Source organism: Ictidomys tridecemlineatus, chromosome 12 (genome assembly GCF_052094955.1).
Source record: "Ictidomys tridecemlineatus isolate mIctTri1 chromosome 12, mIctTri1.hap1, whole genome shotgun sequence".
NCBI classification, from domain to species: Eukaryota; Metazoa; Chordata; class Mammalia; order Rodentia; family Sciuridae; genus Ictidomys; species Ictidomys tridecemlineatus.
This window is the reverse complement of record NC_135488.1, coordinates 40,819,309-40,890,511: the sequence shown is the minus strand read 5'-3', so window position 1 is coordinate 40,890,511 and position 71,203 is coordinate 40,819,309. Positions and strand designations below refer to the sequence as shown.

Below are 71,203 nucleotides of genomic sequence, written 5' to 3'. Positions count from 1 at the left end.
TCCATACTCCTGCTGCCTCCCTGGCTTTCGTAAGTATCGCATACAATATTGGAATTGGGGACCCCAGTATACAACATTGCACTCTCTGACTATTACAATCCCACTGTTCACTTAGCCATGCCTGACATAGCCAGCAGTATTTTCAAGCAAATACTGTGAATAGTTCAATTCTATATGCTCTTTTCCAAAACAGCATTAGGCAGGAACACAGCATACATAAATATTAGAAATACATTATTAATACATCTAATCCAATGACAAGTTTACACTTTTCAAATACACTTTTGATTTTTTTTGGGGGGGGGTATTACTTATAGGGAATTATACCACATATGTAATAGGGAAATGAGAAATTTTTTGTCAGTTATATTGTTTTACTGCTTATTTTTACAAATAAAGATAAAATACTTACTTGTTCTGGTGCAGGTGTTTTCCTGCATACTAGGTATACTCTGCTATTGGGATAATGCTGCATATTGTGCTTGGCACTTATATTGTACTTAGTAAATGATAGGAAGTCAATACTGAAGTTAACCTCTTGTTTCTAGCAGCCTTGCTGAAGATCCTTGGTGTGCCACTTTCTGCAATACATAGCGCTCTCTTCAAGTTCCTTATTGACTTCCTTGTTCTCAGAATCATGGTCTCCTGCTCTTTGAAAGTGGCCAAGCATTGCTCCGTGAATGTGGAAGACGGTCATGTGGAAGGCTCCAGGGAGGAGGGATCATGTACTGTAATCCATGTGCCTGTTTAATGACCTGTTTTTCTTTTTTTCGTTTTAAGGGAGACACTGTCCTCAAACACTTCTGTGAAGCTGGGAATACAGACCTCTACTTCACCTTGAAGGAAGCATTCATGAATCCTTTCCAGAAGACATGAGAAGAGAGAGTGAGCCTCTGGTATCATGCAGGTTCCTTGCATTGCCCATGGGCTAGAGGAGAAAAGAGTTGCTTCATGAGATTTGATCCCCTTTTTCCTGAAAAGTTCCACACGGAGGTGAGTCCCCAGCATGTTTAGACATCATTTCAGACATCTTTGTTGATGGAAATGAATCACACCCCCTGATGATGTGGAAGAGCTGAAGATGGGTTTGCTATGAATTTTCTATTTCATTTCTCAGGGCCTGAGTCAAGCCAGCCATTGTGCTGTCAGCGCATGAGCTGCTGGTCAAATGTGAGGAAGTGGTCTTGCTTTATGAAAACACTACCCTGATTCAGTGAGCCAGAGGCAGCCTGCAGTCCCTGTTTTCCTGTAAAGGCAGATTGCTGTGGATGGCCTCTGGCCTCGTCATGCAGCCCTGCTCAGAGTAGGGGATTGAGGGTCCAGGCAGATCCCTAGTTCCTTTTGACCTTTATTGCCATTGGGCTGCCCCCGGGTCCTTGAACTCTACCTGGTCTTCTGGCCTGGGTCAGGGGATGTGAGGTTTGGAATCCCCCTCTGTGGCAGGATCCCAGGCCCCCCAGCCACTCGAGGGCAGCACATCCTTCCCTAATTGTGTTAGAGGGGGAGGATTCTCCCACCCATCCTCATCCATGCTCATCCCACATTTTGTAGCTTGACACCTGAGGACCTTTATTCATTGGCTTAGTGGTTAGTGATGATGGTTATTGAGACTAAGTGACTCTTTCAAGTCACATCACTTGCATGGTAGGGCTAGAGCATGGATCTTCCTAATTGATTTCATGGGACTCTCTCATGGAAACTGGGACTGCGTAAACACACACTCTACATTTGGAGTGTCTAAATTCTTGGCACTGCCTCCTTGGCAAGTGTATCTTGTCTTCTACGTGGGAATTTCACAAATTTTTTTTTTTTTGGTTTGTGGAGGTCATGCAGAAGGGATTTCATTTGAAATAGCCCAAACAAGAAATACCAGTTGTCTTTTTCGCACATGGATGTGTGTAGTGAACATCCCTTTCTGTGTGCTTGCATGCGTTGCTCCTTTGAATTTGTTGAAGAATGGTTGGCTGGGGAGCAAGGTAACGAGAGATGGATATCAATGCTTGTCCAGTATTCTGAAGTGAAGAATGTATTGAGGATGTGAAGGCTTTTTTAGCCAGTTCCTATGGCTCAGTCAGGGATCAGTCAGAGGATTCTGTCTGGTAGACTCTTTGGAGCAGATATCAAGTGACCTTGTCATACCCTGTCCAGCACTGAATGCTAAGCTTCAGTGGTTCATTTCAAGCATTTCCATGAGTCTGTACTGTGTTCTCTTGTATCCAAGCAGTTCCTGACAAAAAAGGAGAAGAAAAATTCAAGGTTTGGTGATTGATTATTTATATAAATATTATTTCAATCAACTTTCTATAATACAAAATTAACTTTACACTGGTCAAATTTCATATGTTGAGGAAATAATTAAAATATCAGGAGGGGGTGAGAATTTGCAAATCAAATATGTTTTATTTAACTTAAAAAATAAAGTGCCAGAAGTGCACACCTGTAATTCAGCCTTAATAATCTTTAGTTCCAGCCTCCAGGTGGCCAGTTCCATTAGGGTGTGTGGAAGCACACTGTCCTGGGCTCCCCTTCAGTTCAACAGACAGCAGTCCAGAGGCAGTGGGGAGGTAGTAGGACATGAGGAGGGGAGGAGCTCTCAGGATGGGAAGAAGGGGCCACTTAGGGACTCACTAGGCATGGCCTGAGGCTGCTGGCCATGGTGCATGCCTGAGCACACCGAGTGGGACAGATCCGTGCTCTGTGTCCCTCTACACTCCTATGTAGGCTGTGTTGGCAGCAGATCAGGGAACTGGAGTCATAAGTGCTCCCAGTAACACAGGTACCGTCTGCCACAATGTGTGCCTAGCCCTTTCCCCATCTTCTTACTTGGTGCTTGTCTTGCCTCAGGGCTGAGACCGTGCAGTCATCAGAGTGTATCTGTGGCCCAGATCCAACCTGCCTGGCCAACATGCTCAGACCTTCAGGCAGGTCCTGGGCTGCTGCAACCAAACTGAGCCATCTGGGTGGCCTACAACAGAAGAAAGGCCTTCCCTTGAGATCCAGAGGCTGAACACAAGGCCGGTGTGGGCTGTTTCAGTGCCACACTCGTCACAGGGTCTAGGGGAGTGACCCCCAACTCTGCCAGCCTTTGTCCACTCTCTTCTGCTGCCCACAATCTGTGGTTCCCGTAGGGGAATCTAGTTTCTGCCTCAAACTTCACACAGTCTGTCCCCAGGTCTCCCTAGTCTTGGGGTCCGAACTCCCCGCTTCTTTCAAGAACACCACATATTGGATTTAGGGCGGTTGATGCTGTGTTTCATCGTGTGAGCTCTTATTACCTTGAGCACTGTGCAAAGACTGTTTCCACACAAGGTCACACCCACTTTTGGGTGGACAAGAATTCAGGGGAAACTATTCTATCCAGTCCACTTGCCTTTCTTCATATCTCTCCCCAGTGAGGCCTCCTGGTATCTGTTGTCCTAATTCCTGTCATGGCAGGTTCCTTCCTTATGTCTGAGAGGACCTTGTGACTCCTGGATTCACACATTTTCTGAAATCACCAACATTCTCCAGAGTTCTCCATGGGACTCTGCAGTGTTTTGATTGGAACCCACCCTCTGACCTCTAAACACGGTCTAGTCAATTGGATTGACTCCCTCCCTCCTGAAAGATCAGTGTTTGTTTGACACCCTTTGAAGTAAGTTTTGGATTCCTTCCACAGTAGTCAAGTCCTTGGATCCTCTCCCAGAAAGTCTTCCAGCCTTAAGGTCAGATGTGTCCAGATGGTGACTTGAAGGACATCATCTCCTTTAAGCCCTTGTCTTGGCTTCATTGTTTTCTCCCCTCAATGTAAAGCAAGAAAGAACAGTTGGCCCTGTACCATCCTTCCCCATCCAAAGTCTCCACTCGCTGCAAATCAAAAATATCAGGAAATCAATTGTGTATCTATGGACAGATACTTCTCCTGTCATTGTTTCCTAGATTATGTAGTAAGACAGACAACTACAGTGCCCTTTCATTGTATTAGGTGTCAGAAGTCATGTAGAGATAATGTAAACACTACAGGAAGAAGATATGCATTGTTCTGCCATTTTTGTAAGAGACTTGAGCATGTGTGAACTGTGGTGTTTTCAGTGGTCTTTGAGCAAATCTCCCATGGATTTCCTGTGACATTTCTGATTTCTGGACTTGAGTGTGAGTCAGCCCCATGGGGATGTGGTAGGAGGGCAGTCGGAGCTGTTGTGCAGAACCTCAGTAATGACTTGTAAGGCCACGTGCAACACTGCAAGCAGCAGCAGAGAAGGGAGCCCTCTCCCCATGTGTTAAGCTTAACTCTTTTCTTATCCAAAATCATGACTTGTAAACTCGCAGAAATTGAGTCATCCCAAGAAGTTGGGATGTTCTGGGGAGCACGGGCTGGCATTCTATTTGGTCTCTTTGATATGATGTGCTAGCAGTTGGGGACTTGAAGTTGTGCTTAGGCCATGGAGTCTCCTCCCTGGGAAGGGGCTTTTCAAAGCAGCCCTTGTCCCTGTTTTACCTTCTGCCCCAGGAGGACACAACAAGAACGTCCTCAGAAGTCGGCCCCTGATCTTAGACATCCAGCCTCCAGAATTTGAGAAATAAAATCTGTGCTCTTGTATTCTGCTATCACAACACAAACAATCTGAAGACAAGTAAATCAGCAATCTCTCTAATGCTTACATTGTGATAATCTACACCAACATCCATTTTGTAATTGAACCATTTTTGAAGTACACAGTTTAGTAGCATTAAGCATGTTCATATTGTTGATAGTCATCACCACGATCCATCTCTAGAACTCACATTGACATACTCTTGCCATTAATACTGAATCCTACTCCCCTCCCCAGGCCCAGGAAAAGAACATTGTACTTTATGTTTTTATAAACCTGATTATCAGGAATATGAGACAAGTGAAAATCTAGAAAATTTGTCTTTCTCTGAACACCAACATTTTCAATGGATGCAGTTTACCCCAACTCCTGAGTATACCAGGTCCACTGCCAGGTCTGCTGGTATCTCATTTGGCCTCTCAGTGACAGCAGTACTGACTGTGTGCACATAAGCTGTGTGTCCATGTCAGTGGGCAGCTGTATCCCAGGATCTAGGGTCTTGGGTCCCACCCAGCCTGGAGGTTCCCTCCTCCCCCAGGTCTTTGACCCCCAGGTCTTTGCAGGCCAGTATGCACCAAGGCCCTGTGCCTGGTGGTTTCTGTTGTTGACTGGAGGATGTGTCCTGAGCCGGGAGTAGGGCCATCTGTGGCATAAAGGATTCTGGATTTGTGTGGCCAGGCATTGTGTCGTGGGTCATGATGGACTACAAGTAGAAGCAATGCCTGATTCTCCTGGGATCTGAGTGGGCCAAGCCTATGTATTGAGAATTGGTGTGACCTCCTAATAAACAGGATCCCGGAGGAAAGGGTAAGTCCAGAGCCAACAGAACCTCAGTGTCTTTAAGAGCACTTTTGGGGTGGGAGGCCCGGAAACATTGATGTGATGACTCTGATGCAAAGTCACAAGCTTCGAATCCAGGTAGAGGTGCTCAGGAGCAGCCTGGGATGGCGCGTGGATTCCCCACCTCCACACACCTGGGATATCCCAGGGCTCTAAACAGCACAGCTGCCTGTCCACACTGAGGGCATCCACTGTCCCTTTGCATAAGAGTACATTGGTCCCTTAGCAATTCCATCTAAAGCCAGCTCTGAACCCAGAATCCCAGGCACTTATTTGAGGCTCAGTCATTTTCCACTCATCTCTACCTGGCAGAGACCTCCTGTCCCCTTCTAACTCATTATGCTGAAGATGAAAACTTGGAGAGTGGGACTTTCAATCATCCAGATTTCCCAGCCACATTCCCCATTGTCATTTATTCCTGGCACACAAATGGTTGGGGTGGGCCACAAGCCCCCTGGCCTCCATGTGTGGGAACCATGGTAGTACAATCAAGAAACAGGAAGGAGAGGGGTTGGACTGATCAGTACAGATGGCAGGGCGTAGTACAGAGTGGAATGGAGAGTTCTCACTCGGGGTGATTGTTTTGATGTGCAGAAATGCTCTGCTGGTGCTGGGGTGCCCGCATGGTTTCTAGGGTCTTGAAAGGCTACAGATGCCCACAGAATGTTCTCAGATTCACATAGTAGGAGGCCCATTGCCCACTATGTACCTGTGGAAGAAGTAGGAGACCCCCTTAGTGTGGAGGTGCCATCTAGAAGGCAGCCTCACTTCTCTGAAAAACTTGATTGGAAAAAAAGGGTCTGTACCTGTGCCCAAAGGGCCATATATGCCCCTGGAAGTTGGTGGTGGAAATAGTTCTCCATCCATTAATCACTCCCTCACTCACTAATGTCCTTGTGTCCTTGAGAAAGGCTCTCCCTTTCCTGGTTTTCCTGAATAGAAATCCTCTTGCCTCTTGGGTGAATAGGGATATGGGTTGTGCAGAGGGTGTTGGTCCACTGAGCATCTCAGAGACTGTCCTTTATGGAGCCTAATGATCCCAACTGGGGAATGAGGCCAGGGTCCTAACTGTGGTTAGTGTGAGGACACCCTGGGTTCAGAGAGGGAAAGAAGGACAAGGGAAACTCAGATGTCCCTTCATGGCCCCTGGAGTTAGAGGACTTACCCCTTTGCACCTGGGATCAGGAGACCTCATTTCCTCGAGGACACGCACACTCGGACGTTAATCTTGAGTGTGGGTTCCTTTCTGGGGTCCAGGGCTGTTGTTAGCCACCAGGAATGACAGTGCTCTCCATGCTGAGTGGAGCCAGTTTTTGCCAGGAAAGAGCCCGTGGTCACGCCTTGTGCAAAGCATCCCACGCCAGGGGCTCCCATCCCTACATTCCTGTCCTGAAAGGAAACCACTCAGAGGCAAGGTGGGTCCAACCACCTCCCATATGTTCACTCAGCACTGTGTTCCAGCATCACCCCAGTTCACAGTCCTGATGGGATTGGATGTGTCTCAGAATGTCACCCTCATGAGCTCTACCCTGCCACAGCTGCAGTTCTGCAGTGGGTGAAACTCAAAACCTCAAAACACATGCACATGAAAGAAAAGAGCAAGAGCCAGAGCCCAAACAGGCCAGGTGTGGCAAGGACAGCTGGAGTGCCTAGGTTGGGACTCAGAATTATGTCAGTGGGGTGGCATTGCTGCTTACACCAGCATGATAACAGAGAGCCAGCCCTGCTCAATTTGGGGAGCAGTGTGTTGGGGAAGGCAGCAGAAATTGAGAGGCAGGATTGAGTTTGGCCCTAGGAGGAGGTTGGGTAAAAGGCCAGTATGGGTTGGAGGGCCTGGGCAGATAGAGAGAGGCCAGGGCATACCCCAAAGCCTGGAGACTGCATTTGATGTCCTGTGAAACACCACCTCCCCTCTTACTCACAACTGAGAGCAAGGGGCATTGATGAGTTCAGTTTATGTGCACCTGCATCCAAGGTGGCTCAGCTAGGCACCTCTGTTTCCTTGCCTCAGGAGGCTGGGACTCCAAGTTCCATTGAGGCTCAACTGGGAGGATCAGAGTCTGAGTTCATGCCTGTGTTCCTGGTGGGATCCATGTTGGCTGAGCCTCAGTGTTTTTGTAATGAGAGAATGGGTGACTGTCATGTCTTTATCACAAGGGTGTGTCCATAGACATCTCATGCTAAATCAATTTGTTTGCTTGGATTTAAGATGAAATAAAGAGTGTGGTGCTGGAGACAGGGATCCAGAGAGAAGTCATAACTTTGCACAACTCAATCTTGGAGATGATATCCCATCACCTGTACCCACTTCTATTCCCATGATTTCAGAGACAGAGTCTGAGCCATCTTGAGGTGAGGAGTGTACTGGCTTTGGGCAGCAGGATACTGTGGTACCATGGAATCTTTTTGATGCCCCCAACCGCTAGACTGAGTAGAAGCACTTGGGCAATTTGAAATCTTAGGAGAAGCCTTGGGAAGCTCTATGCCAGAAAGGGACAGCCTCTGAATCTCAGTCACCTCAACCTTGCTATGGTTCAGAGTGGGAATTACAACCAAAAGGGAACTGACATTGCCAAGTCCCTGTGTGAAACACAGGCCTGATTGAGTTGAGGTGCATTCTTTGTCTCTCCCCCTTTTCGTGATTCTCCCATCTCTAAGTTTTGAGCTTTAGCCACCTGTGAGTCCCATCTCTGGTTTCAGAGATAATGCAGGCTCTTATGGGCAAATGTGCCCAATAAATGTAGAAATTAGATGCTACACTGATTTCTAGAAAGAGCTAGGGACACTGGGGAGCCCATGAGTGACACAATGATGGAACCATGATCACACAGCTGGTGAGAAGGATGAACTGGTGAATCCAGTTGTTAATCCTCAAAGCAGGAACTCTAGTGGCAGCCAAGTTGGGTAGGGGCTGGTGCGGGTAATTGGGAAATTTTTGCTAAACTTGATATGGGTGGGTACAGGGGAGAAATCAGTAGCCCATAGGGCTTTTGAAAGTGGTCTTAAGAGAAAAGGAGGCTCAGGTATGGGCACCACAAGAAGTGATATTATTGCCTTAATAATGGATGAAACAGAGCATGGAACCCTGGTAACCAGGCACCCGCTTCACTGACCAAGCCATCCGAGCTCACTTGATTGGAGACACTGGAGTGAGAAGGATGTTCTCCTGTGGTTTCAAACCATGCCGAGCCTCAGCCCCCCCAGGAATCTCAGGGGGGCCACCTTGCCCTATTGGGGGAACAATGGGTGAGGCTTCATCTTAGGCTCTTCACCAGAGCCTCTGGCGATTGTCGCAGAGGAGCTCAAGAGTAATAGTGAGTAGCACAGGGCAGGTGAGCCCAGCAGGCCCTCTAGTCTGATCCCTGATGAATGGCTCAGGACTCCTATTCTGACTGTATGTGTGTGTGTGTGTGTGTATGTGTGTGTGTGTGTGTGTGTGTGTGTTTGTACTGATGGGAACTGTCCCATTGTGCTTTGCGTCTAGTGTATTAGGATAAATCATTTTTCTGTTTGTCACCATTTCCATTTTTGAACCCACCATTCTTGGTCCCAACCCAGAGTGAAAATGATCAGAACACGGAGGAGCCCTTCAGGGTACAGAGCCTTGAACCTTACAGGCAGGACCAGCTTAGGAATGAGCTCCTGCCTGTCATTTGTGGGAGGAACCTACATTTCAGCAGCAACATGGGGTTAATCTCCTGGGATTCCATCCTCACCCAGCAGGTGCTGGATCTCTTGTTCCCAAGGTAAGCACCAGACCACCAAGCCCAAGTGTGTAGCCCCCTCACGCCTAGGTCTTGGGGCTGCCATGTACCTCTCAGGGACCCAAAGGTTTGTGATACCTAATGAGATAGAGGACCACACTCATAGCGGAATGTCAGCCCCAAATGGGACGAGTCCTGGAGGTGCCTGCCACAGCCTTGCAAGGGGAGTGAACTCCCCTCTCAGGCAGAGAAACCATCCTGACACCAGCTGGTCACCAAAGTGTGTGGAGCAGTCCCCACACTGGGCACCACAGCTCAATGGTGTGTGCTGAGCTCATTCCCAGGTGGACTCAGAGAGGCCTAGGGGTTTGTCTGGTATAATATTTTTTTTTTGTATGAAAAAGCTCAGTGCCAGGGGCATCTCATAACTCGGGCGTTGAGCAAAGCATTTAGTGTTAATAAAGGATGTGCCAGGTTCCATAGTGGGTCAGAACTTCCTATCTGAGATATAGCTGGACAGGGCCTTTGGAGATGGCAGCGCCCAGGCCCAGAGAGATACGTGGGAAGCAGCAGGTTGGGCTCATTCACCACTGAGCATGGAGAAAACACTCACTGCGTGAAGATATGTTTCCAGGTATGTTGCATAATTCAGTGAAAAATGGGGTCAAAATTTCTGCCATTGTGTCCCTTTTCGTGGGGGTCAGCCTGAAGCTGCAGGTGCCATGAGTACATATCCTACATGTGACTGCATCCCTGACTCCATGAGGCATAACTGCACATTGTCCTCTTCGGTGAACATGGCAGACCCCTGGACCAACTTCAACATGGAATGGGCTTGGGGTCAAGAGGGTGGGCTCCTGGTTCCAGAGTAGGGACCTGCAAGGTGATTTGACTTGGGAAGGCTGAGAAAAGACTGCTCTCCCCAATTCTGTTTCCTACCTGCGGTGTAAGGTGTGGGGCTTCAACAGTAGGAGGAATAAGGCAAAGAACTGTAGGTAGAGTCATGTTCCTCTGGGAAACTGAGAGGAGATGTTGGCCTCAGAGGAAGCTCCTGTGACAATTGATCCCACCATAGCCAATCCCAGTCAGACTACACTCCTCTGTCCTCCTCCAGGGTCACAGAGATGTTGGCTTCACTTATTGAAAAAAGAGAGATCAGTTGCTTCTCCAAGGAACTTGGTGAGAACTCAAGAGAATAAAGTAATATGGCAGCCCAAGCCAGGAGAGGAGGCATCCCTGCATCCCTGATAATAGTGGGCATGAGGACAGATAACTTCTGGAGGTTGAATTCCAGGTTGGAGAGCATGTAGCAAAGAGAAAAGTGTCAGACATATGTCCAGAGGAGGGCAGAGCTGGTCATACCGTGGATCTAATGTTCCTTTCAATGTAGTTTCTTTGCCTAGAGACCTGTCCTGTCGCTGCCTGTACAGCCACTATGTCTTATCTGGGGTGGACTGGTCTGTGCAGAGACAGGGAAGGTTCAGAAGTCCAGGTCTACAGTTTGGTTACTGGAGGCTGTAGGGAAGGAGAGATCAGGCTTCTGCACACCTGCCTTTCCACAGTGCCACACCTTCCTTCCCAGGTACCTGGATGGACTTGTACACCGAGGCTTCCCATCAGCCTCCAGGATCTCTGATTCTCCAGCTGCTGCTGCCATACATGCGGCTCCTCCTGGGTGGCTTGAACCTGGAGCACCAAGCACACCACCTGCTTGCCCAGATTGAAGATGGGAAGTCAACTGAGGCAGAGCCTGAGAGCCAGGAGGCCTGGGAGGGGTTGGGAGAGGTACATAAGGGTAGATGAAGAAAGGTCCAGGTTTTTTCCCCACTGGGTGGGGTGTATATGGCTGGTGTTGGGCTGGGAAAAAGGATAAGCCTTAATCCACTCAGGCAATGGCCCCTGTCTGCAAAGAGGCCCTGTGGGCTCAGGGGCTGAGTTCTTCCTGGCAGACAGGGGTATTGTCTGTCTGTGGGAAGGTCAGGGCAAGGCAGTCATGTTGGCATCTTTTCTCCTCTAGCTACAAGCTCAGTTCCAATGAAGGCTCCTAAGCCAAACCCAGAGCTAGAGCCTTCTCCAGGAATGGCTCTGGTGCCCTGGGAAGGAGCAGCAACAGCATGTCATCCAGAGCTGGAGTCCAGGAGATCAGGTGTCTCCACTAGGTACTCCTCACGGCCCCTGTACAACAAGTGGGTGGGAGGCAGCTGCCACATTCACGTCTTCCTGGAAAACCAAAGGACAACAAAGTATAAGAGCATCCTGGTGAGTCTTTGAGCAGGGGAGTCTCCTAGGAGCCCACACTGGGGAAGACCGAGTCCACTGCAAACACCTTGGACCAGGCCTGTCTTTTTGAATTAGAGCTTCTGGAAGGTCAGGAAGGAGAACAGGGAATAAAGAAGAGAGAGAGAGGCCAGTGCTAAGAGCTTGACTTGAGGGGTGGGAGAATACCAGGATACCCAGTTCCATGAGTGAGTGGGCCTATATGTTTTGGGGTGTGCAGGCCAGAGTGCAGAAGAAAGTGCTGGGTTGAGAAGACTCAGAGAAATATGTAGGCTGCAGGCTGCACTCTATGGACCTTGGTATTGTTGACGAGTGTGCAGGGCCTTAGATGAACACTTGCTCCAGCAGGAGGATCCAGAAAACTTTGAGCTTCTGCAAATTGTCTCAAACTATTAGAGTAAAAGTGGAACAATCAGATGGTGTGGAGCAATGAGTCACAGTGGGCTCAGAATAACTTGCAGCCCAAACACAGTGTGTGTTAGCCTGAAAAACAGGCAGAGTGTGGTGGGAGTTGTGCACAAAACAAACTGCAATGATGGGCACATAAATCTACAGGTACTTAACTTTGCCCCCGTGGCTGCTGGACCTCTCTAACGTGTCCTCCCATCGACCTGATCATGCATTGCAGAGCTAATATCCATGAGGAGAAAAGAAGATAGGAATCTGTGTCTTCTATCAAAGGATAGGCAACCACAGGGCATCTATTTAGTCAGCCTTTCATGACTGTGATAAGTGCACGCTAAGAGCAGTTCAATGAAGAATCATGTCTTTTAGACACCTGGTTTCCAATCTTTCCGTTCATTGCGAACTGACTCCATTTAGGACCAGAGGCCATATCTAGGCAGAAGTGTGTGGTAGAATAGAACTCTTCACAGCTTGTAAACTGGAGTTGAAGAGAGAAATAAGAAGAAGGAGGAGAAGAAGAAGAGGAAAATGAGTAGAAGGAGGAGACAATGAATAAGAACATGAAGAAGACTAGAAAAAGAATATTCAGAGAAGATGAAGAACAAGAAAAAGAACAAGAAGGAGAAACATAAGAAGAACAAGAAGTATAATGATAAATAGATTTAAAATGTGATCAGAATTATAATGATGTAAAGAAATGGAGAAGTGAGGAACTCAAAAAACATATTATTTTTGAGGGACAGCCCTCCTGTGGACATCCTCCATTCCAACAGACCTCCAATTTATATCACCTCCCATTAGCGTATTCATCTATGAATGGATTAATCCACTGGCAAGTTCAAAGCACCCGCCATCAAGTCTTCCCCCAAAACTCACATGTGATCATTGCTGCACCAGGGAGAAAATCTTTACCACATAAGTCTTTGAATCTAGATGCAAACTCTAGCACTGTCCCTTTGGAAGTTTCAACCTGGAGTGAGAGGTTCTGAGGTGCAAAGGGCTTTTTCCTTGAAAGGTGTCCTTTAGTTTAGATCCTGTGCATAGTGGGTCCTCAGGGAGGAATCACTGAGGTAGTCTTGGGTGGAACAGTAGCTAGGTTAGAGGGCTCTCAGTTCTGTTTCTCAGGTCTGACCTGGCAGAAACTCTCAGTTATGGGGGGGATTTTCTGTTGAGTACTCTTTGAGTATCATTTACCACACCTGTGCCCCTCCCTCTCCAGAGCTGAGGATCCCTGTTGATGGAAATGTGTATTATGCTATGAATGGCAGGGTGAACTACCATTTTATCCTGAGGGAAAGACCCGCCAGCAAGTGGTTCAAGGTTAAGCAAAAGGAGGTAAACACTCACCTTCTTCCTAGTGCCACTCCACATCCTCCAAGGTGACAAGCACCTCAGCTTCTGGATGGGTGTTGTAGAACACCCACAGAGCCAACTGACAGGCTGGGGTGGGGTTCAGTTGCTGGGCTTTGCTGATGTTGTCATACCCTGCAGTTCTTGGAGTCTCCTAAAAATACATCCAGGATCCCACCAGCCTCCAGCAGCACCTCTTCTGCAGCAGCCAGACCATTGCCCCAGGCCACCCCCAAAAATGAGTACTCTAAGAGAAAAGTCACCAGTAGCAGCTCCTCACTGCTTCACTCCAGCGAGCAGGTGGAAGACAGCCACTTTGTTCAAGTCCTCCTAGAGGGACAGAGACTGAGGGAGACAAAGCGCATCCTGGTAAGCCTGACAGCAGGGCTGCCTCCTGGGTGTCCACACAGTGGAAGGCAGGAGAGACAGCCAACCCCGGGGCTGTGGTGGGAAATAAAGAAGAGAGAGAGGTCCATTTTAAGGGCTTGACCTGAGGAGGGAGAGCATCAGCATGCCCAGCTCCAGTGGTCAGTGGGCCTGTGTACTGTGGGTTTTGCAGGCCAGAAGCAGACGGAAGTGCTGTGGAAGCTTCGGAATGTATGTGAATAGGGAGCTAAAGGGGTTCTTGGCAGAATTTCTATGTATGTGCAGTAGACACGCTAATGCTGCAGGTGTCTAGCTGCAGAGGAGACATGTTCAGTGACTGCCAGTGCTGAGTCAAGTACATCATTAGAACCAGACCCGCACCGAGCTTCCAGAGGCCAGGGCCTCTTCAGGCTATCATGAAGCACTCAAGTGCACACTCTTGTATCTGAGTCTGTTTTGTGTAGTGGCAGTCAGGACCAAAATTTTCAGTGCGTCTGCCTCTTCCACCCACAAAGGCAGCCTGCATCCCAGAGCACACTTGGTGCACAGATCCCTGGCCCATTGCTGTCATCTCAGTGAGATGAGAGTGTGTCTGTGCATAGGCAGTTTGGTCCTTTGACCTGAGTGGAATGTGGCTCCCCAGGGGGAGGGGAGATGGCAGGTACAGGCAGATATTTGTACCAGGATTGTTCTAGTAGCACATTGCAAGAACCCAGGGGTTATATGGAGGCCACACTCAGGTAGCAGGATAACAAGATTGTGCCCTTGTATATGTAGCTGAGATTTCTCCTGAATGTCCTTGACCACTGTCCTTTGTGTAGCTCCTCCAGAATTAGTTCTCTGATGAAATTTCTCTCATCCTGATCCAGGTGACCTGCCAGGAGAAGATTACAGGCATCGTCCACAGGGCCTTGACCACTATTTTCTCAAGAACACAAATCCAGAAGACTTTGAGCTGCTCAAAATGGTCTCTCAGCACGAGAATAAGTGTGACAATCAGATAATTGGGAGACATGATCCACAGTAAGCTCAGGATAACTCACAGACAAGAGAAAGTGGGCCTTGGCCCCCAGCACAGCCAGAGTGTGGTGGGCCTGGTGCAGGAGACCAACTGCAGTGATGCTCGAGTCAAATCTGCAGGTTCTCAAAGAGGCCCCAGGGGGCTGCTAGACCTCCCTAAATGTGTCCTGCCCTGAGCCTGGGCAGGCATTGCAAAGCTAATATCCATGAGGGGCAAAGAAGAAGGGCTCAATCAATCAGCAGCTGGTTTATAGCTCACTGATAAGGATGCCTTCAAATGAGGATAAAGAAAAAACGGGCCACAAATGGAATCAGCACTGATGTGGACTGACGCAGCACAGGTCCCAATCCATGGCCAGGACATGAGAAGTCCTGCCTAGTCGCAGGAATGTCAGGATTGCAGCAACTGGGAACAGGACTCAGTGAAGAGTAAGTAAGGGCCAGGGGACAGCACGTTTGGGTTGTTTTTGGAACAATTCCAAGTCCTCTGTGCCTGGGTGCCCATCTCCTGAAGATATCAGAATGGCCAGGTTATTATTCCTTCCAGCATCAAAGAAGGGCATCCGAAGATCATAGGCCACAATGCTGATCTGTCCACAATGCCAGTGCTCTTTCCTTTCTTGTGAGCTAGACACTCCTAGCCTCCACCATCCCAGACTGTCCACAATAGAACCCACCATCTGTCGGGCATTATGGTCAGTTTTCCCATTTTCACACACCAAGTCAGTTCGCTTAGCTCTGTCTTACACATGAAGAAGACTGAGGTCAAAATAGTCCAAGGAGCTGGGCAAGGTAACAGTGGCTAGGAATCTCAGTGCTTGGGAGGCTGTGCAGGAGGATCAGAAGTTCAAAAGAGCCTCAGAAACTTTAGTGACTGCCAGTGCTGAGTCAAGTACCTCATTACAACCAGGCCCGCACTGAGATTCCAGAGGCAAGAGCCTGGTTCAGGGGAGCCTGAATCAAAGTAAAAAGGCCTAGAAATGTGTCTCAGTGCTTAAGTGACTCTGGGTTCAATCTCTGGTAAAATAATAATAATAATAAGGAATTACAAAACTGAGAGTCTACGAAGGTGATTTCAGAAGCAGACACTTTGAACCCAAGCATCAGTTGAGAGCAGGCTCCAGACCAGGGAAGGTTTGTGTGTAACAGACGTCAAAAGGGAGGACTATGGGGGGCCTGGAACCCACTAGGTATGATGGCATCTATGCCTTATGGCAGGAGGGTGGCAGTGATGCTGGCCCTCTCCTAGATTTTGGAAACCTTGTTTTCAATAGGGAAGCTTTATGGAGGTGGAATCTATTTTAGCACTCTTGGTCCAGATGAGGTGCTGACTACCACAGGTAGAAGCCTATCCAGAATGCAGTGTCTGTTATTCAGTCTTTCCTGACTGTGACAATGACAAAGAAAGGAAGTCACTTGTCTTTGGTCTTGGTTTCACTCCTGGCCATTGATTGAGAACTGATTTCATCTTGGACAACTGAACAGAGGCTGCATCTAGGCAGAAGAGTGTGATAGATTTGAACTCCTCAGGACGCCCCACCATTGCCAGAGATATAAGGAGAAGGAGGAGGAGAAAGAGACACTCCTGAGTGGGGAGAGGATCACACGATAAAGAGCAGGAGGCAGAAGAAGAAAAAGAAGGAGGTGAACAGAAGGAAGGGTGGAGGGAGATACACAAGAAGAAGAACAAGAAGGAATCATGTAAGAACAGGAAAAAGACCCAGAAAGAACTACAAGAAGATGCAGGACAGAAAGAAGAGCCAGAAGTAGAACAAGAACCAGAATAAAAGTACCAAGCAGACAGCTCCTGATGAGAAACAAGGGGAAGGAGAGCGAACCTAGAAAACAATAGAGTTCTCCAGGGCACCACCCTGCTCAAGTCCTCCCATGTCCATGCCCAACACACCTCTGATGGATATCACCTCCCCTCCACGTATTCATCCATGAGTGGATTCATCCGGGGCAAGGGGATGAATTCCCCCACCATCCAATGCTTCCCTGAATGCCCATGTGTGAGCATGGCTGCCCTGGGGAGAAAGGCCTAAGCACAGGAGCCTTTGCCAATCCTGATGCAGAGCCTAGCAGTGTCCCTTTGGCAGATCCAACCTGCACTGAGAAGTTCTGGGCCCAAGGTGCTGTTTCCATTGCCAGGTGCTCTTTTGGTTTAGAATCCTGTACATCATCTTCTCCAGGGAAGAATCACTGAGGGAGTCTTTGGTGGCACTGTAGCTGGATAGGAGGGCTCTCAATTCTGGTGCAGGCTCGCCCTGGCGGAGACTCTCAGGGGTTGTGGGTGTTTTGTGGTCTAATCCTTGAGTGCCACCTAACAATTCTCTCCACTTTGCTCTGCAGAAATCAAGGTCCCTGACCACTCACTGATGTATCTGTCCATGAATCCACAAATCAAATATTATTTCATCGTGAGGAAACGCCGCGAGGTCAAGGGAAAGGAGGTAAACACCTACCTTATTCAAGCTGTACTTGTGCTGCCATTCCACTCCCACCTGGGGAAATAAGAAGCCTGAGCACCTGGACATATGTGCTAGAAGCCCACAGAGCCAACTGACAGGCTGGGGTGGCTTTCTGTTTCTGGGTTTGCTGATGTTCCATCCCCCACAGTTCTCAGAATCAACCTGCAAGTCCTCCAGGCCGCTTTCCCACAAGCAGGTGGGAGACACCTGCTTAATTCGTGTCCACTTAGAAACACAAAGTCCAAAGATGGCCAAGAGTGTCCTGGTAAGCCTGGGAGCAGGGGTGTCCCCTGGTGCTTACACCTGGGTGGGGAGCAGACACTGGTCCAATACCATGGACTACTCATGCCCTCTTGAATTGGACCTTCTGGTTGGTCAGGAAGGATAGATAGGAATAAAGGAGGCAGAGGTCAGTGTGAAGGGCTTGACCTGAGATGAAGGAGAGCAGCAGCTTGTCCACCACCATGACTGAGGGAGTCTGTGTGTCAGGTGGTAGCATGCAGTCCAGAAGGGCAGGGGCAGGTATGGGTGACAGATGAGAATAGGACAGGACCTAGGTGGCAGATTCCCCTGTATGGGATGCTGGCGTCCATGGAGGAGGACAGCAGTATGAGGTTCTGCATGTTTTTTCAACAAGGAGCTGAGAGGGTCTCTCTGCAGAATCGATAAGGATGTGGAGCAAGCACATGAAATGTCTAGGTAACCCGCAGGACAGGAGCCCTTTCCAATGACCACCCTTGCCAGATGAGGTGCCCTCCTACACCCCAGCCAGCACTGAGCCTCTGGAGGCCAGGAGCTCTCGTGGCTATCTTTCGTCACTCCTGTGTGTGGTCATGTTCCTGGGTCTGATTTGGGCCCTGGCAATCCAGACCAAAGCCTCTAAGTTTTGTGCCTGGGTCACCCCAAATGCCACCTGCATCCTCAGGCAGACCTGGGATCTTGGAGGCCACTGTCTCATTCCTCCCATCTTGTGGGATGAGATTGCATCTGTATACAGGTTGTGGGGTCCTTTCACCTCGAGAGGAGTGCAGCTCCACAAAGAGCAATGGCAGGTCCAGGAAGTCCTATGTACAAGGATTGGGCTAGTAGCCTATGGGAAGAGCCCACGCGATGAGCAGGAGGTCAGCCTCAGGTAGTAGGGTCATGGATGTTGCCCTTGTATTTAGAGTGGAGGTGCCTCCAGAATGCCCCTGCCCACTGTCCTTGGGTAGTCACTTCAAGGCCCATTTCCTGAAGGCCTGTCTTCCATGCTGCTCCAGGTGACCTGCCACGATCGGGCTCCTGTCGTCATCCGCAGGGCCCTCGAGCTACACTTGCTTACTCCAGAGAAACCAGAGGACTATGAGCTGGGCCAAATCATCTCTCACCGTCAGAGTATGTGGGACAGTCAGATGGTCAGGAAGTGGACTCAGGTCAACTCATAGCACCAAAGAGTAGTCTCTGACCCTTGTACACTCAAAAGTATGTGTGGGCTCCCGTGCAAAAAGAATACTGAATTAAAGCTGGTGTAAAGTCTCTAGGTGTGACTCTTATGTGGCTCCCCACCTGGTGCCCTCTCCTGGTCATGAACAGGCATCCAATGCTGGCATCAGGAGTGGCAAGGAGGAAAGCCTCCTTCCAGAGGAAGTAGGGCCCCATGGCTCTTGGATAGGAGTGGTTTAGAGGAACATGGGAATGCATGGGCTAAAGATGGAACGGGCATTTTGTGGATTGAAGCAGCAATATTGAAAGCCTTGTGTGTGACCAGAAAACCACTGCCTGGGCAGAGCATGGCCAGGATTCTAGCAAGCAGTGCCAGGATGAAATTGGGAAGAAAACACAGGCTGGGAGACAGCTTGAATCATCTGTCTTTGCATAAATTCCATGGTCTTCTGTACCTGAGTTCACTTGCCAAGGAGTGATCACAATAGCCAGGTTATGATCCCTAACTTCCTGAGCACGTAGCCACAGAGCTCATCTGATAATAATGTCAGCGCTTTTTCGTTGGTTGGTTGGTTGGTTTTTGTGAGCCAAACACCTCAGCAGCCATGATCCCAGCCTATGTACGCTGAAGACCACCATCCCAATGAGTTCTAGGATCACTTGTCTCCTATCTTAACCTTCTGTTAGGTTAGTAGAGTCTATGGAAGAGGAAGTCTGTCTGGGGCCTTGGTAGCCTAAGAAATTCATAGCAGAGATCTTCACATCCAACCCAGAAGGGATGGAGAACAGGCTCTAGGTTAGAGGAGGGCGAGAGGAAAGAGGTGTTCAGAGGAAGGAGAAGCGGGCTGTTGTATTCCCCCACTCGGGGTCATGGCACCACTGGACCATACACCATGTTGGAGGGAAGCAGTCCCTTTGCTGGTCTTTGGAATCATTGTTCTCAGGAGGGCAGCATTTGGGATGTGGCCTCCATTCTCGGAGGCTGGTCCACATGGAGGTGGGCTCCACCAATGCAGAAGCATGGCTCTAATGTGGTATCCGTGCTGGTCAGCCTGTCCTCACTGTGGCCAAACTTAAGGAAAATAACTCAGAGGAGGAATCCTAGGCCTTTTCTCTGGCTTTCACAACTTTCTCTTTGGTTGTGCTCTGAGGCTGTCCATAAAGCTCTAGTGTGTGGCAGTGGAGAGCTCCTCAGCCCTTGCCACAAAGGCATAGACTGGGAGAGAGAGAACAAGGCTGGGAGAGAGGGAGAGAGAGAGAAAGACGGAGAGGAGAAGGGGGACCTCTACTTGGAGAATGAGGATTCAGTGGAGCCAACAGGGACAAGGTACCGTTGCCAAGGACGCAATTCTCTTCAGGTCTTCCTCCAACCATACCCAACCTTTCTTCCAGTCCCTCCCACCTCCCAGTAGTGTATTCATCTTGAATGAGAATTTCATGTTGACACCAGAGCACTCACCATCCAATGCTTCCCTCCAAACCCACCTGTGAAGATGGCTCATGTGGGGTCTGAATCTTCGGCACAGGAGCTTTTTGTGGGAGATTTCAGATGCAAACCCTAGTGGTGTGCTTTGGAAGATGCAAGAGGACCTGGGATGTTTTGGAGTCCAAAGCCTTTGGTAGGAACCGACATTAGGTCTGTTGAAGTGCTCTGCCTAGTTCTTCCTCAGGGAGGACTGTGGAGGCTGTCTTTGTTGGTATTGGTGCTGAATTGGAGAGCTCTCAGTTGTGTGGCTCAGGTCTTTTCTGGCCGAGCCTCTTATATTTTGGGGTGTCCCATGTTGTACCTCTTGCATGCCAACTGCTTCCCATATACTACTCTCCTCCCAGAGCTGAAGATTCCTCACCATTGCAACGTTTTTTATGCTATGAACCCTCACATTGAATACAACTTTGTGCTGAGGAAGAGGACCATCTCAAAGAAGAAGGATGAGTGGATCCAGCCCAAACCTACCCCTTGTGATGCAAAAGAGGCTCAAGCTCTCCATAGGATCCTTCTAAGAACATTCTTCTGCTGTTTGGTTGGGCAGTGCTGAAGCATCCTATGATCATTTACATTTATTAATATATGCTTCAAAATTTTGAAGTTGCCAATCTATAGTGTGGCATTAGATATTTGTTATATATTCCCTTTAGTAACATATTCATTACTATATCATATATTTGTTATTTAAACTAAGTACTTTTTAAAATATAAATTTTTTGTTATCTGATCTACTTTGATGATTTGAGTGTCTTAATTGTAGCAGTTGATTCCTAGAAGAAACATATAAGCCCAAAGGAAGGAATGTTTCATTTGATCACAAAGAAATTTTGTTTTTAGGAGTTTTTAAGATGGTATTATCTGAGTTAATTTTCCAATGGGAGCAATGGAATATCAGATATCATGACACAAACACAAACAAAGACACACAAACATACACTAGAGCACACACACACTCGTTGAAGGATGGAGAGTCTGAGTTGGTCTATGGTGAAATACTTTGGAGAAGTCTTTCAGATTTCTCCAATTTTGGAGTATTTTCAATTTCATAAGGTATCTTGTAGATGAAACCTAAGTCTAAAGAGACATGCCTGTGTGCTTCACATGCAACTTTATACATTATCTGAAGGTAATTTCATGCAATATTTTTAGTGAAGCTGATTTTGACTGTGAACCATCATCCCCAGAGGTCCGGTGTGAAATTTTCTACTTGTAGCATCACAATGGGGTTCCACTGTTTTGTTTTTGGAATATTTCCAATTTTAGTTGTTCAGATTTTAATGATATATAATATATAATATATATATATATATATATAATTTAAAGATAATGAATTTTATACATCTAGGAATCTGTAGGCCATAGAAAATGAATGGATGCCAACTGCTGCCTAGACTGGTCTGCAGGATCCTGTAGCGTTTGAGCATGTGTGAGGGCTGCATAGGGCTTGCAAAAAATCCTGCATCAAACTGAGTTCCTAGAAATCTCCACCACAGCATAAGGGCCAATGAGAAGTACACTTCCACTCAGAAGCTGGGAAGCTACCTTATGAAGGTGATCATAGGTGCTGGGCCCCCTTGCTAGGACACTTTTTCTGTTGGGCCAAAACTGTGCTCTGAATGTGTTTGCTGAGAAGGGTTTGACATTTCAGAACTGAAGTAGTTTGTGAAAGCTGCTTCCGCTTGCAGGAACAAAGCGTATTCTCAGTGAGTACTCTGGGACTGTCCCTGGTTGAATTAGAGTTGTCAGAAACACTTGTAATGATTGGCATTCACGGTTTCACATTGAAGCATCTGTGCCATCTGTAAACCACAGTTTGTTGCCTGTGGGGCCAGCATTTCAATGAGTTTTCTGAAAAAGTATGACTTATGGATTTCAATGGAACTTTAGAGAATTGATCTTCTGAGCATTCCCTTTGCCTCCCCATATTTGGTGATGTAAGGTACAAGGGCTCTTTTGGTAGCACACATTGGGATGGAATGTGCTTACTGAAAACAGCTAGGTAATGGAGAATTGAAACCACTTCTGCAAAGCAGTTTCAACTTGCAGGACTAACTTAGTTGTAAGTGAGCACAAGGTGTTTTTTTCTGGTTGAACTAGAATGAAGCAGAACCGGTTCTTAGAGGTGACAAGCACACTTTCACATTGAGGCATCTGTGCCAAAAACAAACAAAAAACAGTTAATTCATGTGGGTACCTGCACTTCAAATGTATGTTGTAAGCAAGTTTGACAAATGGATATCAATAACACTTTGGAGAATTGATCTTTTCGGCTGGTCCTCTTTCTTCCTGCAAGTTAGTGATGCTAGATTCAAGAGATCTCTTTCTGGCGCACTTTGTGTTTCATGCCTGAACTGTGCTCTGAATGTGCTTGATGAGAACAGCTTAGAAGTGCAGAAGTGAAGCTGTTTGTGGAAGCAGCTTCAAGTAGCACAAAGTAACTTGTTCTCAGTGAGCACATGGGAATTTTTCCCTGGCTGAAGCAGTGAAAATGAGAACTGGTTCTCAGCTGGTAGGCATGTTTGCATTTGGAAATGTCTTTGCCATCAGTCATCTAGAGTTCCTTGCATGCAGAAACCTGCATTTCATGTGAGTTTTCAGAAAGGTCCAATGAATGGGTTTCCAAGAAATTTTGTTGAATTGATCTTGCCTTCTCAAAATTGGTGATCCTAGGTGCAAGGAATCTCTTGTAAGCCAATATTGTATTTTGGGCCTGACCTCTGCTCTGAATGAGCTTGCTGAGAATATTTTGGGAGTGCATAAGTAAAGTAGTCTCTCAGCAGCTTCAACATTCAGGAACTTACCTTGTTCTCAGTGAGCACATTGGGGTTTGTCACTGCTTAAAGTAGCATGAAGAACAACTGCTTCTCAGAGGTGGCAGTTTCCCTTTGAAGCATCGGTACAATTGGTCAATGCGAATTCAATGCAGGCAGGCACTTGCATTTCAAGTGAATTTTGTGACAAAAGATTGAGCAATGGATTTCAATCCACCTTGGGGAACTGATCTTTCCAGAAGGCTCACATTTTTTTCTCAAAGTTGTTAAACCCTAGGTATAGAGCTCTCTTGCTAGCACCCTTTGTATATGGGCTGAAACTGTGCTCTGAATGTAATTCCTGAAAATATTTTGGAAGTACAGCACTGAATAATTTTGCAAGCAGTTTTAATATTAGGAAATAACTTTCTTCTCAGTGTGCACATTAAGCTTTGTACCTGGCTGAACTAGCATTAAATCAAAATGCTTCTGGGAGCTCTGGGCACTGTTTCAATTTGAAACAACTGTGCCATTGTTAAATTTTTTGCTGTCAGGCACCTGCAGTTTCAAGGAATTGTCAGAAAAGATTGAGTAAGGGAATATAAGGATACTTTGTGCAATTCATCTTCTCAGCAAGACCACTTTCCTAATCAATGTTGGTGATGCTAGACAAGAGTGGACTTTTGCAATGATACTTTGTAATGTTTTTCAGGAAATGTGTTCTGAATGTGCATCCTGAGATGCATTTGTAGAGGGCAAACAGAAAAAGTTTGTGCAAAAAGCATCAAAGTAGCTTTGTTCTCAGTGAACACATGGGGGGTTTCCCTGGTTGAACTTGCAAGAAGCAGAACCTCTTATGAGAGCTGATGGCACAGTTTCACTACGCACTCAGTAAAGCACAGGTCATTGCAGACGGGCTCATGCAAATTTCAAGATAGTTTTCAGAATCCATTTGAGGAATGGATTCCAAAGAATCTTTAAGGAATTGATCCACCCAGCAGTCCCATCGCTTCCTTTCTGAGCAAGTGCTCGGAGGTACAAGGGCTCTCCCGCTAGCACACTTCAGATATTGAGCCTGAACTGTTCTCTGAATGTGCTCAATGAGAAGAGTATGAAGTGCAGAAGAGAAACAGGGTGTGCAAACAGCTTCAATTGCAGGATGTATAAGTGTTCCTAGAGAGCACATTGGGATTTGGGCCTGGTTGAACTAATCGGAATTGGAACCCCTTCTGAGAGCCAGCAGTCACTGGCTTAGAAGTTTCTGTGTCTTGTATAAAGCAGAGTTTGTTTCTCCTGGGCACCTTCATTTCCAGTGAGTTTTCAGAAAAATTTGAGAAGAGGATTTCAATGAAACTGGGCAACTGATCTTGTGAACCGTCCAACTTTCCATGTGAATATTGGTGATGTTAGGTCCAAGGGCTCTCTGGGTAGCACAATTTGCACTTTGGGTGTAAAGTGTCATCTGAACGTGCTGGCTGAGAAAAGCTTGGAAGTGCAGAATGGAAGCATTTTGTGCAGGCAGCTTCCAATTGAAGGAACGGTCTTGTTCTCTGTAAGCACATTGGGTTTTGTTTCTGGTTGAAGCTTCATGAAGCAGTACCGCTTCTCAGAACCAGCACTCTCTGTTTCTCTTTAGCCTCTGTTACATTGGAAATGCAGGTTCCCTGCATGAAGGCTCCTGCGTTTCCAGTTAAGTTTTCTGAATGAGTGGGAACCATTGATTTCAGTGAAACATTTGCAAATGGATTTTCTTCAAAGGGCAGCTTTCCTTTTTAAAGTTGGTGATTGGAGCTACAAGGGTTCTCTTATAGGTACACTTTTCCTATTGGGCCAGAAGTGGGTTCTGAATGTGCTTGCTCAGGAGAGCTTAGAAGTTCAGAAGTGAAGCAGTTCCTGCAAGCAGCTTCCACTTGCAGGGACAAAGTGTGTTCTCAATTAGCAATTTGTGGCTGTCCCTGGATGAACTAGAATGTGGCAGAATGACATGTAATAACTGGCAGACACAGTTTCACTTTGAAGCCTCTGTGCCATCTGTAAACCTGTTTGTTGCATGTGGGTCCCTGCATTTCAAGAGAGTGTTCTGACTTTCTTACCTGCCACCTGATAGGTGCCTGCTGCTTCCTCCTTGGCAGATAGCTGTACTTTGCTACAATCTCACAACTGGTACCCCAGCTCTAAGCTTCATGTTGTGCTGCTGGGGACAGTTGTCTCTCTTGCCTCTCTGAGTCTCCTCTACCTCTTTCCTGATAGCTCCTGGGACATCTCTTGGCCTCTGACCCCTGAAGATACCCCCAGTATTCTTCACCACAGGCAAAGACCTCCCTCTCTGGGTGGCAGACATGGTTGTTTGTGCATCTGGTTTGAAGTGGAAGTTGGCTTTGCCTTGTTTGTTTTGATTTCTCTCTCTCTCTCTCTCTCTCTGCTTTTCTTTCAGATTTTGTTTTGTTTTTGCTGTGTGTGTATGTGTACGTGTGTGTGTGTGTGTGTGTGTGTGTGTGTGTGTTGAGATACTTGATTTTTTTATTAAACATCCAAGACTGGGTTCAGATGGAAGAGATGGGGGTGAGGGTGCACACCTGTCACCTGCATCTGCAGGTAAAAAGAAGAGGGAAAAACCCCAATCCTGGGATGGAAGTAGGTTTCTTTTTGTTTTTCTTCTTCCTTCTTTTTCTCTTTCCCTCCTCCTCCTGTATCCCTTCCTTCTCCTCCTCCTGGATCTCCATGGCACACTCCTGCAGGGGGAGAGATCACTCAGGGCAGGACTGTGGCTGCTGTCTGATTACTGTCTGTGAGTACTATGCGAGAGACAGGAGCTGGCTTTGGAAAGACAGAAAATCTGGAATTCACACAGGCACACAGAGACACATGCATTCTTGCTTTCTCTATCACACACTCTCACACCTCCCACATATGTGTGCATGCGCACACACACACACACACACTCCTACTCTCTCTCAAACACACAACACAGGATGAGTTGATGCCAGCAAACATCAATCCAGTTGAAGAAATTGAATATTAACACCCTCCTCCTCCTCCTCCTCCTCCTCTTCCTCCTCCTCCTCTTCCTCCTCCTCCTCCTCTTCCTCCTCATCCTCCTCTTCCTCTTTTTCCTCCTCTTCCTCCTCTTCCTCCTCCTCCTCCTCTTCCTCCTCATCCTCCTCCTCCTCTTCCTCCTCCTCCTCTTCCTCCTCCTCCTCCTCTTCCTCTTTTTCCTCCTCTTCCTCCTCTTCCTCCTCTTCCTCCTCCTCCTCTTTTCCTTGCAACTTGATGAAAGGTAGGAATTTACTCTCCAGGCTGCAGAGCACCAGGCAGAGTGAGTCTATTAAAGGGAGAGCGTCCTGCTAAGGAGAGGGGCTGGAAGCAGGAGACCCTGGCCTACCAAGGCATTCATGTAGCAGTGCAGTCATTGCTAAGGAGAGGGCTTGCTCAACCGGCATGGGCTGGGAGGGGGAGGGGGAGTGAAGTGGGGGGTAATGGAAGATTGGGGATTGGTTGGGGATGGGTGCTGGTGGGGGCAGGTGATGGAATGGAAAGGGAATAGGCTATTGATTAAGCTTGGAAGCTGGGGAGGAAAGAGAGAGACGGGGGGAGGAAGGAAGGAAGGAAGGAAGGAAGGAAGGAAGGAAGGAAGGAAGGAAGGAAGGAAGGAAAAGCAAGCAAGCCAGAGGGCCCGACTAGCTGGGACCAGTGACAGTAGTAGGGGCAGGGAGTGGAGTAGAGGACCTTATCCACGGATGACCTCCATTCTCTAAACCTTAACCTGATGCCCTAAAAGAGTCTTCCAACCTCCTTACGTTTAATGACTGACCCTCTCACCATCTTGGTCATCGCTGGATGGTCATTAACAACACAACAAAAAACCTCCCTTCTGCCTCTTGATGGACAAATCGCATCATGTCTATTTCTTCTTTTGAATAGTGTTTATTGAGCATATACTATGTACCTACTGTGGACACTCAGGAGCCATAGAGAAAGACCCATCCACACTTTATATTATACAGAAGGGAGCAGAGAATTTGTCCCCTGATATCTTTGCTTACAAGACACTGCCTCACAGAGGTCAACCTTGTAATTTTTCTCTCTCCCTCTTCTCTCTCTCTCATACACACATACACAATCTCACAACTCTCTCTCACACACATTCCTCTCTCCATTTCTCCTTTTCTGTTTTTGCCCACTTATCAGACTGGCACATGTTATGTACAGTTTTCCCTTTGGCTATTTGTCTGAGGTCCTCTCTAGCATATAAGCTTTTGGGAGGAAGACAGATTTTGGCCTTTTTTTTAGAGTATATGTTTATCACTTTATTTTTTTGTTTTTTTATTGGTTGTTCAAAACATTACAAAGCTCTTGATATATCATATTTCATACATTTGATTCAAGTGGGTTATGAACTCCCATTTTTACCCCAAATACAGATTGCAGAATCACATTGGTTACACATCCACGTTTTTACATAATGCCATACTAGTGACTGTTGTATTCTGCTATCTTTCCTATCCTCCACTATCCCCCCTCCCCTCCCCTCCCATCTTCTCTCTCTACCCCATCTACTGTAATTCATTTCTCTCCCTTGATTTTTTTCCTTTTCCCCTCACATCCACTTATATGTAATTTTGTATAACAATGAGGGTCTCCTTCCATTTCCATGCAATTTCCCTTCTCTTTCCCTTTCCCTCCCACCTCTCATCCCTGTTTAATATTAATGTTCTTCTCATGCTCTTCCTCCCTGCTCTGTTTTTAGTTGCTCTCCTTATATCAAAGAAGACATTTGGCATTTGTTTTTTAGGGATTGGCTAGCTTCACTTAGCATAATCTGCTCTAATGCCATCCATTTCCTAGCAAATTCCATGATTTTGTCGTTTTTTTAGTGCTGAGTAATACTCCATTGTGTATAAATGCCACATTTTTTTAATCCATTCATCTATTGAAGGGCATCTAACTTGGTTCCACAGTCTAGCTATTGTGAATTGTGCTGCTATGAACATCTATGTGGCAGTATCCCTGTAGTACACTCTTTTAAGGTCTTCAGGGCATAGTCTGAGAAGGGCATTAGCTGAGTCAAATGGTGGTTCCATTCCCAGCTTTCCCAGGAATCTCCATTCTCCTTTCCAAATTGGCCGCACCAATTTGCAGTCCCACCAGCAATGTACAAGTGTACACTTTTCCCCACATCCTCGCCAGCACTTGTTGTTGTTTGACTTCATAATGGCTGCCAATCTTACTGGAGTGAGATGGTATCTTAGGGGGGTTTTGATTTGCATTTCTCTGACTGCTAGCGATGGTGAGCATTTTTTCATGTACTTGTTGAATGATTGTATGTCCTCCTCTGAGAAGTGTCTATTCAGGTCCTTGGCCCATTTGTTGATTGGGTTATTTGTTTTCTTATTGTCTAATTTTTTGAGTTCTTTGTATACTCTGGATATTAGGGCTCTATCTGAAGTGTGAGGAGTAAAGATTTGTTCCCATGATGTAGGGTCCCTATTTACCTCTCTTATTGTTTCTCTTGCTGAGAAAAAAACTTTTTAGTTTGAGTAAGTCCCATTTGTTGATTCTTGTTATTAACTCTTGTGCTATGGGTGTCCTATTAAGGAATTTGGAGTCTGACCCCACAATATGTAGATTGGAGCCAACTTTTTCTTCTATCAGACTCGAGTCTCTGATTTGATATCAAGCTCCTTGATCCATTTTGAGTTAACTTTTGTGCATGATGAGAGAAAGGGATTCAGTTTCATTTTGTTGCATATGGATTTCCAGTTTTCCCAACACCAGTTGTTGAAGATGCTATCCTTCCTCCATTGCATGCTTTTAGCCCCTTTATCAAATATAAGATAGTTGTAATTTTGTGGATTGGTTTCTGTGTCCTCTATTCTGTACCATTGGTCCACCCGCCTGTTTTGGTACCAGTACCATGCTGTTTTTGTTACTATTGCTCTGTAGTACAGTTTGAAATCTGGTATCGCTATACCACCTGATTCACACTTCCTGCTTAGAATTGCTTTTGCTATTCTGGGTCTTTTATTTTTCCATATGAATTTCTTGATTGCTTTATCTATTTCTACAAGAAATGCTGTTGGGATTTTGATTGGCATTGCATTGAACCTATAGAGAACATTTGGTAATATCGCCATTTTGATGATGTTAGTTCTGCCTATCCATGAACAGGGTATATTTTTCCATCTTCTAAGATCTTCTTCTATTTCTCTCTTTAGGGTTCTGTAGTTTTCATTGTATAAATCTTTCACTTCTTTTGTTAGGTTGATTCCCAAGTATTTTATTTTTTTTGAAGATATTGTGAATAGGGTGGTTTTCCTCATTTCCAGTTCAGAAGATTTGTCACTGATATACAGGAATGCCTTTGACTTATGCATGTTGATTTTATGTCCTGCCACTTTGCTGAATTCATTTATTAGCTCTAGTAGTTTCTTTGTAGACCCTTTTGTGTCTTTTAGGTATAGGATCATATCATCCACAAATAGTGATAATTTAAGTTCTTCTTTTCCTATCTTAATGCCTTTAATTTCTTTTGTCTGTATAATTGCTCTGGCCAGTATTTCAAGAACTATATTGATTAGAAGTGGTGATAGAGGGCATCCCTGTCTTGTTCCAGATTTTAGAGGGAATGCCTTCAGTTTTTCTCCATTTAGAATGATGCTAGCCTGAGGCTTAGCATGGATAGCTTTTACAATGTTGAGGTAAGTTCCTGTTATCCCTAGTTTTTCTAGTGTTTTTAACATAAAGGGATGCTGTACTTTGTGGAATGCTTTTTCTGTTTCTATCGAGATGATCATATGGTTCTTATCTTTAAGTTTATTGATGTGGTGAATAATGTTTATTGATTTCCATATTTTGAACCATCCTTGCATCCTAGGGATGCATCTACTTGATTATGGTGCACGATATTTTTGATATGTTTTTGTATTCGATTTGCCAGAATTTTATTGAGGATTTTGCATCTAAATTCATTAGGGATATTGGTCTGTAGTTTTCTTTCTTTGAGGTGTCTTTATCTGGTTTGGGAATCAGGGTGATATTGGCCTCATAGAATGAATTTGGAAGTTCTCCCTCTTTTTCTATCTCCTGAAAAAGATTGTAGAGTATTGGTATTAGTTCTTCTTTGAAGATCTTATAAAACTCTGCTGTATACCCATCCGGTCCTGGGCTTTTCTTGGTTGGTAGTCTTTTGATGGCTTCTTCTATTTCCTCACTTGATATTGGTCTGTTTAGGTTGTTTATATCATCCTGACTCAATCTGGGTAGTTCATATGTCTTAAGGAATTTATCGATGCCTTCACTATCTTCTATTTTATTAGAGTATAGGGTTTCAAAATAATTTCTAATTATCTTCTGTATTTCTGAATTGTCTGTTGTGATGTTGCCTTTTTCATCCCATAAGCTAGTAATTTGGGTTCTCTCTCTTCTTCTCTTTGTTAGCATGGCTAGTGGTCTATCAATCTTATTTATTTTTTCAAAGAACCAACTTTTAGTTTTGTCAATTTTTTGGATTGTTTCTTTTGTTTCGAATTCATTGATTTCTGCTCTAATTTTAATTATTTCTTGCCTTCTACTGTATTTGCTGCTGATTTGTTCTTCTTTTTCTAAGGCTTCGAGGTGTAGTGTGAGGTCATTTATTTGTTGGCTTTTCCTTCTTTTAAGGAATGAACTCCATGAAATGAATTTTCCTCTTAGTACTGCTTTCATAGTGTCCCAGAGATTTCGATATGTTGTGTCTGAGTTTTCATTTACCTCTAAGAATTTTTTAATTTCCTCTTTGATGTCTTCTGTAACCCTTTGTTCATTCAGTAGCATATTGTTTAATCTCCATGTGATGTAGGATTTTTTCTTTCTCATTTTATTATTGATTTCCAATTTCATTCCATTATGATCAGATAAAATGCATGATAGTATCTCTATTCCTTTGTAATTGCCAAGATTTGCCCTGTGACATAATATATGGTCTATTTTTCAGAAGGATCCATGTGCTGCTGAGAAGAAAGTGTATCCGCTTGATGTTGGGTGGTATATTCTGTATATATCAATTAAGTCTAAATTATTAATTGTATTATTGAGCTCTATGGTTTCTTTATTCAACTTTTGTTTGGAAGATCTGTCCAGTGGTGAGAGAGGTGTTTTAAAATCTCCCATGATTATTGTGTTGTGGTCTATTAGACTCTTGAACTTGAGAAGAGTTTGTTTGGTGAATGTAGCTGCACCATTGTTTGGGGCATATATATTAATGATCGTCAAGTCTTGTTGGTGTATGGTTCCCTTGAGCAGTATGTAGTGTCCTTGTTTATCTCTTTTGATTAACTTTGGGATGAAGTCTATTTTATTTGATACAAGTATGGACACCCCTGCTTGCTTCTGGGGTCCGTATGAATGATATGATTTTTCCCAACCTTTCACCTTTAGTCTGTGTATGTCTTTTCCTATCAGATGAGTCTCCTGTAGGCAGCATATTATTGGGTCTTTTTTTAAAATCCATTCTACTAGCCTATGTCTTTTGATTGGTGCATTTAAGCCATTAACATTTAGGGTTACTATTGAGATATGGTTTGTATTTCCAGCCATATTTGATTATGTATGTTACTTAACATGATTTGTTTTTCCTCTACGATTAGTTTTTCCTTTACTGTACTACCTCTCGCTGTTGGTTTTCATTGTTATTTTTCATTTCCTCTTCCTGTATTGTTTTGCCAAGGATGTTTTGAAGAGCTGGTTTTCTAGCTGCAAATTCTTTTAACTTTTGTTTATCGTGGAAGATTTTTATTTCATCTTCAATCCTGAAGCCTAGTTTCGCTGGATATATGATTCTTGGTTGGAACCCTTTTTCTTTCAGCGTTTGAAATATGTTGTTCCAGGATCTTCTAGCTTTCAGGGTCTGTGTTGAAAGATCAGCAGTTATCCTGATTGGTTTACCCCTAAATGTAATCTTCTTCCTCTCTCTTGTGGCTTTTAAGATTCTCTCCTTATTCTGTATGTTGGGCATCTCCATTACTATGTGTCTTGGTGTGGATCTCTTATGATTTTGTACATTCGGTGTCCTATAGGCTTCTAGTATTTGGATTTCTTTTTCATTCTTTAATTCTGGGAAGTTTTCTAGTATTATTTCATTGAATAGATTGCTCATTCCCTTGGTTTGGAGATATATACCCTCTTGTATCCCAATAACTCTTAGGTTTGGTTTCTTTATGTTATCCCATAATTCTTGGATGTTCTCCTCATGATTTCTTAACATTCTCGCTGAGCTGTCTATGTTCTTTTCAAGTTGAAAAACTTTGTCTTCGTTGTCTGAAGTTCTATCTTCTAAGTGTTCTACTCTGCTGGTAATACTCTCATTTGAATTTTTAATTTGGTTATTGTTTCCTGCATTTCCAGGATTTGTTTGTTTTTTTACATCCTCTATCTCCCTATAGAGTTGATCTTTTGATTCTTGGATTTGTTTATGTAATTCATTGTCAAAGTGATCTTTCATTGTCTGAATTTGCTGAATAATGTCTTCCTTGAGACTCCAGATCATCTGAAGCATGTATATCCTGAACTCTTTGTCTGACATTCCATCAGCTGCAGATATTACCTCATCTAATATTGAATTGACCTGTATTGTTTGTGGTCCTTTCTTTCCTTGTCTTTTCATACTGCTCATGATTCTTTCTAGCTTTGTGAAACTGTTGTGTTAATGTTTTTCCCCTTATATATTTGTATTGTTCTTGTATAGCTCCCAAATCCCTCTTTTTTGGAGAAAGACAATGTTAACAGTTCCCAATATCAACAGTACATCATCTAAGCACAAGTTTTCATTATTAATACATTTATAGTTAGATTCTAAGTCTATAGATATTGGTTTTAATTATTACTTAAGAATCTATTCATTAGTTTCATAAAAGGCATACCATATCTGGTGGCATATAGAAAACTTAATTTCAGATGAAGGATGTTATACTTACAGGGAAAGGAGTGAGGGTATGAGGTTAAACTAACTTAGCACCTTTGGAGAACTCTAACCAATAAACTGGTAGTTTATGGAAGAATGTATAGACTCAACCTCCTATCTGTATTTAGATAGTTACCCTATGTATAGATAGCAAAATTTAGGAGATTGAAAGTGAGATAGAGAGAATATGAATGAAAAAAAAAAGAAAAAAGAACAAGGAAGAAAAGAGAAGGAAAAGGAAAGTAAGATAGAAATAAAGAAAAAAAATGGGGGGGAGGTGGGGTATATGCAATTCCTCTATATTATATTACTTTGGTAATTCAGTTGTTCATGCACAGTTCTTGGTTTCACATATGTTGAAGTTGTGGAAGAGAGAGAAGAAAAGAGAGAAAGAAAGAGAAAAAAAAGTATCTCAGAACACTGTTTTCCTTGCTTCCAGTAGTTGGCGTTGTCTATTCCTAGCTTGAGCCTCTGTATTCAGGGTGGTGGGTATAGCCAGTGTGAAAGGACATGAGCTTCCACCTGTATCTTCCCTACTCTAGTCTCTGAGGTAGAAACCAGGTGCCTGTACAGTTGTTGTTTTGTGTTGATAGCTACAACCCCCAAAGGCTTGTGGGAAATATTTTGCACTCTAGTTCAAACAGGGACAGCCACAAATTGCTCACTGGGAACCCTCTTTGCTGCCGCAAGTGGACGCTGCTTGCATGAACCGCTTCACTTCTGAACTTCTAAAGTTCTCCTGAGCAAGCACATTCAAAACCCACTTCAGGCCCAATAGGAAAAGTGTACCTAGAAGAGAGCCCTTGTAGCTCTTATCACCAACTTTAAAGAGGAAAGCTGCCCTCTGAAGAAAATCCATTTGCCAATGTTTCACTGAAATCAATGGTTCCCCCTTACTCAGAAAACAAAATAGAAACGCAGGAGCCTTCATGAGGGGAACCTGCATTTCTAATGGAACAGATACTTCAGAGAGAAAGTGAGAGTGCCGGCTCTGAGAAGCAGTTCTGCTTCATGCAGCTTCAACCAGAAATAAAACCCAATGTGCTTACAGAGAACAAGACCGTTCCCTCAATTGGAAGCTGCCTGCACAAAATGCTTCCATTCTGCACTTCCAAGCTTTTCTCAGCCAGCACGTTCAGTCAACACTTTACACCCAAAGTGCAAATTGTGCTACCCAGAGAGCCCTTGGACCTAACATCATCACCAGTATTCACATGGAAAGTTGGACGGTTGACAAGATCAATGGCCCAGAGTTTCATTGAAATCTTTTTCTCAATTTTTTTGAAAACTCACTGGAAATGAAAGGCCCACAAGCAACAAACTCTGCTTTATACAAGACACAGAAACGTCTAAGTAAAGCCCGGGACTGCTGGCTCTAAGAAGGGGTTCCAAATCCTACTAGTTCAACCAAGCCCAAATCCCAATGTGCTCTCTAGGAACACTTTTACATCTTGCAATTGAAGCTGTTTGCATACCCTGCTTCTCTTCTGCACTTCACACTCTAGAGCTGTTTGCACACCCTGGTTCTCTTCTGCACTTCACACTCTTCTCACTGAGCACATTCAGAGAGCAGTGCAGGCTCAATATCCAAAGTGCACTAGCTGGAGAGCCCTTGTACCTTGGAGCAGTTGCTCAGATAGGTCTGATGGGTGGTTCAATTCCTCCATGATTCTTTGGAATCCATTCCTCAAACGGATTCTAAAAACTATCTTGAAATTGCATGAGCCTGACTACAATGACCTCTGCTTTATTGAGTGCATAGATGGTTCCAAGTGAAATGGCACCATCATCTCTGACAAGAGGTTCTGCTTCCTGCATGTTCAACCAGGGAAAAATCGCCACGTGTTCACTGAGAACAAAGCTACTTGTGCACAAAATTTTTCTGTTTGCCCCCTACATATGCATCTCAGGATGCACATTCAGAACACATTTCCTGCAAAAAACATGAGAAAGTATCCTTGCAAAAGTCCACTCTGGTCTAGCATCGCCAACATTGATTAGGAAATGAATTGCACAGGTTTCATTGTATTCCCTTGGTCTCCTTTTTCTAAAAACTCATTGAAACTGCAGGTGCCTGACAGCAACCAACTTACCATTGACCAAGAGCACAGTTGTTTCCAATGAAAACTGTGCCTGTTAGCTCTCAGAAGCCATTGGATTTAAGGCTACTTCAGCCAGGATCAAAGCTCAATGGGCACGATGAGAAAAATGTCATTTCCTAATGTGGAAGCTGCTTGCCAAAATTCTTCTGTGCTGCACTTCCAAAATATTTTCAGGAAGCACACTCAGAGCACAGTTTCAGCCCATATGCAAAGAGTGCTAGCAAGAGTGCCCTTGGACCTAGGTCAGCAACTTGGAGAACTGTGGGCCCACTGGGAAGAGCAATTCCCCAAGGTGGATTGAAATCCATTGCTCAATTGTTTGTCACAGAATTCACTTGAAATCCAAGTGCCTGCCTGCATTGAACTCGCACTGACCAATTGTACAAACACTTCAAAGGGAAACTGCCACCTCTGAGAAGCGGTGGTTCTTCATGCTAGTTTAAGTAGTGACAAACCCCAATGTGCTCACTGAGAATAAAATGAGCTCCTGAATGTTGAAGCTGCTGAGAGACTGCTTTACTTTTGCACTCCCAAACTACTCTCAGCAAGCACATTCAGAACCGACGTCAGGCCCAAAATACAATGTTGGTGACAAGAGAGGCCTTGCACCCAGGATCACCAATTTTGAGAAGGCAATGAGGACTGCTGAAAAGATGAACTCCACAAAATTCCATGGAAACCCACTCATCGGACCTTTCTGAGAACACTTGAAATGCAGGTTTCTGCATGCAAGGAACTGTGTGTGACAGATGGCAAAGTTTGCCAAATGCAAACATGCCTACCAGCTCTGAGAAGCCATTCTCATTCACACTTCTTCAACCTGGGAAAAGTCCCCATGTGCTCACTGAGAACAAGTTAGCTTGTGCTACTTGAAGCTGCTTCCACAAACAGTTTTACTTCTGCACTTCTAAGCTGTTCTCATCAAGCACATTCAGAGCACAGTTCAGGCATGAAACACAAAGTGCACCAGAAAGAGATCACCAACTTGCAGGAGGAAAGAGGACCAGCTGAGAAGATCAGTTCTCCAAAGTCTCATTGACATCCACTTGTCACATTTGTTTACAATATACACTTGAAGTGCAGGTACCCAAATGAGTGAACTGTTTTTGATCAATGGCACCAGAGGCTTCAATGTGACAGCATGCCTGTCACCTGTAAGGAGCAATTTTTCTTTCTTCTAGCTCACACAGAAAAAAACACCATGTGCCTACTTACAACAAAGTTAGTCTTGCAAGTTGAAACTGCTTGCAGCAAATGGCTTCCATTCCCCACTTGCAGCCAACAGTGGTTGACAGATGGCACAGAGGCTTCAATGTGAAACCGTGAATGCCAATCATTACAAGTGCTTCTGACACACTCTAGTTGAACCAGGGAAAGCCCAAAGTGGTCAATGAGAACACACTTTGTTCCTGCAAGTGGAAGCAGCTTGCATAAACTGCTTCACATAGAAAATTCCAAGCTCTTCTCAGCAAGCACATTCAGAAAACAGTTCTGGCCCAATGGAAAAAGGGACCTAGCAAGAGGATCCCATACATATGATTACCTTCATAAGGTAGCTTCCCAACTTCTGTGTGGAACTGTGTTTCTCCTTGGCCCTTATGCTGTTTTGGAGACCACTAGCTCAGCTTTGTGCAGGATCATCAGACCTGGACTTTTGGCAAGACCTGTACAGCCCTCACACATGCTCAGATGCTACAGGACTTTGCAGACCAGTCCAGACAACAGTAGGCATCCATTCATTGTCTACAGTCTACAGATTCCTAGATGCATGGCATTCATTATCATCAAATGCAGAATTTTCATCAAAAACCATATATATATATGTGTGTGTATATATATATATATATATTTCCAATCTGAATCAAGAAAATCAGAAATATCCCCAAATCCAAAGAGTGGATCTCCATTGTGATGCTACCAGTGGAAAATTCCACAGCTGACCTCATGGGATGGTTCACAGTGAAAACACAGCTGCATGAAAAATATTACATGACATGACCTTCTGGTTATGTAGAAAGTGGCATGTGAAGTACACATGCATGTCTTCTTCAGACATGGGATTCATTTGCAAGACACCTTATGCAATGGAAAATACTCCAAAATGGGAGAAATCAGAACCACATCTCCAAAGTATTTCAGAAGAGACCAACTCCATCTGTGTATCTATCGCTCAGTCAGTGTGTGTGCTCTAGTGTGTGTGTGTGTGTGTGTGTGTGTGTGTGTGCGCGCGCGCTCTAGTGTGTCTTTGTTTGTATTTGTACCATGATAGCCGATACTTCATTGCCCCCATTGGAAAACTGACTCAGATAATGCCATCTGCCAAACTCCTAAAAACCAAACTTCTTGCTAATACAAGGAAACATTCCTTCCTGTTGGTTTGGATGTGTCCTTTAGGAATCACTGCTACATTGAGTATACTCAAATCATCACAGTAGATCAGGTAACAAAAACATATATATTTTAAAATAATAATATATTAATGGAAACAACAAATACAGGATAGAGTAAAAACTATGTTACTAAACAAGGTCAAGGTCAATGGCAAACTATAGATACAAACTTTGAAGAAAATAATTATCAATGTAAATATTCCTGGGCTGCCTCAGCCCTGCCCAGGCACACAGCAGCAGAATGGTTTTGCAAGCATCCTCAGGAGGGCTGCAGCCTTCTTTGTAGAACGAGAAGGAGGTTGAGGCTGGATCCAATCATCATTCTTTTGGGAGAGGCTCCTTTTCCTCAGCACGAAGTTGGGTTCTATGTGAGGGTTCTTTGCGTAAAATACGTTGGCCTGCGCTGGAATCCTCAGCTCTGGAGGGAGAGGGGTGTACAAAATAAGGTGGCTCAGGAGGTGCTCCCTGGGACACCCCAACATCTGAGAGCTTGTGCCAGAAAAGGCCAGAGCCACACACCTGGGAGCTCTCCAATTCAGCACCAATACCAACAAGACAGCCTCCACAGTCCTCCCTGAGGAAGAACTAGGCAGAGCACTTCCACAGACCTAATGTCGGTTCCTACCAAAGGCTTTGGACTCCAGAACATCCCAGGTCCTCTTACATCTGCCAAAGCACACCACTAGGGTTTGCATCTGAAATCTCCCACAAAAAGCTCCTGTGCCGAAGATTCAGTCCCCACATGAGCCATCTTCATGAGTGGGTTTGGAGGGAAGCATTGGATGGTGAGTGCTCTGATGTCAACATAAAATTCTCATTCAAGATGAATACATTACTGCAAGGTGGGAGGGACTGGAAGAAAGGTTGAGCATGGTTGGAGGAAGACCTAAACAGGGGTGCGCCCTGGGCAATAATACCTTGTTCCTGTAGGCTCCACTGAATCCTCATTCTCCAAGTAGAGGTCCTCCTTCTCCATCTTTCTCTCTCTCCCTCTCTCCCAGCCTTGTTCTCTCTCTCCCTGTCTATGCCTTTGTGGCAAGGGCTGAGGAGCTCTCCACTGCCACACACTAGAGCTTTATGGACAGCCTCAGTACACAACCAAAGAGAAAGTTGTGAAAGCCAGAGAAAAGGCCAAGGATTCCTCAAGTATGACCACAGTGAGGACAGGCTGACCAGCACAAATACCACATTAGAGCCATGCTTCTGCATTGGTGGAGCCCACCTCCATGTGAACCAGGCTTCTGAGAATGGAGGCCACATTCCAAATGCTGCCCTATTGAGAACAATGGTTCCAAAGGCCAGCAAAGGGAATGCTCCCCTCCAACATGGTGTATGGTCCAGTGGTGCCATGACCCCAAGTGGGGGAATACAACAGCCCGCTTCTCCTTCCTCTGAACACGTGTTTCCTATCACCCTCCTCTAACCTAGAGCCTGTTCTCCATCCCTTCTGGGTTGGATGTGAAGATCTCTGCTATGAAATTCTAAGGCTACCAAGGCCCCAGACAGACTTCCTCTTCCAATGATTCTACTAACCTAACAGTAGGTTAAGATAGGAGATAAGTGATTCTAGAACTCGTAGGGATGGTGGTCTTCAGCATACATAGGCTGGGATAATGGCTGCTGTGGTGTTTGGCTCACAAAAACCAACCAACCAACCAACGAAAAAGCGCTGGCATTATTATCAGATGAGCTGTGTGGCTACGTGCTCAGGAAGTTAGGGATCATAACCTGGCTATTGTGATCACTCCTTGGCAAGTGAACTCAGGTACAGAAGACCATGGAATTTATGCAAAGACAGATGATTCAAGCTGTCTCCCAGGCTGTGTTTTCTTCCCAATTTCATCCTGTTACTGCTTGCTAGAATCCTGGCAATGCTCTGCCAAGGCAGTGGTTTTCTGGTCACACAGAAGGCTTTCAATATTGCTGCTTCAATCCACAAAATGCCAGTTCCCTCGTTAGCCCATGCATTCCATGTTCCTCTGAAACCACTCCTATCCCAGACCATGAAAGCATACTGCTCATGGAAAGAGGCTTTCCTCCTCACTCCTCAAAGATGTCAGCTTTGGATGCCTGTTCATGTACAGGGGAGGCACCTGGTGGGGAGCCACAATATCCACTGGGGTATACCATTGGACCTCAAGACCTTCCACCAGCAGAAGTGCAGTTGGCTTTGTGCACGAACCCAACACACCTATTGGAGTGTTCTTGGGGGTCAGAGACTACACTTTGGTGCTAAGAGTTGACCTGAGTCCACATCCTGACCCTTGCTCTCTGCCATCTGATTGTCCCACTTACTGTGACGGTGAGAGATGATTTGGCCCAGCTCATAATCCTCCGGGTTCTCCTGAGTAAGCAAGTGCAGCTCGAGGGCCCTGCGGATGACGACAGGAGCCCGATCTTGGCAGGTCACCTGGAGCAGCATGGGAGACAGGCCTTCAGGAAATGGGCCTTGAAGTGACTACTCAAGGACAGTGGGCAGGGGCATTCTGGAGGCACCTCCACTCTAAATACAAGGGCAACATCAATGACCCTACTACCTGAGGCTGACCTCCTGCTCATCGCATGGGCTCTTCCCATAGGCTACTAGCCCAATCCTTGTACATAGGACTTCCTGGACCTGCCATTGCTCTTTGTGGAGCTGCACTCCTCTAGAAGTGAAAGGACCCCACTACCTGCATACAGATGCAATGTCATCCCACAAGTTGAGAGGAATTGGACAATAGCCTCCAAGATCCCAGGTCCGCCCGAGGATGCAGGCGGCATTGGGAATGGCCTAGGCACAAAACCTACAGGCTTTGGTCTGGATTGCCAGGGCCCAAATCAGACCCAGGAACATGACCACACACAGGAGTGACGAAAGATAGCCATGAGAGCTCCTGGCCTCCAGAGGCTCAGTGCTGGCTGGGGTGTAGGAGGGCACCTCATCCAGCAAGGGTGGTCATTGGGTTACCTGGACATTTAGTGTGCTTCCTCCACATCCATACTGACTCTGCAGAGAGACCCTCTCAGCTCCTTATTCAAGGAACATGCAGAACCTCACACTGCTGTCCTCCTCCATAGACCTTAGCATCCCATAGAGTGAAACCTGCAATCTAGGTCCTGGCCTGTTCTCATCTGTCACCCATACCTGCCTCTGCCCTTCTGGACTGCATGCTGCCACCTGACACACAGACTCCCTCAGACATGGTGGTGGACAAGCTGCTGCTCTCCCTCATCTCAGCTCCAGCCCTTCACACTGACCTCTCCCTTCTTGATTCCCATCTATCCTCCTGATCATCCAGAAGCTCCAAATTCAAGAGGGCATGAGTAGTCCATGGTATTGGACCAGTGTCTGCTCCCCACCCAGGTGTAAGCACCAGGGGACACCCCTGCTCCCAGGCTTACCAAAACAGTCTTGGCCATCTTTGGACTTTGTGTTTCTAAGTGGACACGAATTAAGCAGGTGTCTCCCATCTGGAAAAGCGGCCTGGAGCACTTGTTGCAGGTTGATTCTGAGAACTGTGGGGGATGGAACATCAGCAAACCCAGAAACAGGAAGCCACCCCAGCCTGTCAGTTGGCTCTATGGGCTTCTAGCACATATGTCCAGGTGCTGAGGCTTCTTATTTCCCCACGTGGGAGTGGAATGGCAGCACAAGTACAGCTTGAATAAGGTAGGTGTTTACCTCCTTTCTCTTGAACTCAGGGCGTTTCCTCACAATGAAATATTTTATCCCCGGATTCATGAACTGATACATGAGTGAGTGGTCAGGGACCTTGATTTCTGCAGAGCAAAGTGGAGAGAATTGTTAGATGGCACTCAAGGATTTTACCACAAAACACACACAACCCCTGAGAGTCTCCGCCAGGGCGAGCCTGCACCAGAATTGAGAGCCCTCCTATCCAGCTACAGTGCCACCAAAGACTCTCTCAGTGATTCTTCACTGGAGAAGATGATGTACAGGATTCTAAACCAAAAGAGCACCTGGCAATGGAAACAGCACCTTGGGCCCAGAACTTCTCAGTGCAGGTTGGATCTGCCAAAGGGACACTGCTAGGCTCTGTATCAAGATTGGCAAAGGCTCCTGTGCTTAGGCCTTTCTCCCCAGGGCAGCCATGCTCACACATGGGCATTCAGGGAAGCATTGGATGGTGGGCGAATTCATCCCCTTGCCCTGGATGAATCCACTCATGGATGACTACACCGAGGGGAGGTGGTATCCATCAGAGGAGTGTTGGGCATGGACATGGGAGGACTTCAGCAGGGTGGTGCCCTGGAGAACTCTATTGTTTTTTAGGTTCGCTCTCCTTCCCCTTGTTTCTCATCATGAGCTGTCTGCTTGGTACTTTTATTCTGGTTCTTGTTCTACTTCTGGCTCTTCTTTCTGTCCTGCATCTTCTTGTAGTTCTTTCTGGGTCTTTTTCTTGTTCTTACATGATTCCTTCTTGTTCTTCTTCTTGTGTATCTCCCTCCACCCTTCCTTCTGTTTCACCTCCTCCTTTTTCTTCTTCTTCCTCCTGCTCTTCATCGTGTGATCCTCTCCCCACTCAGTTGTGTCCTCTTTCTCCTCCTCCTTCTCCTTATATCTCTGGCAATGGTGGGGCGTCCTGAGGAGTTCAAATCTATCACACTCTTCTGCCCAGATGCAGCTTCTGTTCAGTAGTCCAACATGAAATCAGTTCTCAATCAATGGCCAGGAGTGAAACCAAGACCAAAGACAAGTGACTTCCTTTCTTTGTCATTGTCACAGTCAGGAAAGACTGAATAACAGACACCGTATTCTGGATAGGCTTCTACCTGTGGAAGTCCGCACCTCATCTGGACCAGGATTGCTAAAATAGATTCCACCTCCATAAAGTTTCCCCAATGAAAACAAGGTTTCCAAAATCTAGGAGAGGGCCAGCATCACTGCCACCCTCCTGCCATAAGGCATAGATGCCATCACACCTAGTGGGTTCCAGGCCCCCCGTAGTCCTCCCTTTTGACGTCTGTTACACACAAACCTCCCCTGGTCTGCAGCCTGCTCTCAACTGATGCTTGTGTTGAAAGTCTGTTTCTGAAATCATCTTCGTAGTTTCTCAGTTGGTAATTCCTTATTGACTGGCTTATTTTTGTACCAGGGATAAAACCAGAGGCACTGAAGCACTGAGACCATTCCCAGGCCTTTTTACTTGGGTACAGGGTCTCCCTAAGTTTCTGAGGTTGTTTGGAAATTCCCATCCTCCTGCACTGCCTCCCAAGTCCCTGAGATTCGCAGACACTGCCCCTTGCCCAGCTCCTTGCACCTCAGTCTTCCTCATGTGTGAGACAGAGCCAACTCAAATGAGGTGGTGTGGGAAAATTGGAAAACTCACTTACGTGCCCGACAGATGGTGGGTTCTATTGTGGACAGGCTGGATGGTGGAGGCTAGGAGTGTCTGGCTCACAAGAAAGGAAAGAGCACTGGAATTGTGGACAGCTCAGCATTGTGGCCTCTGTTCTTCAGATGCCCTTCTTTGTTGCTGGAAGGAATAATAACCTGGCCATTCTGATATCTTCAGGAGATGGGCACCCAGGCACAGAGGACTTGGAATTCTTCCCAAAAGAACCCAAACAGGCTGTCCCCTAGCCTTGACTTCCTCTTCACTGAGTCCTGTTCCCAGTTGCTGTAATCCTGACATTCCTGTGAGTAGGCAGGACTTCTCATATCCTGGCCATGGATTGGGACCTGTGCTGCTTCTGTCCATAGCAATGCTGATCCAATCAGGACCCATGTTCTCCTCCTCTTCATTTGAAGGCATCCTTATCAGTGAGCCATAAACCAAACTGATGATGGATTGAGCCTCTCTCTCTGCCTTGCCCTCATGGATATTAGCTTCGCATTGCCAGACCAGGTCCAGGGGAGAACACATTTAGGGAGGTTCAGCAGCCCCCTTGGGCCTCATTGAGCACCTCCACATTGGACACGCCCATCACTGCACTTGGTCTCCCGCACCAGGCCCACCACACTTTGGTATTTTGTGGCCAAGGCCCACTTTCTCTTGGCTGTGAGTTATCCTGAGCCCACTGTGGATCATGTCTCCCCACTGTCTGATTGTCCTACTTACTCTCATTCTCAGAAATCATTCTCAGAAGCTCAAAGTTGTCCACATCCTCCTGCTGCAACAAATTTTGGTCCAAGGCCCTTCGGATGAGGCTCGTCACCGTATCCACAAAGGTCACCTGGATCAGGGTGGGATAAATGTCATCAGAGAATGGCTTTTAGAGGAGCTACCCAGAAGACTGTGGTCAAACATTCAGGAGAAATCTCAGCTACATATACAAGGGCACAATCTTGTTATCCTGCTACCTGAGTGTAGCCTCCACATACCCCCTGGGTTCTTGCAACGTGCTACTAGAACGATCTTGGTACAAATATCTGCCTGTACCTGCCATCTCCCCTCCCCCTGGGGAGCCACATTCCACTCAGGTCAAAGGACCAAACTGCCTATGCACAGACACACTCTCATCTCACTGAGACGAGAGCAATGGGCCAGGGATCTGCGCACCAAGTGTGCTCTGGGGTGCAGGCTGCCTTTGTGGGTGGAAGAGGCAGACACACTGAAAATTTTGGTCCTGACTGCCACTACACAAAACAGACTCAGATACAAGAGTGTGCACTTGAGTGCTTCAAGACAGCCTTGAGAGGCCCTGGCCTCTGGAAGCTCGGTGCGGGTCTGGTAGTAATGATGTACTTGACTCAGCACTGGCAGTCACTGAACATGTCTCCTCTGCAGCTGGACACCTGCAGTATTAGCGTGTCTACTGCACATCCATAGAAATTCTGCCAAGAACCCCTTTAGCTCCGCATTTACATACATGCAAAGGCTAACATTCCGAAGCTTTGGCATGACCCCCCAGGTGATCCCGACCCCAAATTCCCACACCTAGTCATGCTAAGGAGGTTCTCTTCCCTGCTACAAGAAACACATCCCCTCCTATACATGTGACAAGTCACTGCCACCTCCTCTGCTCCAATCTCACTCATTGAGAATACCAAGTTCTAGGCACTGCAGCCTGCACCCTGGACATATCTCTGACTTCATCTGTCCACAGAACTTCCGTCTGCACTTCTGGCCTGCAAAACCCACACTACACACACCCACTCACCACTGGAGCTGGGCATGCTGAGGCTCTCCCTCCTCAGGTCAAGCCCTTAAGACTGACCTCTCTCTTCTTTATTTCCCACCACAGCCCCGGGGTTGGCTGTGTCTCCTGCCTTCCACTGTGTGGACACCCAGGAGGCAGCCCTACTGTCGGGCTTACCAGGATGCGCTTTGACTCTCTCAGGCTCTGTCCCTCTAGGAGGACATAAACAAAGCGGTTGTCTTCCACCTGCTCGCTGGAGTGAAGCAGTGAGGAGCTGCTACTGGTGACTTTTCTCATGCACCACTCATTGCTTTGGGTGGCCTGGGGCAATGATCCTGCAGCCACTGCAGAGCTGCTGCTCACAGCTGCTGGGGTCCTGGATGCCACTGCCACAGAAGGCTCCAAGAACTGTGGGGGATGACAACATCAGCAAAGCCCAGCACCTGCACCCCACCCAGCCTGGCAGTTGGCTCTGTGGGCATTCTACAACATCCATCCAGAACCTGAGGTTCTTGTCCCCTTGGAGGATGTGGAGTGGCACCAGGAGTAAAGAGTAAAGAAGGTGACTGTTTACCTCCTTTGGCTTGAACTTCAACGACTTGCTGGCATCTGTTTCCCGAAGAATAAAGTTATAATGCACTCCTCCAATCAGGCCGCCATATACTTTCGCATTAGCAGGGACCCTCAGCTCTGGAGAGGCAGGGGCAGAGGCGTGGTAGGTGACACTCAAGGAATACACTACCCAACATCCCCCACAACTGAGAGCCTCTGCCAGCTCAGGTCTCATACACAGACCTGAGAGCCCCCGAATCCAGCTACTGTTCCACCAAAGACTCCCCACTGATTCCTCCCTGAGGACCCTCTATGCACAGGAGGTCCAGTACAGGAACACCTTTCAAAGAAATAGCCCCTTGTACCCCAGACTCTCTTAGTTCACGTTGGACCCAACAAAGAGAAACAGCTAGACTTTGTATCTGGATTGGTCACCAAAGACTCATGTGTTGAAGGTTTTCTCCCCACTGCAGCAATGATCACAGGTGGGTTTGGGGAAAAGCATTTGATGGTGGGTGCCTCCACCTTGCCAGTGGATTCATACACTCATACAGGGCTACACTAATTGGAGGGGTATGGTTTGGAGGTGTGTTGAGCATGGCTGGAGGATGTCCACAGCAGGGCTGTGCCATCCAGAGCAATATATTTCTCTTGAGTTCCCCACTACTGCATTTCCTGCTCATGAGTATAAATCTCATTCACATTTTTAATCAATGTATTGTTATACTTCTTGTTCACCTTGTGTTTCTCCTTCTTGTTCTTGTTCTTCTTCATCTTCTCCTCATGCTTCTTCTTATAGTCATCTTGAACTTCTTATTCATGGTCTTCTCCTTCAACTTATTTTCATTTTTCTACTCCTCCTTCTCCTCCTCCTCCTCCTCCTCCTCCTCCTCCTCCTCCTCCTCCTTCTTCTTCTCTCTCTCTCTCTCTCTCTCTCTCTCTCTCTCTCTCTCTCTCTCTCTCTCTCTCCCTCCCTCCCTCCCTCCCTCCCTCCCTCTCTCTCTCTCTCCAAGAACAGTCTACAAGCTGTGAAGGGTTCTATTCTACTACACACTTCTCTCTAGAAATGGCCTCTGGTCCTAAGTGGACTCAGTTTGCAATAAATAAAAAGATTGGAAGCCAGAAATGATTCTTCATTGAACTGGTTTTCTCATGTACTCATCTAGGTCAGGAAAGGCTGCCAAAGTAGGCACCCTGTGGTTGTCTGTCTTCTTTGACACAAGACAAAGAAGCCTCTCTTCTTGGCCCTTTGTGGATAATAGCTTTGCAGTGCCTCCTCAGGCCAAGGAAAGAACACATGTTAGGCAGGTCCACAGCCCCTGGGGAACATGAAGAACCTGCAGATTTATGCCCCATCATTACACTTTGTTTTGTGCACAAGTCCCACCATACTCTTCCTGGGCATTGGGCCAACGCACACTGTGTTTTGGCTCCCAGTTATCGTGAGCCCACTGTGACTCACTGCTCCCTACCCTCTGATGGTTCCACTTACTCTGATGGTTCCAGACAATATGCAGAAGCTCATAGTTTTTTGGATCCTTCTGCTGGAGCAAGTATACATCTAAGGCCTTGCGGATGACGACTGGAGTCCTGTCCTGGGAGGTCACCTAAGCAGGGTTGGAGAAAGCTCATCAGAGAGGGAATTTGGGAGTAGCTACCCAGAGGACAGTGCTCAAGGACAATCAGAGACAAGTGAGCTTTCAACACAAGGGCACCATCTTGATACCCTGCTACCTGAGGCCTTCATGTGATCATGTGGGGGTCTTCCTATGAGCCTCTAGTCCAATCTTGGTACAAGAGTTTGCTTCAACCTGCTATGCCCTACAGAGACAAGGGAATAAGGACCAAAAGGCTTTGTACAGACACACTCTAGTCCCATCAAGATGGGAGGAATGGTCCAGTGGACTTCCATATCCCTGCTCTGGTCTGGGATGCAGCTGCATTTTTGTGTGGACAAGGCACAAACCCTAGGTGCTTTGGTCTTGACACCCAGGCACAACACACACTAGGACTCTTTAATGATAGGCATGGAAGCTGCTGGGCTCGAGAGTGTCAGTGCTTGCTGGGGTGTCAGGAGTTTCGGACCCAGCAGGTGTAGTGGTTCAACATGGCTACCCTGGAGGTGGACACCAGAGTCTCATGATGGATACTCCACACCCAGGAAGATCCTGTAGAGAGACCCGCTAAATCTCTATTCACATACATGCAAACTAGGACACTAATGGGCCCCTCCAAGGCCCCCAGTTCTCTGTGACCCACACCTACCCACCCTAATCATTCTACAATGGCTCCCTTCCCTTCAACCAGCAACATATCCCCTCCCACACACAAGAAAATGACTGCCAACTCCTGTGCTTCAACCTCCACGGTTCAATATACTCCTCCTCAATACCAAGGTCAGTAGAGGATGGCCTGTACCCTCGATATTTCTCTGACCTCCTCTGAACCCAGCACTCACTCCTGCACTTCTGACCTGCACATCCCCAAACACGCAGGCCCACTCGCACCCAGACCTGGCATGCTGCTGCTCTCTCGCCTCTCTCTTCCTCACTTTCTGCTCTCCTTCCTGACCTTCCAGAAGCTCCAGTTCAAGAAGACAGGCCTAGTCCAAAGTGTTTGCTGTGGACTCGGTCTTCCCCACTGTGGGCTCCCAGGAGACTCCCCTGCTTGAAGACTCACCAGGATGCTCCTATACTGTGTTGTCCTTTCGTTTTCCAGGTAGATGCGAATGACGCACCTGCCTCTCATCGGATTGGTATATTTGGGCCGTGGGGAGTACTGTGTGGAGACCCCTGATGTCCTGGACTCCAGCTCTGCCCCTTCCCTGGGAGAAGGCTCTGGCTCTGGGGTTGGCTTAGGAGCCATGACAGGAACTGAGCTTGTAGCTAGAGGAGAAAAGATGCCAACATGACTGCCTTGCCCTGACCTTCACACAGACAGACAATACCCCTGCTGCCAGGAAGAACTCAGACCCTTAGCCCACACAGGACCTCTTTGCAAACTAGGGTCACTTCCTGAATGGACAAAGGCTTATCCTAATTTCTAACCCAACACCAGGCATACAGACTACCTGCAGTGGAACAACAGTCAGACCTTTCCTCATATACCCTTAGGTACTCACCACAGTCCGCCTGGCTCTCAGGCTCTGCCTGGCTTGATATGCCATCTTCAATTGGGGCCAGGAGGTGGTGTGCTTGGTGCTCCAGGTTAAAGCCACTCAGGAGGAGCCACACGTACGGCAGCAGCTGCTGCAGACTCAGGGAGCCTGGAGGCTGATTGGAAGCCTCGGTGTGGAAGTTCACCCAGGTCCCCAGGAAAGAAGATGAGGCACTGTGGGGAGGCAGGTGTGGAGTCAGCAAAACCCTGGCCTAGCCTTCGCCATGGCCTCCAGAGCAAACCTCTGACCCTACCCTCCTGAACCGTCCCTGGTTCTGAGCACACCAGTCCACCTCAGGCAAGACACAGTGGCTGTACAGGCAGGGACAGGACACGTCGCTAGGCAAAGAACCTTCAACGAAGGAGCGTTAGATTCATGGTATGACCAGCTCTCCCCTCCTCTGGGCAGGCCCGACACTCTTCTTCCTCTTGGCTACCTGCTCTCCAACCTGGAATGCACCTTCCGGGAGTGTCTGTCCTCCTGCCCACTCTTCTCAGGGCTCAAGAGACACCTCCTCCCCTGGCGAGGGCTGCAATGCTACCTCATTCTCTGTGAGCTCTCACTGAGTCCCCCTGAGTAGCGGTGGACCTCTCTTTTCCCATGAGTGCAGACCACATCTCTGTGGCCCTGAGGGAGGACAGGGAGGTGTAGAGTAGGGGATCCATTATCCCAGGGCCTTCCCCAGAGGACCATGATTACCTACAACTCCCCGCCTTACCCCTCCTACTGTTGAAGCCCCACACCTTACACTGTAGGCAGAAAACTGAATTGGGGAGAGCAGTCTTTCCTCAGCCTTCCCAAGTCAAATCACCTTGCAGGTCCCTACTCTAGAAACAGGAGCCCACCCTCTTGACCCCAAGCCCATTCCATGTTGAAGTTGGTCCAAGGGTCCACCATAGTCACTGCAGAGGACAACGTGCAGTTATGCCCCATGGAGTCAGGGATGCAGTCACATGTAGGATATGTACTCATGGCACCTGCGGTTTGAGGCTGACCCCCATGAAAAGGGACACAATGGCAGTCATTTGCACCCCATTTTTCACTGAATTATGAAACGTGACTAGAAACGTGTCTTCACACAGTGGGTGCTTTCTCCGTGTTCATCAGTGAATGAGCCCAAACTGCTGATTCCCACATATCTCTGGGTGTGGGAGCTGCCATGTCCAAAGCCCCTGTCCAGCTATGTCCCAGCTAGGACGCTCTGTCCCACTATGGAAACTAACATGTCTTTATTAACCCAAAAGTGCTTTTCCCAAGGCCTGAGTTTTGAGACGCCTCTGGCACAGATCTACATTCTTCACAAAGCCAACATCACACCAGAAAGACCACCTGGCCTCGCTGAGTCCACCTGGGAATGAGCTCAGTGCACACCATTGAGCTGTGGTGCCCAGTGTGTGGGGACTGCTCCACGGACCTCTGTGGATCAGCTGGAGTCAGAATGGTTTCTCTGCCTGAGAGGGGAAGTTCACTCCCCTTGCAAGGCTGTGGCAGGCACCTCCAGGACTCGTCCCATTGGGGCTGACATTCCACTATGAGTGTGGTCCTCTATCTCACTAGGTATCACAAACCTTTGGGTCCCTGAGAGGCACATGGCAGCCGCAAGACAGGCAAGAGGGGGCTACACGCTTGGGCTTGGTGGTCTGGTGCTTACCTTGGGAACAAGAGATCCAGCACCTGCTGGGTGGGGATGAAATCCCAGGAGATTAACCCCATGTTGCTGCTGAAATGTAGGTTCCTCCCACAAATGACAGGCAGGAGCTCATTCCTAAGCTGGTCCTGCCTGTAAGGTTCAAGGCTCTGTACCCTGAAGGGCTCCTCCGTGTTCTCATCATTTTCACCCTGGGTTGGGACCAAGAATGGTGGGTTCAAAATGGAAATGGTGACAAACAGAAAAATGACTTGTGCCAATACACTAGAGTCAAAGCACAATGGGACAGTTCCCATCAGTACAAACACACACACACACACACACACACACACACACAGAGTCAGAATAGGAGTCCTGGGCCATTCATCAGGGATCAGACTAGAGAGCCTGCTGGGCTCACCTGCCCTGTGCTACTCACTATTACTCTTGAGCTCCTCTGCGACAATCTCCAGAGGCTCTGGCGTCTAAGATGAAGCCTCACCCAGTGCATCCACAAAAGGGCTAGTTGGCCCCCCTGAGATTCCTGGGAGCCTGAGGCTCGGCATTGTTTGCAACCACAGGAGAACATCCTTCTCACTCCAGTTTCTCCAACCAAATGAGCTCGGATGGCTTGGTCAGTGAAGTGGGTGCCTGGATACCAGGGTTCCATGTTCTGTTTGATCCATTGTCAAGGCAATGATGTCATTTCCTGTGCCCATACCTGAGCCTCTTTTCACATAAGACCACTTTCAAAAGCCCTATGGGCTTCTGATTTCTCCTCCATGCCTACCCATCTCAGGTGCGCAGGTGTTCACCAACAACTACCTAAACATCTCCACCAAAATCTGCCCTGCTTGGTGCCACTAGAGTTCCAGCTTGGAGCCTTCAAAAATGCATTCACAACCAGTCCTTCCCTCTCAGCAACTTTTGGACCCTGGTCCCATTAATGTGCAACTCATGCTGTTCCCAGTCTTTTCTGGAAAGTAGGGTAGCATCTAATCTCTAGGGTTTATTGTGTCTATTGGCCCATAACACCCTCTATTCTCTCTGAAACCAGAGATGGGACTCACAGGTGGCTAAAGCACAAATGTAGAGATGGGACAATCACAAGAAGGGCAGAGACAAAGAATGCACCCTAACTCAATCAGGCCTGTGTCCCACACAGGAATGTGGCCAATGTCCGTCCCATCGTGGCTGCAGTACCCTCTCTACACCATGGCAAGTTGGAGGGGACTGAGATGCAGAGGCTGCTCCCCTCTGCCATACAACTTCCCAAGGCTTCTCCTAAGATTTCAAAAGGGCCAAGTGTGTCTAGTGTTGGGGTCTCACAGAGACTCCGAGGTACCACAGCATCCTGCTGCCCAGAACCGGTTCACCCCTCACCTCAAGGGGGCTCAGCCTCTGAATTCATAAGAATTGAAGTGGGTACAGGTGATGGGATATCACCTCCAAGACTGAGTTATGCCAAGTCCATGACCCCTGTCTGCATCCCCTTCTCCAGCAACACTCCCCTCTCTCTCTTTCCTCCTCAGAGCAAACAAATCCATTTAGCAAGTGTGTCATGTGATAAAGACATGACAGTCACCCATCCTCTCATTGCATAAACACTGAGGCTCAGCCAACATGGATCCTACCAGGAACACAGGCATAAACTCAGACTCCGATCCTCACAGCCGAGCCTCAGTGAAGCCTGGACTCCCAGCCTCCTGAGAAGAGGAAACAGAGGTGCCTAGCCGAGTCACCTTGGATGCAGCCGCACACAAACTGAACTCATCAATGCTCCTTGCTCTCAGTTGTGAGTAAGATGGGAGGTGGTGTTTCACAACCCTGGACATCAAGTGCAGTCTCCAGGCTTTGGGGTGTGCCCTGGCCTCTCTCTATCTGCCCAGGCCCTCCAAACCACACTGGCCTCTTACCCAACCTCTTCCTAGGGCCAAACTCAATCCTGCCTCTCAATTTCTGCTGCCTTCCCCAAATGGAGAAGGGCTGGCTCTCTGTTATCATGCTGGTATCAGCAGCAATGCCACCCCACTGACATAATTCTGAGTCCCAACCTAGGCACTCCAGCTGTCTTTGCCACACCTGGCCTGTTTGGGCTCTGGCTCTTGCTCTTTTCTTTCATGTGCATGTGTTTTGAGGTTTTGATTTTCTCCCACTGCAGAACTCAGCTGTAGCAGGGTAGAGCTCATGAGGGTGACATTCTGAGACACATCCAATCCCATCAGGACTGTTAACTGGGGTGATGCTGGAACACAGTGATGAGTGAACACATGGGAGGTGGTTGGACCCACCTTGCCTCTGAGTGGTTTCCTTTCAGGACAGGAATGTAGGGATGGGAGCCCCTGGCGTGGGATGCTTTGCACAAGGCGTGACCATGGGCTCTCTTTCCTGGCAAAAATGGCTCCAATCAGCATGGAGAGCACTGTCATTCCTGGTGGCTAACAACAGCCCTGGACCCCAGAAAGGAACCCAAACTCAAGATTAACGTCCGAGTGTGCGTGTCCTCGAGGAAATGAAGTCTCCTAATCCCAGGTGCAAAGGGGTAAGTCCTCTAACTCCCGGGCCCATGAAGGGACATCTGAGTTTCCCTTGTCCTTCTTTCCCTCTCTGAACCCAGGGTGTCCTCACACTAACCACAGTTAGGACCCTGGCCTCATTCCCCAATGAGGATCATTAGGCTCCATAAAGGACAGTCTCTAAGATGCTCAGTGGACCAACACCCTCTGCACAACCCATAACCCTATTCACCCAAGAGGCAAGAGGATTTCTATTCAGAAAACCAGGAAAGGGAGAGCCTTTCTCAAGGACACAAGGACATTAGTGAGTGAGGGAGTGATTAATGGGTGGAGAACTATGTCCACCACCAACTTCCAGGAGCATATACGGCCCTTTGGAGAATTCTGCAGTGTGTTGGTGAATAAGGAGAATATGTGAATCCAGGGGTCACTAGGTCCTCTCAGCCATAAGGAGGGAAACTGCCATAAAGGAAGTAGGACAAGGGTGCGAGGAATGCTCACTGGTGGGATATCAGAAAAAAGGAAAGTGTACTCATTAGAAAAGTGTCGCCTGAAAATTCTTAGCCAGCCAAAAGTCGTGCAAACTTGTGTGGGAAAAGAGTCTTTGCACAGTGATGAAGCTAGGAGCTCACATGATGGAACACAGCATCAACTGGGACCAAATCCAATATCTGATATTCTTGTAGGAAGAGGAGAGTCTGGACCAGATACCAGGGAGACTGGGGGATACCAGCTATGTGAGGTTGGAGCCAGGACGGGATGCCCATATGGGAACCACAGATCGTGGGCAGCAATAGGAGAGTGGGCAAGGGCTGGGAGAGTTGGGGGACAGTCCCCTAGGAACCTGTGAGGTGTTTTGGCAGTGGGACCGCCCAACACCTTGTGTGTTGAGCCCCTGCAGCTTGAGAGAAGGCCCTTCCTCTGTTGTTGGCCACCCAGTTGACAGAGTTTGGTTGTAGCAGGCCTAGGACCCAGATGAAGGTCTGAGCATGTTGGCCATGCAGGGTGGATCTGGACCGCAGACACACTCTGATGACTGTAGGGTCTCAGCCCTGCATCAACACAAGCACCAAGTCAGGCCAGGTGGGGAAGGGCTAGGAACACACTCTGGGGGCTGGTGCCTATATTACTAGGAGAACTTCTGACCCCAATTCCCTGATCTGCTGCCAACACAAGCTACAGAGGAGGGTAGAGGGACACAGAGCATGGATCGTCCCCACTCAGTGGGCCCAGGCATGTACCATGGCCAGCAGCCTCGTGCCTTGCCCGGTGAGTCCTGAAGCGGCCCCCTCTTCCCAATCTGAGAGCTCTTCCCTTCCTCATGTGCTACTACCTTTCCACTGTCTCTGGAAATATCTACTTGCTGTGGTCCTCAGGCAGTTTATGATTTAAGTTAAAAAAAAAAAAACAAAAAAAAACAAAAAACAGGTCTTGGTGCTCAAAAATATTTGATTTGCCCATCCTCATCCCCCAACCCCAATATTTTCATTATTTCCTCAACATATGAAATTTTACTAGCAAAAAGTTAATTTTGAATTATACAAAGTTGATTCAAATAACATTGGTATACATAATCAATCACCGTACTTTCAATGTTTGTTCTCCTTTCCTGTTAGAAACTGCTCAGAAAAAAGAGAACAGAGTGGGCTGGGGATGTGGCTCGAGTGGTAACATGTTCGACTGGCATGCGCAAGTCAGTGGGTTCGATCCTCAGCACCACATGAAATAAAATAAAGATGGGTCCACTGAAAACTGAAAAAATAAAACAAACAAACAAAGAGAACAGAGGACAGACTCATGGAAGTGCTTGAACTGATAAGAAGCTCCCACTCAAGCTCAGCATTCAGTCCTGGACAGAGTAAGACTGGTCCATTTTGACATCTACTCCAAAGAGTCTACCAGACAGAATCCTCTGACTGATCCCTGACTGAGCCATAGGAACTGGCTAGAAAAGCCTTCACATCCTCAATACATTCTTCACTTCAGAATACTGGACAAGCATTGATATCCATCTCTCGTTACCTTGCTCCCCAGCCAATCATTCTTCAACAAATTCAAAGGAGCAACGCATGCAAGCACACAGAAAGGGATGTTCACTACACACATCCATGTGCGAAAAAGACAACTGGTATTTCTTGTTTTGGACTATTTCAAATGAAATCACTTCTGCATGACCTCCACAAACCAAAAAAAAAAGTGTGAAATTCCCATGTAGAAGATAAGATACACTTGCCAAGGAGGCAGTGCCAAGAATTTTGACACTCCAAATGTAGAGTGTGTGTTTAGGAGGCAGTCACAGTTTCCATGAGAGAGTCTCATGAAATCAATTAGGAAGATCCATGCTCTAGCCCTACCATGCAAGTGATGTGACTTGAAAGAGTCACTTAGTCTCAGTAACCATCATCACTAACCACTAAGTCAATGAATAAAGGTCCTCAGGTGTCAAGCTACAAAATGTGGGATGAGCATGGATCAGGATGGGTGGGAGAAGTCTCCCCCTCTAACTCAATTAGGGAAGGCTGTGCCTGTCCTCAAGTGGCTGGGGGGCCTGGGATCCTGCCACAGAGGGGGATTCCAAACCTCACATCCCCTGACCCAGGCCAGAAGACCAGGGAGAGTCCAAGAATCCTGGGGTGGCCCAATGGCAATAAAGGTTAAAAGGAACTAGGGATCTGCCTGGACCCTCAATCCCCTACTCTGAGCAGGGCTGCATGACGAGGCCAAAGGCCATCCACAGCAATCTGCCTTTACAGGAAAACAGGGACTCCAGGCTGCCTCTGGCTCACTGAATCAGGGTGGTGTTTTCATAAAGCAAGACCACTTCCTCACATTTGACCAGCAGCTCATGCGCTGACAGCACAATGACTGGCTTGACTCAGGCCCTGATGAATGAAATAGAAAATTCATAGCAAACCCATCTTTAGCTCTTCCACATCATCAGGGGCTCTGATTCAATTCCGTCCAGAAAGGTGTCTGAAATGATTTCTAAACATGCTGGGAACTCACCCGTGTGTGGAACTTTTCAGGAAAAAGGGGATCAAATCTCATGAAGCAACTCTTCTCTCTTCTAACCCATGGGCAATGCAAGGAACCTACATGATACCAGAGGCTCACTTCTCTCTTCTCGTGTCTTCTGGAAATAAATCATTAATGCGTCCTTCAAGGTGAAGCAGAAGCCTGCATTCCCAGCTGCACAGAAGTGTTTGAGGGCACTGTCTCCCTTAAAACCCAAGAAGAAAAAACAGGTCATTAAACAGTCACATGGATTAGAGTACATGATCAATGATCCCTCCTCCCTGGAGCCTTCCACATGCCCATCTTCCCCATTCACAGTGCAATGTTTGGCCATTCTCAAAGACCAGGAGATCATGATGCTCATCACCAGGAAGTCAGTAAGGAACATGAACAGAGTAGCATGGATTGCAGAAGGTGGCACACCAAGGATCTTCAGCACAGCTACTAGAACATAAGAGCTTAACTTCAGTATGACTTTCTGACACCTACCAAGTACGATGTTAGTGTCAAGTACAATATCCAGCATCCAAGTAGCAAGTGACTCTCCGCATACATTCACAGAAGTGGGCATCATCTGCATTGGAACAAGGAAGTATCTTATCCTTACTCATAAAAATCGTCATACACAAAGAATAAAATGGATGTAAGACTTCTCATTTCACTATTACGTAGCTATTGAAATTCCCTATTAAATAATACCTCCTCCAAAATAGAAAGTATCTCAGACATGTGTCAACTGCACAATGGATGACATTTTAAAAATTACAGCCTTTACTTAATAATTATGTATTCGATATGCCTAGTAAGACTCTTTGGGAGAGGAGCACATAGAATTGCATCTTGGAAAAGCTAACATTTGCTGATAAATGTTACTGCTGATGTCAGGCATGGTGAAGTGAAAATTGGATTACTTTAAATACTCAAAGAATGCAATGTTGTAGGACTGGAATCCCTGATTTATAGACAGCATGTGGTTTCTATGAAAGCCAGTGATGGAGCAGGAGGAATGAAGCTGATTGAACAGACGACATCGGGGGATACTGAGGGATAGGCCAAACTGAAGAACATGTTCCAGCTAACTACTGATACATGGGCTCGTGAGCCCAAACCTGTGTTTGATAAAGCACTCATGTAAAAAGGTCTACCATTTAAAAGTGTGTCATTTAAATGGGATCTAGATGCACATCTGATAAAACGGCCTGTAAATTGATGAACTTCATGCAAGCGAAAAAAACAGATGATGGTAGATATAAAGATAAATCCTTGTCTTCACCAGGATGCCTAGAAATAGATTTTATTTGGCTAAGATGCAAATATCTTTAAACAGAATTTCTGAGTTCTCAATGACTTTATTCAATATTATACTGCACAGATCACAATGTTTTCTTTACAGAATAGTCTCTTCTTCTTCAAGCCTCACATAGAAAATGTCTCACAGGACATATGAGGGGAATGATCCAAGGGATGAGAAAATGGCTGGAACCATTCTCAAATGTGCACATTGAGCCTGAAGGTTTGGAAATGGGACAGACACATTGCCTCTTCAAGACTGCACTAGGGTTGCAGGTGTACCAACAACTGTCATGGCTCCATGTCACTAATTATGCCTAGCTCTCCTCAGAAACCTGAGGACAGCCAACAACCTCAGTTTGAAGGCATCTAAGGTAACCTAAAAGAATTATCACCCTATTGGATCCATGAATTAATACATATCACAACTTGACCACTTAAACCAAATCCCAGAAAACTGGAAACAGATGATCATTTCCTCAGATACCCTGACTTCCATTTCATTGCCCAGAGATATTTTGGAAAGAATAAAATAGAATTTCATGCTTTGAATATATCATCCAACACTTTTCTTCCCAAAATGCTAGCACAATGGGTTCACTTTCTCTTTAGGAATTTTACTAATTGTTTGAAAGTTCTAGAGGGCCTGTGTTGGTCTCATAATGGACAAACAATCCGACATCCCCAGAGAACTTACATGTGCGATAAGAAGAAAACAAGGTCAAGCGGAGGAATGGGCAGGGGGATCCAGAGGAAGCTCATTTTCATGGGAGAGAATCCCCCAATGAAAAGCATCAGAATAGAAACTAAGAACTATACCAACAAAAACAGTATGCTAGCTACTCAACATGCACAAGTCAGAAACCTAGAGAACAGAATGCTGGCCATGTATGGACAGGTTGAGCTCTTCAGAAGAGCCACCTGGCACTGCTTAGTCAAAGACGTAAACAGACATTCTTTTACCCAGAAATTCCACCTGTCGTACTTTACCTACATATTGCTTAAGCAAGGGGACATGCATAGGATACTTATCCTCATGTTCCTTATAGACTTGTCTGTGTTGACAGGGAGTTGAGGGCCATCAGGATGCCCACAGCTGGGAAAGTCAAAAGCTAAACTGTGACAGCTGCCGATCTGGATCTATTCAAAGAAATCAATGAAAAACAGATGGACACATGACAGTCAAATCCCTGAATTCAAGTTCTTGCTATCCTACCTACCAATAATCATGCTTGGTCAACACAGTGGCATACCTCAAGGCAAAAAAAAAAAATTTTTTTTAAAGAAAATATTGTGTCATGATTATTTTTCTTCAATGCAACAAAGGAAATGGCAATTTTTCCCCATCCGAGATCTGTTACTCTCTTATGCATACTACATGAGATTATTGTGGACATGCTTACAAATAATTATCTACTCAGATACTTTCTGTGACTCACCAAATGCAAATATCTAGGAAGAATTAAAGTCTCCATACGTGAATTCATCATCAAAAGCCTTGAGTCAACAGGTGCTTCACAAAATGGCTTCTTTGCCAACTTGATGACCTCCTCCTCTGGCAATGTTTCCACCTGAAAGATGTCACCAACTTGTTATCATTCGTATTTCCACAGTGCCAGTAAAAAGAAACAAAGTCTGATATTCCATTGAATAAATCCTCAAGTGGACCAACCTCCATCCTTCCTTCCATATTTTAAAATTAACAAATGCAACTTCAACTCAATAACTTGTATTACGCAAAATGCAACCCTAACCTCTTACACTGTACTCTTTTATAGACTCGCATGTCCTAGGTTCTGATTTAACTGTCCATTGAGCAGTCAGAACACGTGCTACTTCACATTCCTTATGGTGTCCAATCCATTCTCTGCCAAGCTGAATACAAACCCCTGGTCACAGGAGAAAGGAAGCATATCTCCTCCAACAACATGCATCAGGAAATAGGACTAATAGGACTATCCATCTCGTGGTTTCCATGGAGTTTCCTAAAGGAATCAGTGCTTAGGCTAGTGTCTGAAACCAAGCATGCAAACAACACATTTTAGCAATCAACCGCCATCACTGGGAATCATCCCATGGCACATATTGCAAAAACTGTCCTCAGGCAACTCTCTCACACACAGTGCAGAAACTGGAGCCCGCAGGACTCACTCCCTTGATTCCTACCCTAAGTCGCTGCTCTTTCCATGGCACTTCCAGGAACTGCACTGCTTTGTAGAATCCTTAAAAGACCTTAGGATCTCTTCCCAGTGTTCACCAGGAGCAGGAAGTAAACACGAAAGGGTTTTTAAAGCGAGGACTTAAAACAAAACCCACAGGTGCCACAGGAAAACAAAAGGACACAGAGTCAGAGACACCTGACACCCCTGGGCGGGTCTCCCTTCTAAACCGCCTCCTGCCCCCAGGTCACCTGGGCTCCTCCGTCGCCCTCCCCTCTCCAGGGGCCTGCGGGTCAGGCCATCTCTTCTCCTCTGAGGTCCGCGGCGCAGGCCACACGGCTGAGCCACCGCGTCCTGCACAGGACCCTGCAGGTCACACTCCACCCGCTGTGACCAGCAGCTCCGCCCAGGAGGGCCCTCAGGTGAGAACCGGGACCGCGGGGTCCGCGGTGGGCGCTGAGGGGACCGCCCCGGCGGCTCCAGGGGACAGGCAGCCGGGGACCGAGGCTCCAGGGCGGCGGCAGAGTCCTCCGGGTCCCCCCTCGTGTGGGCGCCTAGACCGGGGCGGCTCCCGGCAGCGCACCTTCTCCTGTCACGGACCCCGCGAGCCAGACCCTCCATCCGGGACCTCCAGCCCCGCGGGCGCTACTTCCGGGCTCCTCCCCCTCGGAGCTCCCCGCGACAGCGGCTCAAAGTTCCCGCCCTGCACAGGCCCCGCCCCCGTCTCCCTGGCGACGACTCCGCTTCCCCCTTAGGGTTGGCCTGCTGGGGGCGGTGCCCTCCGCGCGCTCCGCCTGCTGGCCTGTCCCCTCAGCTGGGGACCTAGGTTGCCACAAGATCCTCACCTGGAGACACACTCCCTGAGGGGTGTGAGGCCTGCGGCTGCCCCCTCGTGGCCGTGGGGCCGTGTGACTCGCGCGGATGCTGGGCTTTCTGGTCTGAAAGAGCTAGGTTACACAGGGTGACAGGACTGCTGCACAGGAGGACAGGGCCCTGGGAAGGCACAGCAGGACCATCTCTATCATTGTGTTTGTCTCTGCTTAGTGGTTTCATACTTTCAATGTGTGTCTCCTGAATATGTTGTGTTAACAGGTGGGGACATTGAGAGGTCATTAGGCCATGGAGACTCCTTCCATGAGAATGGCATTAAGGTCCTTACAGAGGAGGCTTCTCAAAGCAGCCCTTGTCCCTCCCTGTTTTACCTTCTGACACAGGAGGTCACAGCAAGAATGTTCTCAGAACGTGGTACCTGATATTGGATTTCCAACCCCCAGAACTTTGAGAAATAAAATCTCTTCTATAAATTACACGGTTTTTGCCATCACAACACAAACAATCCCAAGAGAGTAAATCAACAATTTCTCTAATTTTGTAATTGTGTAAAATACACAAAACATCCATTTTGTAATTTTAGCCTTTTTTACGTGCACAGTTCAATGGCATTAAGTACATTCATGTTGCTGCACAGCCATCACCACCATCCATCCCCAGGACTCTCATCTTGCTGTCAATACTGAATTCTAGTGCCCTCCCCAGGCCCAAGAAAAGAAAATTCTACTTTATGTTTTTATGAACCTGATTACTGGGAATGTGAGATAAGTGAAATTCTAAAAATAATTATGTTTTTGTGGAAACCATCATTGAAATTGGATGCAGTTTACCCCTACTCCTGGGAATGCCAGATCAATTTCAATTCTGCAGGTGTCTCAATTGAATTCTCAGTGACAGGTAGTGGTGACTATGTGCTATGACCTGTTTGTTCATGTCAGGGAGCAGCTCTGATCATGGGATCAGCCTGTGGGTTCCTTCCTCCTCCAGGTGTCTACAGGCCGATATACAGACATGAGCATGCTAAGAAGTGGGCTGGGGCCATCCCCATGGTGCAGAGGAATCTGATTTGGTCCATCCACACACTGTCTTGTGGGTCATGAAGGCTAGAGGTAGAAACACTACCTGGATTCTCTTGGGATCTGAGTGGGCCCAGTCTGTGGGCTAAGAATTGGTATTGTCTCCTAAAGAACAGGGACTAGGGAGTCCAGAGGGCAGGGCTAATTCAGACCTGAGTGTCTTTAAGCCCACTTTCAGAGGGGGTTACACTGTTCTGATGATCCCTGAGGCATGTAAACATGCTTCAAATCCAGATAAAGGTGCCCAGGTGCAGCTTGGGATGTTATGTGGACTCCCCACCTCCACACACCTGGCATGTCCCAGGGATCTGAGAAGCAGAGCAGCATGACTAGACTGAAGGAGTCCAGTCTCTTTGCATAAAGGTAAATAGGTTTTCTTCAGGGTCCCCAGAAATTCCACATGAAACTAACTCTGCACCCAGAGACCTGGGCACCTTTTTGAGGCTCAGTCAGTTCTCACACCTGTCTCTATCTGGCAGAACCTTTCTGGCTCCCTTTCTACACATTACCTTGAAGATGAAAACCTGGAGGGTGGGACTTTCCATCATACAAAGGTTCCCAGACATATTCCACAGTGTCACCACTTTCTCTATAGATCTCAACAGTTGATCCCAGCCAGGTAGGGTGGGCCACAAGCCCCCTGGGTTCCATGAACTAACCATAGAAGGACAATCAAGGAACTGTGGCAGGAAAGAGGTGGGACTGTTCAAGGCACATGACAGGGGCAGAGTCCAGAGTGGAATGTAGGGCTCTCACCTGGGATCTTTGCATGTGAAGTGGAGAAATGCTATGGTGTTTGTGGGATGTCCCCCAGGTTCCCTAGGGTCAGGATGGGCTGGGGATGCTCTCTGCATGCTCTTGAAAGACATGGTATGAGGTCCATTGCCCACCACTTGTTCCCATGGAAGACGCCTTAGTGTTGGGGTGCCACATGAGAAAGCCTCACTTCCTTTAAAAAATCAATGTGGAAAAAAAAATCCAGGTGCACAAGCCAGGGATGCAAAGTCCATATATGCTCCCAGTAGTTTCTGGTGGTGACAGTTCACCATCCATGAATCACTCGCCTATCATGATCCTTGGAAAATTCTCTTCCTTTCCTGGTTTTCTCAAGAGCAAGAAGCTTGGGGTTTGGGGAAAGAGGGACCTGGATTATGCAAAGGGTATTGTTACAATACTCTTCCTGGTATTGTGGGGCAGGTCACTCAGAAAACACACCACGTCCCAGTTTTGTCCCAATTGAAGAGTCTTTATTTAGCCAGACAGCCAGTGACTCTCCCCGCACTCCCATAACTGTCTCTGCAAGGAACAGCCCCGAGCTTGAACATTTTAGGATATTTAAAGGCAAAAAACCATCTGCGGTGATGTAGCTGCAAGCAAGCAGGTACAGAAACTGAATTAGGCAGTGAGCAAGACAATGCAATGGGCACGTTGGTATTTCCCATGGGACTTTCCAGGTTGGCATAGCAGCAAGCAAGCAGAAGGGAAGTGGGTCAAAATGACCCTAGTTCAGACAAGTTAGAAAATGGTTACTAACGTCTAGACAATCGATCTCTGAGAAGGTACATTGCCCAAGAAAAATACAAACAAAAAAAAAAGCCAATTTTACATTGTATAAGAATTGCTATTTACGTGATTCTGCAATCTGCATTTGGGGTAAAATTGGGAGTTCATAACCCACTTCAATCTAATGTATGAAATATGATATGTCAAGAGCTTTGTAATGTTGTGAACAACCAATAAAAAAAAAAAAAAAAAGAATTGCTATTTTGTTTGCCAAGTATGTTGTGCTAGGTAATATTAATAGGTACAGAGGCAGGGCTTTCCCATGGAAGAAGCATTTGTTACATGATATGGAGTCTCACTGTAAAATGGCATCTGTTTGGTCATTGCCCATATAGCCTGGCCCATAACACTGGGTCCAGTGAAAGGACTGTCCTTTAGAAATCTAATGATCCGCATTTGGGTATGGGGCCAGGGTCATAGCCCTGGCTGAAGTGAGGACAACACTCTGGGTCCTGCAGAGGGAAAAAAGAAACAAGGGAGACTCTGATTTCCCTTCATTTCCCCTGGAATTTAGAAGATTTACTGCTTTGTGCTAGGGACCCTGAGACCTCATTGCCTTGGGAATACCCACACTCAGGTCAAGGTTTTGATTTGGGGTTTCCTCCCTGGGGCATAGTGCTGATGCTGGCCACTAGGGGCTGCAGTATTGTCCATGCTCAGAGGGCCCTGGTCAGGGTATGTCCAAAGTGTCCCATGCCATGGGACCTCCCATCATTAGCATTCCTGTGCATAGGAGGAGCAACTAAGAGGCAGGGGGTTTCTGAATTCATTTCTTCACTCATCACTGTGTTCCAGCGCTCACCCTACCTAAAGGGGTCATGTTGGGCCTGCGCAGGCTCTGAAAGTCACCACCATGAGCCCTACCCTCTGGTAGCTGCACATCTGCAGCTGGAGGTGCATAAAATCACAAAGCAGATGCAAGTGAAAGAAAAGAACAAGAGCCAGAGCCAAAATAGGGCTCAGTGTGAAGGAAAGCTGGAGTCACTAGGTGGAGACTGAGAACCATCTCAGTGATGTGGCATTGCTGCAGGAACTAGAATGACAAAAGGAAGCCAGTTCTGCTCATTTTGGGAACAGTGTGTTGAGGAAGGCATGGCCACATAGAAATTGGAAGTCCTGATTCAGTGTGGCCACAAGAGGAGGATGGATAAAAGACCAATATGGCTGGAGGGCCTGGGCAGATAGGGATAGGTTAGGGCACACCGCACAGCCCAAAGACTGCACTCAATGTCCAGAGTTGTGGATCACCACCCCCTAACTCACAACTGAAAGCCATGGGCATTTATAAGGTCAAGTTTCTGTGCAACTGGGTCCAAGGTGGCTCAGCTGGATGCCTCTGTCTCCATGTCCCTGGAGGCTTTGACTGCAGACCCCACTGAGGCTTAGCTGGGAGAATCTGCCCCTGAGCTCTTGCCTGTGATCCTGGTAAAAAAACAGTTTGGCTGAGACTCAACACTTTTCTGATGGGAGGACTGGTCTTTATCACAAAGTTGTATACAAAGACAGCATATCACTTCATTCCTTGGATCAAGATTGGAAGGGAGACAGAGTGGGGGAAAATGCTGGAGAGGGAGCCAGACAGAAGTCAGGCTTCCCATAACTCAATCTTGGAGGTGACATCCCATCACTTTTGCCCAATTCTATTCCTTAGACACAAGAGGGAAGAGTATGATCCACCTCCAAGTGAGGGGTGTACTGCCTTTGGGAACCAGGAAGCTATGGTATCTTAGAGTCTCTGTGGGTTACCTATCTCCTAGACTGAGAAGAGGCGCTTGGGCCAATGTGAAATCTCACAAGAAGTCTTGGGAAGTTCTATGCTAGAGGGTGACAGTCTCTGAATCCCAATTGCTTCAAACTTGCTATAGATCAGAATGGGAACTGCAAACAGGAGGGAAAGTGGCATTGCCCAGGTCCTTTAATGAGTTAGGTTTTATTCTTTCTCTCCTTCTTGTAATTGTGAATCCTGTCTATGGGTTTCACAGACAATACAGGCATTTATGGGCACATATGCCCAATTCCATCCTAGGAAGTGGTGTGACAGTAATTCCCAGGGAAGAGTTGGGGACACTGGAGCACCCATGAGAGGCACAAAGGTAGGTCTAGCATCACAAAGCTGGTGAGGAGGGGGGACTGGTTATGAATCCAGTTTTTGAATCCTCAAAGCAGGAGCTCTAGCTGAAGCCAAGCTGGGCAAGGGATAATGGGGGTTGTTAGTGAAAATCTGTTCAGTTGTGTACTTGATGTGGTGTGGGGGACAGTCAGCAGTCCATGGGACTCTGGAGTGGTCTCGTGTGAATAAAAGGCTCAGGTACAGGGACTACAGGAAGTGCTTTCATTGGTTGATGGTTCAAACAGAACATGAAACCCTGGTTAAAAATAAAAAAGGTACCCACTTTCCTCAGAAAGCTGTCCCAGCTGTCTTGCTTGGGGAGGCTGGAGTAAGAGGGATGTTCTGTTCCACAGCATGCTGAGGCTCAGGCCTCAGGAAATCTCGGGGGTTCCCCATCGCCCAAGTGTAGGAACACTGGTTGGGCCTTTGCCCTAGTTGCCAGAGCCTCTGGCGATTTTTCCAGGGAAGCCCAAGACTAACACTGAGCAGCTAAGGGAAGGTTAGCTGAGGCGGGCCTTCATGTCTGACCACTCATTCATGGCCCAGAATTCCAACTCTCTCTCCTCCCCCACCGTGCGTGTGTGTGTGTGTGTGTGTGTGTGTGTGTGTACACACACTGAGGACAACTGTTCCGCAATGGTTTTACTTCACTTAATTGGAGTCATGTTTCTGTTTGCTGCTATTTCCATCTTTAAACCCACCATTCTTGGTCCCACCCCAGTGTGAAAATTAGCCCACTCAGAACACGGATGGCATCTGTAGAGACCATTGAGTCAAATAGGGAGGAAGCGCTCATGAAGCGGTCCATGCCTGTCTTGTACGCAGGAACCCAGACTTAGGTACCACCTTTGTGTGCAACTACTCAAGGTTCATCACGACTCAGCAGGTGCTGCGCCTGCGGAGCTCCCAAGCTAAGCTCCCAACCTTCTAACCCAAAGATGCCACCACCTAGCTGAACTTGAGAATGGCCTGTAACTTTCTAAGTCCCAATTTTCTGTGTGAAAACTGAGGAGTTTAGGAGACCATCCTCATAGGGTATTGTCAGGACCAATGGGATGAGTCCTGGAAGTGTCTGCCACAGCCTTGCATCAGAAAGTGGATTCACCTCCTCAGCCAGACTAAACCACCCTGCTCCAGCTGGGCCACAGAAGTATGTGGAGCAGCCTACTCACACTGGGCCTCACTCCTTGATATTCTGTTCCCAGCTCATTTTCAAGTGGACTGAGTGAGGGCTGTGGGTTTCTCTAGTGTCTCATTCCCATCTGCAAGAAGAAGGTATCTGCCAGGGGCCTCACTTAACTTGGGCAAAGCAATTTTGCATTCATAAAGGATGTTCCAGATTGCATAGAGAGAAATTCCCATCCTAGTTATAGCCAGAGAAGGGCCGGGGGGCTGGCAGCTCCCATGCCCGGTGAGATATGTGGTAAGCAGCTGGTTGGGCTCATTCTTTGAGGAGCATATATAAGAAGCACCTATTGTGTAAAGACGTTTCTCAGCACATCACATAATTTAGTGAAAAATGGGGGGAATCCGTACCATCTTTCTTCAGAAAGCTGTCCCAACTCTCTTGCTTGGGGAGGCCAAGCAAAATAAAATTGGCATATAATTTTATCAGTCAGACAGAAACCTCGGGTGTCATATTCTAATGATCACATCAACCTCTCCTCTAGGAGACATGGCTGCATCTTGTCCTACTCCAGCGAAGATGGTGGACCACTGGATCAACTAAAAATGGAGTGGACTTGGGGTCAAGATGGAGGGCTCCTATCTCCAGTGTGGGGATATATAAGGTTTTGTGGCTTGGGAAGACTGAGAAAACATTGGTTCTCACAATTTTTTTAACATTTTTATTATTATTTTTGAGTTGTAAGTGGACACAATACCCTCATTTTATTTTTATGTGGTGCTGAGGGTCGAACCCAGTGCCTCACACATGCTAGGCGAGCACTCTACCTCTGAGCGGCAACTCCAGCTCTGGTTCCCACAATTTTGAGTCCTGCTTGCAGTATAAGGTCTGGAGCCTCAATTGTAGAAGAAGGTAGGAGATGTAGGTGGAATCTTGGTCATTTGGGGAACTAAGGAGACTGTGGCATCAGAACCAGCTCATGTGCATATCAACCCCCCAACGCCCATCCCATTCTGAATGCACCACCCCCGTCCTCTCCCCTAGGGCCACAGAAATTTGGAGAGTAGTAACACTCATCCCAGGCCTCACTTTTTGGAAATGAGAGCTAGTGTCTTGCTCCCCATGACACTATTCTTCAGAGAGTGCCCTCTAGAAGAATAGTGTCACTTGGGAGCAAGATACACAGATCACAGAGAGTGAGGTAGCATGGCAGCAAAAACCCGGGTATGAGGTTCAATCGAGACCTGACAATGATGGACAGGAGGACAGACCCTCCTGGAGATTGCCAGAATGCAAACAAACAGAAGAGTGTCAGGCCTCTCCCACGGTAGGGGAGAGCTGGTCACACCATGGATCCAGAGTTTGGGTTTTTTTTTTTTTGGAAGGAGAGAGACCTGTCCTGTCACTGCCTGTATAGCCACTGTGTCTTGGCTGGTGTGGACTGGCCTGTGGAGAGACAGGGGAGTTACAGAAGTCAAGGTCCATAGGGGTGCTATAGAAGGCTGTGGGAAGGAAAGGCCAGGCTTCTGCTGACTGCACACCTGCCTGCCCACAGTGCCATGCCTTTCATTCTGAGCACTGGGATAGAGAATTTCCATCAGCCTCCAGGCCTTCTGTGCCTTCAGCTGCTGTTGCCTTTCATGCAGCTCAACATGGGTGGCTTGAACCTGGAGCACTGTGCCCACTACCTGCAGGCCCAGCTTGAGGACATGAGGCAGAGCCTGAGGGCAAGGAGGCCTAGGGTGGGTACAGAAGGGTAAATGAAGAAACAGTTATATTTTAGCCCCACTGGATGGAATCTCTTAAGTCTGGTGTTGGACTGGGAACAATTATAAGGCTTTGACCACTCAGGCAATGGCCCCAATCTGCGAAAAGGTCCTGAGTGGGCTCTGGGGCTAAGGTCTTCCTGACAGATAGAGGTATTATCTGTTTTTGCAAAGCTGAAGGCAAGGCAGTCATGCTGGAATCTTTTCTCCTATAGCTGCAGCCTCAGGTCCAGTGCAAACTCTAAAATCACCTGCAGAGAGAGAGCCTTCTCCGGGAGCTGCACTGCTGCCCAGTCAAGTGGCAGCACTAACGTCAGATCCAGAGCTCAAGTCAGCTCCAGCATCTCTTTGGAAGCAAGAGGCAGTTCCAGTGTTAGATTTAGTGTCAGCTCCAGAGCTCCAGGTAGCTTCAGCTCTTGCTCCACTGCTGGATCCAAGTCTGTCCCCAACTCTAGATCTGGAGTCCACCCTAGTGCCAGTTCTATCAGTAGAGGCTTGCCAGTCTTATGCTGTGGCCACAGAGAAAGCGCTAAGGGAGGAAAAGCCTCATGTGTTACCATTCCCTCCAGACCTGGGGGCAGACAGCTTTGTGCTGATGGATGAGGTGTCTTGGCATGGCTGAGCAGGGCGGTTGAACTTCCTTCTGGTCTCTGCTGCCTAGACCTGCTGTTCCCTGCTCCAGAGCCTGTGTTCCTGCCCCAACCCCAGGTCACCATTGCAGCCAGGGGTACTCACTCCTGACGAGTTTCCAAAGGAAATGATATGTCCATGAACTCTGAGCAGGGCAGGTGAATCAGGACAGCATCAATGGCAGTAAAGTGACAGTCCTCCCAATGTCAGTGGGGTAGGTGTGCCTTTGTACCTTCCAGAAGGAGCAGCATGCAGAGAGAGGCAAGGTAACCAAAAGTACAAGCAGCATTTTGGGGGATAAAGAACCTTTAGAAGCAGACCCTGTGCAAAGTTCAGCTTCCCTGTTTGGTGGCAGACTGTGAGGACAATGCTGTCTCTGACTGCATCCTCAATCTTTGTCTAACCCAAGGAGCGAAGATGGCTCAGTGCATGAGTGTAATTTCCAGAACTCCCCAAACAGAATTGTAAACCTATGTATCCCGCAGTTTCTGAGATTCTACTGATGTTGCCATCCCCATGTTTCTTGGAGTCAAATTCAGAGTTCTCAGCAATGATGTCCAGCATCACTGCATCTTTGAGCAACACCTCTTCAGTGTCATCCAGGACCTTTCCCATGGCCATCAAAAGCAACATTGAGTCCAGTATCTCAGGGGTATCCACTAGCACTTCCTCACTACCACATATCCAGTTAGAGGAGCAGAGCATGGAGCACAAGAGCATCCTAGTGTGGCTGACAGCAGGGGTGTCACCTGGGTGCCCACACTGGAAAAGGCAGAAAACATAGCAAACACCATGGACGAGCCCTGTCCTCAGGAGTGTCAGAGTCTGCATATCCCTTGAACGGGGAATCAGAGGGTCTCTTTGTAGAATTTGTATGGATGTGCAGTATATTCCCAATATTCCAGGTGTCCAGCTGCAGAGGAGCCATGTTCAATCCTCCCCCTGCTGACTCACTTGTTTGGTGTCTTGGCTGTCAGGACCAAAGCCTTTAGAGTTTCTACCTGTGATAAGCACAGATTCATCCTGCATCCCAGAGCAAATCTGGCATAGAGGGTGCCACTGGCCCATTCCTCTGATCTCAGTGGAAGTGGAAAGTAGAATGGAACTTCTACTCGAGTGAAATATGGCTCCACATAGGACAATGGCAGGTACAGGCAGTCTTTTGTATGAAGATTGGGCTAGTAGCCCATCAGAAGACCCCATATAATTACATGGAGGCCAGATTCTAGTAGCAGGATAACAAGAAGGTGCCCTTGTATTCATAGCTAAGGTGTCTCCTGAATGTCCCAGGCCACTATCCAGTGGGTATCGCCTCCGGGGCACATACCCTGATGACCTGTCTCCCACCCTGATCCAGGTGACCTGCCAGGGTAGAGGGCTTTGGACCAACACTTGCTTAAGGAGGAGGGTCTGAATAAATTTGAGCTGCTGCAAATCATCTCCAAGCATTAGAGTAAGTGGGACAATCAGATGGTGGGGAGAAATGATCAACGAGCAGGCTCAGGACAACTCACAACCCAATAGAAGAGTGCCTTAGCCTAGAAAAACAGGCAGAATGTGTAGTGGGCCTTGTGCACCAAGGAAACTGCACTGAAGTGGGCCTAATATCTGTAGTAGATTCTCTGTGCTGCCCCAGGGCCTGTTGTGCCTCCCCAACATGTATCCTCCCCTGCACCTGATCAGCCATTGAAAAGCTAACATCCATGAGGGGCAAAGAAGAGAAGCTCCTTCAAGCAGCAGTATACACCATGGGTCACTGATAGGGATGATTTAACAGTAACATGGGAAAAAATGGGCTACAAGTGGAATCAGCACTGATGTGGACTGAAACAGCACATGTTAAAAACCAGGGGTAGGACCTGAGAAGCCCTGCCTATGGGGAGAAATGTCAGTATTGTAGCAACTGGGAACAGGACACAATAACACATCAAGGCCAGGAGACAGCCTGTTTGGCTTGAAAATTCCAAGTCCTTTGTGCCTGTGTGCCCATCTCCAAATCAGATCAGAACAGCCAGGTTATTATCCCTTCCTTTGTCAGGTAAGGGCATCCTAAACACATAGGCCTAAAAGCTGATCTGTAAATAATTTCATTGCTGTTTTCTTTCTTGTGAGCCAGGAACTCATAGCAGCCACGATCCCAGTCTGTCCACAGTGAAACATACCATCCCTATGGCTCCTATGACCAGTTCTCTAACATTTTCATAAATAACCAAGTCTGAGGTTGGAGTGTCTTACATGTAAGGCCAAGATTGGCTAAGTTGCAGGCATGGTGTCTCATGCCTGTAATCCCAGCCTCCTGGGAGGGTGAGGCAGGATGATCACAAGTTTCAAGCCAGCCTCAGCAACTTAGCAAGACCCTGTCTAAAATGAAAAAAGCTGGGAATATGGACCAGTTGTTAAGGGCCTCTGGGTTCAACCTCTGTACCCAAAAAAAAAAAAAAAAAGAATAGGCTAAGAAAGTGGAATCAAAAGTAGACACATCCAATCCATCATTGATTGAGAGCAAGCTCTGGGCCAGTGAGGATTGTGGGTAACAGATGTCCAAAGAAAGGACAAGCTGGATGCATGAAACCCACTTTGTGTTATGACATATGAATTATGGCAGGAGGGTTGCAGTGATGCCAGACCTCTCCTGGTTGTTGGAATGCTTGTTTGCATTAGGGAAACTCTGGAGATGTGGCCTCTGCTTTAGAAAGCCTGGTCCAGTTGGAGGTGGTTACCACCAAAAAAGGAAGCATGGTCACAGTGGGGTGCCTGGTTAGGCATCCTTTCTTTCATGACTGTGACAAATATTTGAAAAAAATACTTAAATGAAGAAACATTTCTTTTGGCTTCTGGGTTCACTACTTTCCATTCTTTGCGAACTCACTCCATTTTGGGGTCCTTAACAGAGGCCATACATAGGCAGAAGTGTGTGGGAGAGGCAAGCTACTCAGAGCAGGCCAACAGGTCATAGAGAGAAAAAGAAGAAGGATAAGGGGAAGCAAGATGTGAAGGGGAGGAGAAAGAGGAGGAGGAGAAGGAATATAAAAAGCACATGAAGATATAAAATAACCAGAATAAGATTACAAATCAGAAGGATAATGATGAGGAGGAAGAGGAAGTGGAGCTCATCTAAAAAAATATATAGTTCCTTAAGTCATCCTTCATCCATGCACAAAAGACTTCCAATTTATACCACCTCCCAGGACTGTATTCATTTATGAATGGATTAATCCCCTAAGAAGGTCAAAGCACTCACCATCAAATGCTTCCCCGAAAACCCATGTATGAACATTGCTTCACTGGGAGAAGAGCCACTATCCACCAGAGGACAGAACCTTTTACCCCATTTGCCACCAAATAGATAAATAAATAAATAAGATTTCCCAATGTCCCCAGGGAGCAAAATTACCCCTGATTGAGTACGAATATGTTAGAACTTCTAAATCAGAAACTTCTGGATGAAAGCTTAGGAATCTACACTTTGAATGATTGACCCCGGTCCACAAGTGACTCCACAGTGCACTGCAGTATGAGAATTTCTCCAAAAAAATCCTTTAAAAAATTAGGCACACCCAATATTGGTAACTATAAGCCCAAATTATGCTTACATATTAATGTAA

At 46.9% G+C, this 71,203-nt stretch overlaps 1 protein-coding gene and 1 long non-coding RNA gene across 9 annotated transcripts; one reads left to right on the top strand and one right to left on the bottom strand.

Moving 5' to 3' along the window:
- The first annotated feature begins 14,364 nt into the window (after positions 1-14,364).
- On the top strand, positions 14,365-17,253 carry LOC144369292 (uncharacterized). The gene is made up of 3 exons (XR_013428764.1): positions 14,365-14,965; positions 16,889-16,989; positions 17,156-17,253. It is a non-coding gene; the product is annotated as an uncharacterized LOC144369292 (long non-coding RNA).
- Positions 17,254-37,140: 19,887 nt separating this feature from the next.
- On the bottom strand, positions 37,141-70,899 carry LOC144369291 (uncharacterized). 8 transcript variants are annotated; one of them, XM_078028720.1, is made up of 16 exons: positions 58,504-58,741; positions 58,225-58,350; positions 57,777-57,908; positions 55,537-57,477; positions 55,039-55,252; positions 49,541-49,728; positions 47,854-48,062; positions 47,412-47,617; positions 46,225-46,339; positions 44,755-44,870; positions 44,358-44,588; positions 43,160-43,274; positions 40,759-40,856; positions 40,479-40,592; positions 39,390-39,504; positions 37,141-37,512 (listed from the first exon to the last, which is right to left on the bottom strand). In XM_078028720.1, the coding sequence occupies exons 5-16, from the start codon at positions 55,078-55,080 to the stop codon at positions 37,307-37,309; spliced, it is 1,755 nt and encodes a 584-aa protein (XP_077884846.1). In that variant the 5' UTR covers positions 55,081-55,252; positions 55,537-57,477; positions 57,777-57,908; positions 58,225-58,350; positions 58,504-58,741; the 3' UTR covers positions 37,141-37,306. The 8 variants fall into 8 exon arrangements, with proteins under 8 accessions (XP_077884846.1, XP_077884845.1, XP_077884843.1 ...); XM_078028719.1 differs by lacking the exons at positions 58,225-58,350; positions 58,504-58,741 and adding an exon at positions 70,840-70,899; XM_078028717.1 differs by lacking the exons at positions 58,225-58,350; positions 58,504-58,741 and adding an exon at positions 58,748-59,304 and having other exon boundaries at positions 57,777-58,212.
- Positions 70,900-71,203: the final 304 nt, after the last annotated feature.

Excerpts from the sequence above, each read along its gene's own strand:
- LOC144369291 (XM_078028719.1), bottom strand. The coding sequence starts at position 55,080 with ATGAGATTTGATCCCCTTTTTCCTGAAAAGTTCCACACACGG. Across the intron at positions 43,275-44,357 it reads GAGAGTCAAAGCGCATCCTG|GTGACCTTTGTGGATACGGT; the intron begins GTAAGCCCGACA and ends ACCCTGATCCAG. Across the intron at positions 40,857-43,159 it reads AATGATTTCTGAGAATGAGA|AAATCAAGGTCCCTGACCAC; the intron begins GTAAGTAGGACA and ends TTTGCTCTGCAG.